Genomic DNA, 72,089 nt, shown 5'->3' with positions numbered 1-72,089 from the left:
TTTATTACTTTTGAGTTAATCTGTTGGGAAGCTTCTATCCATCACATGTCCTCCGTTCTTCACCAGTGCACTACTACAAAATGAGACATTGGTCGATGCTCAAAATGGCCAAAAACCTCGGCCTTTTTGCGGCCCAGGATTAAAGACCCCTTTAGCACCGGTTCGTAACACGAACCGGTTCTAAAGGGTCCTGCCCAACGGCTACTGACAGGTGCTGTCGGGGCAGGTACCCTTTAGCACCGGTTCGTGTTACAAACCGGTGCTAAAGGGTCCCCTTTAGCACCGGCCAGCGCCACGGGCCGAGGCAAACCCTTTAGCACCGGTTTGTGTTACAAACCGATGCTAAAGGGTCACCCTTTAGCACCGGTTTTTGCCCTGAACCGGTGCAAATGGTCTGGTTTATAGGTCGGATCCTCTCTACCTATTTGAAACCGAGAGCACCATTCACCATTGTTGTTCTTGGAGCTTCTTTTTCCTTGTTCTTCATTTGTTCTTCATCTCCGACGCCCATCGTTGATCTTCTTCGACTCCGTCATCGTTTCTTCGTTGTCTTTTTCATGTTGTTTTTGGCTTGTGATGTTACCATTATTTATATATATATATATATATATATATATATATATATATATATATATATATCATGGTTGACCTAGTATTAATGTAGTTTGCAAGAATGAATTATAGTATCTTTTTATGATCTTAGAAAGTAGGATAGTTCAAATTAATTGGTTTATTAATATCACTTGATTTATTTTTATTACTACATAATGTCCATTGTATCATACATGTTTAGTAGTAAATGTGGAATTTATAATTGTTTAAAAAATAAGTATGGATAGTAGATGGCAACCGTGACCGGGTCTTCGGTCTCTCAACGGGTTCAAAAGCGATATCAGCCGGAACTCCCTCTCATTACTTGTGGCAAGTGTGGGCAGAAGATTGTGATGGAGTACAAAGTGTCGAAAGAGGGAGTAAACAAGAGTCGTATATTCTACAAGTGTCCGGATCGTAATGTGAGTTATTTTCTAGACATTTGCTTATATATGTGCATATTTTTTTAAATGATATTAATTAAACTTTTGATTCTCTCTTTTAATTTCAGTGGGATGGTACCGGCGGATGTACATGTTGGTACTGGAAGGAAGAATACATTGAACACATTAAGAAATCTTTTGCAAAGGTGGTTGAGGCTGAAGGTGGTGAGGCAGTGAGCCGACGAAAGGAGTTCAATGATGTTGATCAAGCGAATGATCTATCTATTATAGTTGGGATCGGACGCGAACTAATTATGTTGCTTAAGTGCATTTTAGTTTTGGTTTTTTTAGTGCTAGTTACGATTGTATTTGTTGTAGCCAAGCTTTCCTGAATTAATCAACTATGTATCTTAGACATGTTGTGCAATAAGATGAGAAACTATATGTGTGCATGGTTTTCATAATATATATGTTATATTTAATGCAGATGGTAACACGTAATTGGATGTATAATGCCGATCGGCGCTCCGAAGAGTTCATTAATGGCGTGCACTATTTCTTAAGTGTGACCGAGACAAATAAGAGGGACAGTTTCATGTGCTGTCCATGTGCCGTGTGCAAGAATTTGACGGAATATTCTAACTCAAGAACTCTTCATTCGCACTTATTAAAGTCTGGTTTCGTACCAAACTATATTTGTTGGACCAAACATGGAGAAAGCGGGATTATAATGGATGAAGGTGAAGAAGAAGAAGAAGAATTGGACCATGACAATATTATTGCTCAGTACGGTGGCTTCAATGATGTTGCAATGGGGGGAGATAATGAAGAAGAGGTAGCGGCAGAAGATGATCTGGGCGATGATGCTTTTGGTGATGCCATCCGTGATGCACAAAGAGAATGTGAAAGTGATAAAGAGAAAGCCAAGTTCGAGCGCATGCTAGAGGACCACAGGAAATCGCTATATCCCACCGCTGAAGAGGGGCAAAAAAAGCTGGGTACCACACTGGAATTGCTGCAATGGAAGGTAAAGAATGGTACATCTGACAAGGCATTTGGGCAGTTATTGAAGATCATAAAAAAGATGCTTCCGAAAGGCAACGAATTGCCCACCACTACGTATGAAGCAAAACAGGTTGTCTGCCCTTTGGGATTAGAAATCCAGAAGATACACGCATGTCCTAATGACTGCATCCTCTACCGTGGGGAGGAATACGAGAATTTGGATGCATGTCCAGTATGTAAGGCATCACGGTATAAGATTAGACGAGATGATCCTGGCGATGTTGAGGGTGAAGAACGTCGTAGGAAGAAAATTCCAGCCAAGGTTATGTGGTATGCTCCTATAATACCACGATTAAAACGTCTGTTCAGAAATAAGGACAATGCAAAGTTGTTGCGGTGGCATAAAGAAGACCGTAAGATAGACAATATGCTGAGACACCCTGCCGATGGATCCCAGTGGAGAGCGATAGACAGAGAACTCCTAGACATCTCTTCATCTCTGCTGCAATCCGGTGCTTGACCATTTTTAGGGGCCGCCTCTTGTAATGCAACCTCCCTCGGCTAAGCCTTCTTGGAGCTTCCTTAATATGCAAGGATCCTTCTACCCCCAGGCCAAGGTGTTGACGAGCGGGCTCAAAACCCTCTATCCCATGGGGATGGGGATCCTCTTGTCCTAATGCATTATGCCCCTTGCAAGTCCCTACCAAGGGAGTGGATGATAATGCCTCCCGGCTGCGGAATGGGAAAGTCATAGAGTTCTTCTGCGCTTATCAGATTGTGAGTGCATTGTAGATTTTAGAGATTACATCTGGTCTTGGCTCAAGATGTTGGTTAGCCTTGAGCTAAGGCTTGGTTGATCGCTAGGCGGGAGCTCGACCCATGATCCCCATTAGTTAGGAATCGTGGAGCTGTGGCCAAGCCCTCCAACCCTGAGCGATGGTCGCCTAGCTTGCTCGGGCTTGCCCTTCTGACATCATGGGCCTTTGGGTATACAAACAAGTATTTCAGCAATCAAGTTCTTAAGAAGTTTTAGCTATACAAACAAGTACACAACAGAGTTTGCAAAAACAAGAAGAGATCTAGGCAATACAAGGATTTTTTTTGGCAACGATCAGTGATGTGTTTCATTTTCCTCCATCACTAATCTTACATCAGTGGCATGTGTTTAATTTTGTGTCACTAACTCTTTTGGCATAGTGCCTTAAACTATCGTATATTTGGATGGTTAATTAGACTTCTCATGTGTGTGGACTTTTATGTTGCAAAATGTCTAATAAAGTGGATTTAAGTATTAATACATTGTTCGAATAGCATAAGACCACGTATGATTTTTCACTGCGGTTACTATATGCTTGTTGTGGAGCACATAGGTCATGTGTCTCCATGACCTACTTGGTCGATTAAATTGACCTTAGCTTATCTACCATATGATAATACAGTTTAGCTTAGTAATTTGGAATGTGAATTTTTGCAACCATTGGCAATGAACACAATTTGGTTGCAACATCTACCTTTTGCAACCAAACTGGTCCTATTGTATCGTTATTTCATCGTTGCGCGCAAGGGTTAGAAGTTAGTAGTGTAAATATATTCAAAAGAACATGGTGGTATAGCTAGCACAGACACAAAAACAATGATTGGTTACAACTTCCCATTTATTCTATATTATCGGCTGTAACATAGCGTAACTGAGTAGACACAGGAATATGCAAAATGCATATATAAGCATATCTTCCTATACAATATAATGAACTGAGTCTTGACTCTTGATTTACTTAGTAGTGGTTGTTCTCCCAGAACTGAGCTTGAAGCCAATCAATTGTTGCCTTTTGCATCTGGAAGGCCTTGGCCAAGACATCATCTGAGATCGGTGGCTTTGATCCAAAGACAGCGTTTGCAACAGTAATAGCTCCAGGGTTTTGGCTGCTTAGTGCAGCGATTGCGACAGCTGGCTTGTCATGGATCGGGTTGAATTGGAAGTGTATGAGCCCTTGAGGGAACACAAACACATCACCCTTGTTGAGAACCTTGGCGAATAGCTTGTTACCGTTGTCTGTGTTGGAGGTGACAAATCCAACATAGAGTGTACCCTCAAGCACGGTGAGAATCTCTGTGGCACGGGGGTGTGTGTGTGGCGGATTCTGACCTAATGGTGCGTAATCAATGCGAGCCAAAGAGATGCCCAGGGTGTTGAGTCCAGGCAGCTGCATGTCATTGATCAAAGTGACATTGGATCCAACCTTGCTTTTCATTGTGTCCCTAGGCTTGTCAAGGTTTGCTGCCTTGAAGAAGTCATCTGCGTTCACAGCCATTGGGTCCTTGCAAACAAATCCATTCACCTTCACTGTATGCATAGACAAAGGCAAATAGTTAGATGGAGAACAGGTCATTAGGCCAGACCTAGAAATGCTTGTTGTATGTATATGTTTGTTTGAACAAATGATTCTTATTTGATTAGTGATTTAGTATAAGAAAACAACATGACTTAAAGCGAGAGTATGCATGCCCAGAGAGTGTTTGTCGGCAACACAGAAGCGGACTAGGGTCAGAGGCAGTGGCCTGTGAAATGACCAATGCTACAAAAGCAACGAGAATGACGTAGTAGCTGGAGGCAGCCATTTGGTTTAATTTGCACTCGCTTTTTGTACGTGTTTGTGCTCTCTGAATTCAGCTATGGAGCTTCTTAGCTTGTGGTGTTTGTGTCTTGTTGATGCCTTTGGCATGGGGCCGGGATAGTGAGGTTATATAGCCTGCCGTATGTTCATGTGGCAACGTGTACGTGTTAATGGCTGAAAAAGTACTAAGTTGAACCTATCAGCAAAACTGAAGAAACAGTCTTGGCTGTTATCTTATATCAACTTTCCAAACCTACCTTGCTTTTAATAATATTTTCATTTTCATACGCACCATACGACTACAAAAATCAACGTGCATGGTCTCTTTGCTTGCAGCTTAGCATATATATATACTTATATATATATATATATACTTATATATATATATATAAGTACTATTCTACACCAAAGTGTTATACTGAATAAATTTCAGTTTTGTTCAGCCGTGTTTCAGTATTATTCAGTATTTCGCGGTCCTGGATGTAAGACTGGATGATACTGAACGATGTTCACTATTGCTCAGTATTTTTTCTTCTCAGTTTTGACTTGTGGTGTAGAATAGCGCAGCCGACCCTAAACCCTATATATATATATATATATATATATATATATGTGTGTGTGTGTGTGTTTTTGGGTGCCTGGGTTCAAGCGTACTATCGTCGTTTTAAATATCAATAATTTTATTGGAAGAAATCCACAAAATCAAGATTTCTAGTGATCTCAGAAATTGATCCAAATTTTAAAACCTTTGGAAGTAAACCACAAAATGGAGGATCCATTAGTCGATTCGAATTCGGATAAAACAGATAACTTGGACATCGATTTCCTACCGCTGTAGCATTAGATACATGATAAGACATTGGTATAAGTGTGTTGCTGATGGTGGACAGTGATAGTTGCGTCAGCAAGAAAAATGGTCCATAGGACAATCTATGTATGCTTGTGCTAACATAAGTATAGAATGAGTCAAAAAAAATATAGAAATAGTCAACAACAATGCGAAAGTATATATGACCGTCATATAAAATCTTTGTTACTTTTTCCACTTCGTATCATTATAACTATCCAACACAATCTCCATATATTTCGTCATTCAAGACGATTAATGTTTCCAATGTTTGTTTGGTCACCATTTTCTTGTTGTTGTGAGAACTGTGGAATTATATATCCTGTCAATATATTTCTACACCAAACCAACATCTGTGGTACACGTTTTACTAGATCAAGCACTTTATTGCTTCTTAGTAGCTTTACACTAATACGTGAATTAGAGGGATTGCTTAGCGTGCATGATTTAAAACATAACTCATATAAAATAAAAACCAGTTTTTCCCCTGTCAATCTTTTGTTGCTTGATATTTTAATTTACTAGCTTAGGTCTGAGAGGTTTTCTTATTTTTCTTGCATTTCATCACCATTGGTTCTGACTGTGATAGTTGCCTAAACAAGAGAAATGCTTCAAAAGGTCCGTCGATGCTTGTGTGCTAACATACGTATAGAAAGAGTAACTCCTCGCTAATAAAAGATAGAAAGAGTCAACAGTGGGGAAGCTTGTCTATAACACACATGTATATATAGTATCTTTATTTACTTAACACCTTGATCATGTTACCATTTTTAATAATCTCCATATCGTCATTCGTGACCAGTATACAGCAGAAAGAGTCACCTCATGTTTCCAATGTTTACCTGGTCACCGTTTTATCGGGAGCTAACATACATGAAGTAGTCGAGTGTGGAATACTTCCGTACCAAGGCAGGGACGCACTTGGTAAAAGCCTAACAGGGTAGCTACCGGACACGTTTTACTTTTGAGTTAATCCGGTGAAGGTTTCTATCTGTCGGTACAAGACCAAACCATCATCTGTCCTTCGTGCTTCACCAGTGAGGTCATCCCCATAATCCTGCAGCCTGCTATTGCACGCCACAACACTAGCAAAATGTTAATTTTCTTTTCGCCAGATCCCAGACTTTTTCATATGATATTGGCCGATTATTAACGTCCGGCTGCATCTGATAATGACTCTTTTTTGGATCGATCAAGTATTTTGGCTGCTGGCTACCTGTAACTACCAATCGTTGCAGGTTTGGAACCAGCTTTTACTTCCAAATTTCGATCTGTCACTGATTAATCGGCTGTGTTGACCTTGGCGCACCACTTCAGACAGGATCTTTGCCGAGGGCCGCAGGCCTTCGGCAAAGGCTATATGGCCCTCGGCAAAGACTTTGCCGAGGGCTGTCTTCGGCAAAGGGATCTTTGCCGAGAGCCATTTATTGGGCACTCGGCAAAAATTTTGCCGAGGGTTGACGCCGGCCGTCGGCAAAAAAAGTAGCTGTTAGGCCACGGGCTGCACCTGACGGCGTCTTTGCCGAGGGCCCAACGGCCGGCCCTCGGCAAAGAATTTTTAAATTTTTTATTTTGGTAATTTCTTTGCCGAGGGCTCCCAGGCCGGCCCTCGGCAAAGATTTTTTAATTTTTTTTTGGTAATTTCTTTGCCGAGGGCTCCCCGGCACGCCCTCGGCAAAGACTCTTTTTTTATTTTTTCTGAGAAATTCTTTGCCGAGGGCTATGGTCAAGGCCCTCGGCAAAGACCTGTTTTTTTATTTTTCTTTGCCGAGGGCTATGGCCAAGGCCCTGGGCAAAGACCAGAGAAATTTTGAAATATTTTTTCTGTTTCTTTATTTCCATCAAGACAAAAGACAGATTTATATATATAACATCACATAGGCTCCACAAAGAGCACAACAGTATATATATCACAAACATCATGTATGTACATCCACAAGTCCATAAGTTCACCAAATCCAACCAAAGTTCCAAACCGCCGACATGTACGCACCGTGTGTGAACTCACCATCCTCCCCAACCGTCCTGCCTCTGCGTCGAGGGTGGTGTGTCGAAGGCTCCGGTGACGTACGAGGCGGGTTATTGGAACCCGCCGTCGACTGAGGCTGCACAAACAGTTAAATGTTTATGTGAGATTGCAGTAATTATTCCTGGACTACAGTTACAAAGAAGTTAACTTTGACACTTACAGGAGAACTAAACAACGGCGGCGGCAGCTGAGGCGCTGGAGCTGACATCGTGACGTCCACACTTGTATGCTGCCCCAGAGCGGCCGAACCCTCATCATCTCGGCCATCCTCTGGTCCTAGGCCTCTCGCGCGAGACGCTCAGCCTCCATCCGAGCAGTGAGGGCCGTGATCTGCTCCGTCTTCTGGGCGTTGTCGGCCTACAAGATTACACTGTAATGTTTCAGTAATGCAAATATAATTCAGTTGCGAGAATATTAATTTACTATAAGTGAATCTAGAATTACCTGGAGCGTAGCTAACATGCTCACTGTCGGAGTCGGCCGTGCGCGGATGGGCTGGCTGGAGCTCGTGCTCTGTGCTCTGAGCTGGCTGAGAGTGGGGGTGGTGTTGGGGTCGATGGCGGCGTTTGCGATCCAGGCCCGGCCGTGCTTCCTGCCGCCACCGAGCCTCATGATGGCCTCGGCATCTAGTGGCTCGGTGCGGACGTCGTACTCTGGCCCGTGCCGCTCCCGTACCGCCGACTTGTACTCCTGGACCTTAGCGTACACGTTGGGGTCGGATTAAGCCTCACGAGGGGCAGCTGCGTCCCAGGTACGTTGGCCTGCAGTCTGGTGAGACGCAGCCCAAGCCATGAACATGGATACCTCCTCCCTCCGGGTGCGCATCCTCCTACGAGAAAAGCGACAGAGGGTGAGCAATCAAGCATACGTTAAACACGAAACTAAATAGAAGACAAATCACTTACATATGATTTTTTGAAGCCGGGGAGGCTCTTGCTGCCTTGGTGGTGAGTGGCAGCTGGTCTTTGCAGACGCAGTGCCCGCTGAGACTCGTGCCTGTCTAGGTAGTCCTACGTGAACCACCTAGCCACGATCGCGGCCTAGGAAACGGCATGCGCCCGACACCACCAGGGAATCACCTACAAGACAATGAGTGTTTGATAGATATGAAGATGTAATTGAATATATTAAATTCAAAAACGAAACAATCTGAATGTTATTCATCTACCTCCAGGTACTGCTCCTAGGTCAGTGTCATCGTCATCGTCCGCGCCTAAGCCTTCGTGACAGTCGTACTACGCGCCGACGCGTAGAAGTCTATCACTGGCTGGACACGCGCCTCGTGGTGCATGTCGGTGACATACTTCCAATAGGAGGCGTGCGCCACAGACTCAGCCAGGGCCACGTCTTCGTCCTCCACCGTGAAGTACCTCTGCACAAAAGATAATACATCCAATCATTATTTTCAAAAAAATAGATTTTAATGTAAAGGATTAATTACTGTTGTGCGAAAAGAACTTACCCAGAACTCGGCCAGTATCCGATCCTAGGGGTTGCGGTACGCGTCGTCCACCCCTAAAGCGTACCTATCCCAGCAGAGTTTGTCGGCTCGCGGGCCCCCGACGGCAACTCCACGAGGCCGGGGAAGTACATCCGGCACAGGGTACCCAAGATGGTCGGGGGAGCGCGCATGTGAGTACCTAACACCAGATCCCAAGACCTGCACAAGTTAGAAAAAAATTTATCAGTTTCTCTTTCGATTTCAAACCTATCATATGAAGTAGTTGTGATATCATTTATATTTACTTACTTTTGCCGAGGGTCCCTCTTTGCCGAGGGCCGGCCCTCGGCAAAGATTGCCTTTGCCGAGTGCCCGAGATCCGGCCCTTGGCAAAGCGAAAAGCCCTCGGCAGTGTTGCTGTTTCCAGTAGTGGCGTTTCGCTACTCGGGTGTCACTAGTAGTGGCGAGATCTTAACATAGGGATATGTTAAGTCCTGGGATAAGAGGGGCCGACCGAAGGACCCCCGACCAACCCCTCAAGTACACCTTTTGGCCAAGGATTGGGCACAGCCCAAGTATGCCCTCCGCCACTGCTCGAGGCTTGGGGGGCTCACCCAAGCCCCATGCTCTCGGTCGCCGGGATCCCAAGCCTGAGCCCCAAGCCCCTGGTCTTCAACATGAGCCAAGGTCTTGGCTAGAACCTAGCGTCCTGAGAGCCCAAGTCTCAAGGGCTACCTAGTGTTGCATGATGGGTGCTGTGTTGTCCTCCACATCAAGGTCGCGCATGTGGCGGGACACAAGGGAACAAATCACCATTCCAACACCTTCCGGTGCTTAGGGGCTCCCGGGCCCACTTGTCAATACCCATGTCGGACACCTTCACCACCAAGACTACTCCAGAAGGCGCATCTGGTCAAGGCCGGTCCATGCCGACAAGACTTGATGGTCAGAGCATCAGAACAGGGCAGTTAGACGATACACAAGGCTTCTTCGGCTCCACAACAATGCCAAGGTGCATCCACAGCAATGCAGGGCCCTGCCAGACTCCAGCGCACATAGACAATAGATTAAACTCCCCCAAACCACCTTGTACCCAACCTACCTAGATATATAAGGGGACATCAAATCCTAGAGAGGGAGAGGACAAAGGTGAAACATATCAGATCACTCGCATCCTCATTACCGAACAGCTTGAGCTCTACACCAATAGCAGAGCCACCTAGAGAGGAGTACTGAAAGCTCCTTCCCTCTTCCATTATTGTCTTCTTCCTTTCCGATGAGGAAGGGACCTCACCAGCGACGATCATAGGATGAGCACCGAGCCATCCCCTGCGAAATCTGTCTTACACTCTTAAGTACAAGGACCATCTACTGCTAGACATAGGGCCCTAATAGCCCAAAGTAGGAAAAACCGCTGCGTCCTCTGTGTATTATTTGTGTTCTTGAGTCCATCCGAGCCACAAGAGACACACACTTAGTGACACCCAATGAACAAATCTGCTTGCCATGGTTTTGACCCCAAAATAGCAGGCCCACCAGGTAGGGGAGCACGTCAAGTGTGATTCAAGGTCTATGATGGTTGGAGCCACCCGCCTATCATTAGACCAGGCAGCGCTACCCTACATGGTAGCATCCACTTCCCCAGCAAGTTCTCCATTATAGCCGGCGCCTTCGCCCCAAGCCAAGTCCTAAACTTTTGGTGCCTAGCCTACATCGCCGATTGCTACGGCGACCTTCATCTGCTCAAGGAGGTTGCGCTGGTGGACAATGACTCCTTAGCGCCATCTACCGTGCCACTTGGGAGCAGATCTCGTTGTCCTCACTCAGCAGATCTGGCACGGCTTGGGCCTGAACCCCACTGTGTTGGAGCACCGCTAGATGTTTCACATGCTAGCCAACATCCATCATTTGATCGCCACCGATGTGGTGCGCCCAAATGCTTCTAGTACTATCTCCTAGACATGTTGTTCAAGATCCAGAACATGGCGACATCCTTCCAGCTGGAGCAAGAGCACCTCATCTACTGGAATGTGCTACAAGGCGTGATCCTCTCCGGCGCAGCAGGGCAAATGCCCACTCTTTGCCCACCTTACTCTTTAATCATCTTGAGGAATGGCTCAGAGTACGACTCAGATGACATCAACTACTACTCTTTGTCTTAGGTGTGGTTCCACATTGACAGCGACCACCCCACTAAGAATGCTCCCGAGCTCATGCATGCCGCTAGAATAGAGTCCTTGCGGCCACGTGGACTACCTCCGGGAGAAGACAGCCTACCTGCAGCTCAGTACCCAAGGCAGGAACGAACTGGTAAAAGCCTAAAAGGGTATAGCTACCGCACATGCTTTACTTTTGAATTAATCTTTTGGGAAGCTACTATCCATCATCTGTCCTCCGTGCTTCACCCAGTCAGGTCATCCCATAAGCCTGCAGCCTGCTATTGCCACAACACAAAGCAAAATGTTAATTTTATTCACTGGATCCCTAACATTTTGATATGATACCGGTGCTTCATATATTAACGTCCTGCTGCATCTGATAGTGACTTTTTTTTGGACCGATCAAGCATTCGGGTGCTTGCTACCAGTAACTAGCAATCACTGCCAGTATGGAACCAGTGCTTTCAGTGCCAGATTTCGATCTGGCAGTGGTTAATCCATAGTGTTGGCCTTGTCGTTGCACTGCCGGTTTGTCACTGCCAGTGATGCTTATTCTCACATAATAACAAAAGAAAGCACTTTGACCGCGATGCCACTGCATGAACTCTGTTGAAACAAAAAATTAGGTCCAGGGCTAAAGAATCACTGCTGGTCTGTGCTACGGATTTGCAATATGTGAAAGCCCATTTATCACTGTTTGTTATATTATCACAGGCGGTTGGAGCTACGAAGCTTATAAAAAACCGATCGGCCAAAAGTGATTGTATACTCCATACTAGTGGCTTCACTATCTTTATATATTAAGTACAACTTAGTCATCTTCGAGCTTCACGAGAAACGTTAGGTGAGATAACCGAGAATGAAGTCATCAATAGGATCATCACTCATAAGCTGCACATGGGCACAGCCAATAAGACACTGCCACACGTTCGGGCATTAGCACCGGTCGGAAAGAGTCTGTTGCCCCGATTCCCGAGCCGGTGCTGCCCTTCTGGGACTAAAGGCCCACCCATTAGTCCCGGTTTAGGGAACCGGGGCTAAAGCCGGTTTGGACCGATCAAACCGGTGTTAAAACCGGTGTTAAAGGGTCCTGCCAGGGCTGCCACGTTGCAGGACCCTTTAACACCGGTTGGTATTACGTGTTAAGGGTTTCTTTTTTTTTTGTTTCAGTTCTTCAGTTCTGTTTATTGTTTTTATATATAATAATAATAGGTTTTTCAATACATATTTTTGCTGATACAATAATATATTTATATTACACGCATATTAAGCATATATAAATAAAAATTATAGGCTTAGCTTTATAATTAAGCTGTGCCTATAATAAAATGAATAGGCCACATCAAAAATTAAATAGATATGTAAAAAGCTCTATATATATATAGTTTAATAAGTACAAAATTCGTAACACATATATACATAGAGTTTTTTCTCCTAATGTCTAAAAACGATACAAATGATCATCGTTGTTTGGAATAAGAGTTTCGTTGCCGTTGAAGTGAAACCCGCCGTTTGGATTGATCAGTTGCTCGCGGAGAAATCCTGCTATCGTCTCTTGGATAGCTTTGATTCGGTGTTTTTGTATGACCTTTTCCCTCAACCATTCCGTCTTTAATTTGAAATAAATAAAAAAGGTATTAGTTATCTAAGTTATTCAATATAATTTAGGAGATAATGAAAAGAGACATGTAACGTACTCTGAGCGTCTCTGTGGGTGTTTGATTGACTTGTGTCATCATAAATTTGCACACGTAATATGCACATAGATTGTTTTTGGCCATTTTGGGCATCGACCAATGCCTCATTCTGTAGTAGTGAGACCTCTTTACCAATACCGAGCATCAAGCGCTTGTCCCTCCACAAGCAAGCACAAAAGCTAGAACAAGATGGCAACAAGAATCTCCTGGTGAAGACACTAGCTAAAGTACAAGTGATGCAAACTACGTTGGAACTTTATCATATTTGAAATTAAAATTCTTCAAACTACCTCGGATGGAGAAATGATCCAAACCAAAGTTTTAGACCTCAAAAAATTATAATTTTTTGTAGTTGACCCCATTTGGGGTCCCGAATACTCATTTCAAAACAAGATGAACACAAAATAGGGAGGATGAATATCCCAAATGGACATAATTATATTATGTGTGGAGTAGTTAGGGGTCAAACACGAATGGAGCCTAAGGTCACGGGTTCGATCGCCGGCGGCTGGGCAAAGCATGTGTATTTCGCACAAAAAATCACATGACCTGTGACTACAATAATTATCGAGTAGGTTTACTTATGAACCGTCCCTATAAAATGGCAGATGGCTGAGTGTCATATAGATTACATTAATGTTTTTTATTAAAGTCAAGGTGGCAGAGCAACAACACGGACACAATTAACATTATCGTATAGAAATACTGACCATTTATTTTATTATCATTAGTAGCATTTAAATAATAAAAACAAACTTTAGTATCTAAATTGCAAATAAAGCTCTATATATATTCCCATACAAATTATTCTAGAACTCATACATTGCCCAAACATGATTTATTTAGTTGTGGTTGTTCTCCCAGAACTGAGCTTGAAGCCAATCAATTGTCCCCTTTTGCACCTGGAAGGCCTTGGCCAAGACATGATCTGAGATTGGTGGCTTTGATCCAAAGACTGCATTGGCAATAGTAATAGCCCCAGGGTTCTGGCTACTTAGTGCCGCGATCGCGACTGCTGGCTTGTCATGCACCGGATTGAATTGGAAGTGGATGAGCCCTTGGGGAAATACAAACACGTCACCCTTCTTGAGAACCTTGGTGAATAGCTTGTTACCGTTGTCTGTGTTGGAGGTGACAAATCCAACATAGAGTGTACCCTCAAGCACGGTGAGAATCTCGGTGGCACGTGGGTGGGTGTGTGGTGGATTCTGACCTAATGGTGCATAATCAATGCGAGCCAAGGAGATGCCGAGGGTGTTGAGTCCAGGCAGCTGCATGACATTGATCAAAGTGACATTGGATCCTACCTTACTTTTCATTGTGTCCCTAGGCTTGTCAAGGTTGGCTTCCTTGAAAAAGTCATCTGCATTCACAGCCATGGGGTCCTTGCAAACAAATCCATTCACCTTCACTGGATATCCAAAGACAAAAAAATAGGTACACAGCAATCAGAAATCACTAGAACATACATAAAAATATAGTGTTTGTTGTGACAAAAATAATTATTATTTGATCGTTAATTTAGTACAAGAACATAGTGCATTATTTTAAATGTGTCCGTGCATACCTGGAGAGTGTATGTCGGCAACACAGAAGTCTTGGAGCGGGCTAGGGTCAGAAGCAATGGCCTGAGAAGTGGCCAATGCTAGAAGAGAAATGAGGAGAAAGTAGGTGGAGGGAGCCATCTTGTTTATTTGTGCTCTCTGAATTCAGCTATGGAGCTTCTGTCAGTTTGATGCTTTGAGGCATGGGGATGCTGTGTTTATATAGGCTGCCACACAAGCATGGGTGGTGACGTGAATGTGTTCATGACTGAAAAAGTCCATGTTGAACCTACCAAATGAAGAAAGGGTCTCCGGCTGCTAGAACCTGCAGACGAAATAACACAATTATCTTACTACTATATCAACATTTCGAAACCTACCTTGGTTTTAATATTTTCACATGCATTACATTAACAAATCCAATGTGATCTCTTTGGAATGTGTATTCTTTCTTTCTTTTGGTGTTTTTGGGTGGAAGGATCAAGGTCATTGTCCTTTGAAAAGAATAATTCTAAAATATTGGGAAGGAAGCCATAAAATGGGTATTCGAAATAATCAAATTATTTATTTTATTTAAATTTCAGCACATGTAAACAAGTCCTTTCGGACAGTGCGGTTTATTAATTGTTGCTGGGTAATATGGAGAGATGATTAAGATGTTGATAATATGGATGATTCGTTTTCTAATGGTGATTAAGATATTCCCAGAAGCAGGAAGCTGATGGTGGACTGTGATGGTTGAAATGGTGGATCCATGCGCTTGTGCTCACATATGTATAGAAAGAGTCAACTGCTCATGTTTCCAATATATGTTTACATGGTGATCATTTTTTCAGGTGCTGACATATACATGAGTTCATCGAGTGGAATGCTTCCGTACCCAAGGCGGGGACGAACTGGTAAAAGCCTAAAAGGGCAGCTACCACACACACACGGTTTATTACTTTTGAGTGAATCTGTTGGGAACCTTCTATCCATCACATGTCCTCCGTTCTTCATCATTGAGGTCATCCCATAAGCCTGCAACCTCTGTTGCCACAACACATAGGAAAATGTTAGTTTCCTATTTACTGGATCCCTAACATTTTGATATGATACTGGTGCGTACATATATTAATGTCATGATGCATCTGATAGTGACTTTATCTGTAACACCCAATAATTTGCTTTTGAATTAATAGGATTTAATTGGATTTATTTAAGCATTTTGTGGGCATTTAATCTAGTAAATAAAATAAATTTTGTCGAAATTAAAATTTATCATAAGTTTAGTAAACTTGATTATGCATTCATGCTGAAACATATTTTATTTTGTGACGATTGCTTTTGGTTTGCATTTTTTTCTGTCAAAATCCTTTTGAAAAAGACTTTGGGAAAACAAAACATAAAAGAAATTAGAAATAAGAAAAAAAAAGAGAAAGCCCCCTGGTGACCAAACGGCCCAGCCTTCACCTCGCCCCCCCCCCCTCGCTCGGCCCACTCTCTCTCTCCCGGCCCAACCGCGCGCGGCCTGCTTCCCTTCCCTCCCTTCTCCCACCGCTGACAGCACGGGCCCGCGTGGCAGCGACCTCATCTTCTTCCTCCCGTGACTGGCTGGGACACTCTTCCCCGAAGCAATCCAATCCCGCAAAGCACGGGATTTCTTGCTTGTGGCGCCAATCGACGCCCTATAAAACTCTCTCTCCACCTCGCAACTCTTTTTTCGCATCCAGGACACCCTAACCGAGCCCTAGACCCGTGTTTCATCGAATTTGGATCTCGCCGAGTTCTCCCTCGCCTACTCGCATGGCCGACCCCTTTCCGAGCCTTCTCGGGTTGCGTTAAGGGTGCAGGTGAGATCGCCATGTCTTCCTCCATCTTCGTGTGTCCTTGGCTTGGTATTTGGAGCACGATTTCGCGAAAACAAAGGTCACCGGTGAGCTCCAAGGCGGCGTTAATGGCGCCACCGCGCCGGAAGCCGACTCCGGTGGCCGGCCACCGCCTGGATCGTTCCCTGCCGGATCTCGGCCGTTGGATCGGCCGTGGGCGGTTAGGATTAGAAGATACCCCTTCGGGGTGTATTCTTCTTAAAGAGTCCCTGGATTTCTTCGTTTTCAACCCGCTGTCCTTGGCGCCAAAGAATGAATACGTTTTTCGAGTTCAAAGGCGTATTTCTGGCCGGGTTGATTGAAATGTGCTTTCTGCTATTTACAAGTTTGCCACTAGACTTAAATTGCTCATAAAATATTCATTTAAATTCTGTTTTGGTCCATTCAAATTTCATTAGATTCGTTTTAGTGAGCTCCACATGCTAGTAAACTTAATTCACCAGTTTGAAACCTTTTATTTTCGTGACCCTAATTAATTAATTACTTTTCTATATAAAATCTTAGAAAATTCATATCTTCTCCGTTTTAATTCCGTTTTTCGTGATCTTTACGTTTGTGAAATCGTAGCGATGCGTAGAATCATTTTATAAACTTTTCTCACTATTTTTATATGATTGGTGTACTGTTCTAATTATAGCCTTGTTTGCTTCGTGTATGTTTGTCTCCGTTTGTTTGTGTGATCGATGATCGAGTTTAGACAGAGAACAGTTTTTGGTGATCAAGATACGAGCTTTGGAAAAAAGTAAAGACCAGCAGAACCAAAAGGGATCAGCAAGAGCAATTGGATTAAGGCAAGTATAGCATTTGGATTTTATTTCTGTGACCATGATCTTGTGACTAGATTAATGTTAAGTAATAAGCGATAAAGATGACTTTTTAGCAACTTGATGATTTATCTATACGTGATCACCCGGGACAACAGTGCAACCATGAGAGCTATAATGGCTCTGGCTTTAGCTCAGTATGAGGACCTTTTTCTAGCTTGTTAGCGGTTACCTTAAATGGCGTAAGAATGGCTAGACACGTTGGGTATAGTGTGGCCTCTGTCCGTGTGTATAGGCTGCGGGTTATGTGCCATGGAAGGAGGGCTCTATATCTGCCTGCCGAGTGAATCTAATGGCCCTAACTTGTTAGACGAAACCTTTGAAAGGCTTCATAGTGATCCCTGCCGACCTCCCTTGGAAGGGGGTTAAGGGACTTGCAACCTCGGGCGAAAGGGTAAATCATGACTCATGGGTAAAGATGTACAACCTCTGCAGAGTGTAAAACTAGTATACTAGCCGAGCTCACGGTCAGGAGCGGCCTTGGGGACATCTACATTAAGGGTGATGATTCCTGTGTGTTAAATATGCTCATTATTATTGTTTAATGCTTTACATCATTTATGTCACATTGGTCATGAGATTGTGGGATTTATACAATCTAGTTGCTATACTTGTGGAGTTCGACATGGACTCACTCTTGCTATTTCTCCCAACCCTCAGGAGAAGTTTAGGCTTGTAATCAACCAGTCAGTTGGATCCTGTAGAGAGAAGTTAATACCCGAAGTTGGAGTTATCTTCCGTTGTTTGCTGCTTAAGGTTATCTCTAATTTAATATGTACTTTATATAAGTTATGCATTGTCTTTTGATATTACCCCTTATTTGTAGCTATATGTGAGATTTGACTTCAAAAACTCATATAAGGTGCATATCTGATTTTGTTCTTAAAATCGGGTATTACATTATCAAGCATTCTGGTGCCCGTAACTAGTAATCACTGCCAGTTTGGAACTAGTGCTTTTACTGCTAGATTTGAAACAAGCAGTGGTTAATCCTCACTGTTGGCCTTGTCGTTGCACTGTCGGTTTGTCACTGGCAGTGATGCTTATTCTCACATAATAACAAAAGAAAGCACTGTAACCGCGATCCCGCTGCATGAACCGTGTTGAAACAAAAAAAAACGTCCAGGGCTATAGAATCACTGCTGGTCTGTGCTACGGATTTGCAATATGTGAAAGGCCATTTATCACTATATGTTATATTATCACTGGCGGTTGGAGAGCTTATAACAACCAATCAGCCAAAAGTGAATGTATACTCCATACTAGTACGTGGCTTTCACTGTCTTTATATACTGGGGCTATTGCGTTTCTACCCTTATTTTGAAGCTCAATTGTGATTTTACTCTCGCTTTTCGCACCATTGCAATTTTACCCTCGCTTAGTAAAAATGAAACCTCAGTTTACCCCTATTTATAACTCTGTTAGTCATTTCTGTAAATAAAAAATAAAAAAAACAAGAACAGCCAAGCTAACAAAAAGGTAGGACAAAATTGCCCCTTATCCACTCAGCCTTCCCCCTCACCCGCACGAATCTCTCTCTCTCTCGTATTTGCGTCTCTCTCTCGTATTTGCGTCCGTCTCTCTCTATCTCCCGACGGAACTCGGCGACGCAGGAAGCCGGCCATCCCTCCCAGCCAGGGGCAGCGCGGTCGGGCGGTGCGGTGCGGCATCGCGGGCCCGCGCGGCGCGGCATCGCAAGCGGCACAGCTGACCGGGCGGCGCAGCCTAGCGCGACTGGGCCGCGCAGCTAGGGCTTGGAGGCGCGCGGCACTGGTGCAGGGCAGGGGCGCGGCAGGAGCGCTGCGCGGCCGCGACGTACAGCAGGGGCACAGCACACACGCCGGCAGCCATGGAGCCGGAGGATGGCGGTTCCGGAGCCGACGACTTGGTGTGTAGGTATAAATTTTTGACCTCTAAGTGTATTGGTCAGTTATGGGTCGAGTTAATCTTAGGCTCTAGGCAATTGCGCTAATTTGGTTTTAATTTCTCTGATTTGTAGGCAAAATCATATGAATTTGAATCTGGTTGTTAGGGTTCTGTCATTTTTCAGTTTGGCTGATGGGGGACCAAAATCATGGCAGCAGGGTAGAATCTTGCCTACTCAAGTTGTTGACATGCATAGCTTCAACGTGCTGCAACTAGTTAATTTCATAGCCGAGCACTTCATGTGGGGTTCAAAACAGCACATAACTTTATGGCGTGCACTGGAGGATACATTTAGTGGAGATTCTATTGAGATTAAAACTGATGAGCAGTTACTTGAGTGGTTTGAACTGAACAAAGACAAGGAAAATGTCTACACTAATGCCCAAATTAATGATTTTGAGGGTCCTTTGCAGTTTTCACCAACAAAACGTAGATGCCACCCTTGTGTGAGGAATAGAGTGCCCACCAACGAGACAAACACCGCTGAGAGACCCACATCCATAAACGAAAAAGAGAGAGCCACCAAAAAAAAGAGAGCCATAAAAAAAAGAGATCCACCAAATCAAAAGAAAAGGGTGATGATAATGAGGAGGGTGTAGGAGTTGAGTGCATACATTCTGACAATGATTCACTTATGGCAGCAAGTGATAGCAGCTATGATAGTGACTTGGCTGCATCCTCTGATTCTTGTGATGATTGCTCTGACCTAGATTTTAATTCTGATGGTGAAGTTGTTGATGATGAAGATGAATATGACCCTCCACCCTTCTCATATGATGTTGATAACCCGAACATTGATGTAAATGTGGTGTTCCCAGATGTGGATCAGTGCAAGGCTGCAGTTACACATCATGCCATTTTGAATGATCATGCTTTCAAGATTAAGCAAGAGGACCAGACTAGATTTAGAGCCATATGCAAGAGAGCAAATGAGGGTTGCAAGTGGCGGTTTTTTGCATCTACAAGCAAAAAGTACATTGGCTGTAAGGTAATTTCCTTGTTATTTTTCATAGTAAGATGGTTTTTTCCTTGCTGTTTTTTGCAACCAGCAACTAAAATTTGCATGTATTAGTGTGCAGCAATTTACTAATAAAATGGTTCTTTCCTTGTAGGTTAAGACTAGTGGTCCAAAGCATTCTTGTGGTTCATTCAACAATTGTGGTGAAACCATGGCCAACAATAAATGGGTAGCTGAAAGAGTTGTTGATTTGTTGCGAGAAGACCCTGAAATGAGACCAAAGGAGTTGCAAGGTAGGCTCAATAAGAAGTACTCGATAGAAATTCCATATTATAGAGTTTTCAGAGGCAAGGAAAGGGCAATGGACATGATATATGGGAAGTGGGATGATAGTTATAACTTGTTGCCAACTTATCAAGCTGAGCTTCTAAGAGTAGTACCCGGCAGCATAGTTGACATAGACACTGAAGAAGATGACAATGGTGATTTGTGTTTCAGTAGGTTCTTTGTCGCTCTTAAACCATGCATTGATGGGTTCTTGGAAGGATGTAGGCCCTACATCGCCATGGATGCCACACACTTGACTGGAAGGGGGAGGGGTCAGCTAGCAGCAGCTGTTGCAGTGGATGGTCAGAACAACCTATTTCCAGTGGCTTATGGTGTCATTGAGACCGAGTCTAAGGAAAGCTGGACTTGGTTTGTGAATAACTTAAAGAAGGCTATTGGTACTCCTACAGGCTTGGTCATTAGTACAGATGCGGGCAAAGGAATTGAGAAGGCTGTAGATGATGTGTACCCAGGAGTGGAACATAGAGAATGCATGAGGCACTTGTGGAAGAACATGAAGAAGAATGGGTACGGTGATGAGCTTTATGGTAAGAATATGTGGGCAGCTGCCAAGAGCTTCACATAAGACAAGTTCAAGTACTTCATGCGAAACATAGAGGAGAAGGATCCTAGTGCACTATCCTGGTTGGATGAAAATCATCCATATGTGTGGAGTAGAAGCCTATTTGGGGAAGAATGCAAGGTAGATTACATCAACAACAACCTCTCTGAAAGCTTCAACAGTTGGGTGTCCCAAACTAAGGATTTTCAAATTGTGGATATGCATGACAAGATAAGACAAATGATCATTGAAAATTTTGTTTTGAGAGCCAAGATTGCTAGAAAAATGTCAGGCACAATCATTCCAAGTGTGATCCATGCTCTAAATGCTAAAGCCAAGAGTATCAAGGACCATGAGGTATTGATATGTGGGGCTGGAAATGCTGAAGTAACTGTGAACAGATTCAGGTACGCAGTCAACTTAGGCCAAAAAACATGTACTTGTAGGGCTTGGCAAGTAACTGGAAAGCCATGCACACATGCTTTAGCTTTCATTTCAAAGATTAGTAGAGAGGTACGAATGGATGACTTTGTGCATGAATACTTCTCTATTGATCGGTTCAAAAAGGCATATGCATGTTCTTTCAATCCAATGGCATCCAAAGATAATTGGCCACGTGTTGATTTGGGCTATAAAATCAAGAAGCCAAAACTAAGAAGGAAATCAGGAAGACCAAGAAATTCTAGGATCAAGTCCTTTGATGAGGCCACCACTAGCAAGAAAAGGAAACCATATTCAAAATGTGGAGAACTAGGACATATAGCCAAGTATTGTCAAGGAGGTCTAACTGCTAGTCAAAAGAGGAATCGACCATCTTCTCAAAATGAGTCATCTTCACAAGCATCAATGTGAGTCATGCTGATTTTTGCTCCTTTACTCTGATTATTTAGTCAATTTGTTTACTAAACCATTTTCTCCATTCATGTGAAGTGCAAGTGCAAGTGCATGTGGAAGTGGAAGTGGGAGAGGGAGGGGGAGGGGAAGAGGAAGGGGGAGAGGAAGAGGGAGAGGAAGTGGAAGAGGAAGTGCAGGACCTGGAATTGAAGGAAGAGCTAGAACAGGAAGAAGAGGAAGAGGAGGGAGATTGGCTGCAATGTTAGGAATAGTGTGATGTATGACAATGAATATGTAATATCTCACTATTACCTACTGCTTTTGTTAGACTTGTATGTTGGATAATGGTTGGAGTTGTATGCATACTTTTGCTACATTTTCTTTTGATCTGATATTATCTATCTATATTTGCATGCTGTGTGGAAATATATGTAACAAGTTGTCTAATGTTGCTGTCAATTTTTTTTCTGAAAACTGGGGTAAAATCGCAATGTATTCAGAAAAGTAGGGGTATTTTTACAAGGGCAAAGTTGTCCTTGCCAAGCCAATTTAACACTGTTACTGGCTGTTCACGGAGTAGGGGTAAAATAAAGCTTCGTTTTGACAAAGTAAGGGTAAAATCGCAACGGTGACAAAAGCGAGAGTAAAATCACAATTCGACTTTGAAACAAGGGTAAGAACGCAATAGCCCCTTATATATTTGAGTAAAACTTAGTAGTCTTCGAGCATCACGAGAGAAGTTAGGTGAGATAACCCCGAATGAAGTCATCAACATAAGATCATCACTCATAAGCGGCACATGGGCATAGCCAATAAGACCTCTTTACCAATACCAAGCATCAAGGGCTTGTCCTCCACAAGCAAGCACAAAAGCTAGAACAAGATGGCGGCAAGAACCTAGCACAAATAAAGAACAGAGCAAAGAATATCCTGGTGAAGACATTAGCTCAAGTACAAGTGATGCAAACTACGTCGGAACTTTCTCATATTTGAAATTAAAATTCTTCAAACTACCTCGGATGGAGAAATGATCCAAACTAAAGTTTTAGACCTCAAAAAGTTATAAATTTTTGTAGTTGACCCTATTTATGGTCCCGAATACTCATTTCAATACAAGATGAACACAAAATAGGGAGGCTGAATATCCCAAATGGACACAATTATATTATGGGTGGAGTAGTTAGGGGTCAAACACGTATGGAGCCTAAGGTCACGGGTTCGATCGCCGGCGGCTAGGCAAAGCATGTGTGTCTCGCACGAAAAATCACGTGACCTGTGACTACAATAATTACCATTATATTAAAGAAATACTGACCATTTATTTTATTATCATTAGTAGCATTTAAATAATAAAAACAAACTTTAGTATCTAAAGTGCAAATAAAGCTCTATATCCCCATACAAATTATTCTAGAACTCATACAATGCCCAAACATGATTTATTTAGTTGTGGTTGTTCTCCCAGAACTGAGCTTGAAGCGAATCAATTGTCCCCTTTTGCACCTGGAAGGCCTTGGCCAAGACATCATCTGAGATTGGTGGCTTTGATCCAAAGACTGCATTGGCAATAGTAATAGCCCCAGGGTTCTGGCTACTTAGTGCCGCGATCGCGACTGCTGGCTTGTCATGCACGCACTTGGTCAAGAGGCATCGGACATGCCAGGTGCTACGCAGCGGACAGTCTTGCCTCACACCGGACGCTACTCAAAGAGTTCTAGAACCGCTCGAAGATGCATCGGACGCATCCGACGGTATGCCATCGGATGCACCTTAGCGTCCGACTTACACTGCCCAAAAACAATGCTCACGGTCCTACTAACATCACAGCTCATCAGACGGTCATCATTGTTCCAGCCACGTCCAGTTCCAGATCCAGCACGCGTCCGACGCTCCAACGGTCAGCATCCGACTAAGTGTTTTTTCAGTAAAAAACACTCTCCTGACTTCTCCAAAACTTACCTCCGGTGCAATAAAAAATAGGCATTTTATTTCCACAAAAAACACCGAAAATAACGCCAGAGGCCTGCGCCGCGCGTGATGACGGTATGCGCCACCGTCATGAGAGCCGTGCAAGAGCCCACTAAGACATCTATTTGGAGGCAATACTCTCGCTCTTCCCCACGCATGAGGAACTCACGTCTGCAACTACCAAGGTGTTTTCAATAAGACACACAACTGTAGAGGTGCATGCGATACACATGTCAGTAGACTTTGCTGCCGCTATCCATGGCCTTGGGAATCATGACATACGTCTGTACTAACTACTGTATATACATGTGTCTTTCACGAATGCGTCCGAAGCTAGATGATGTGTCAATACGCGTCTGTAATAAGTGATGTTACTACCGACGCGTATACCATAGACACGTTCATAGATTTTCACCCCACTATCCCAGACTGAGAAAACAACATACGCGTTTGTAATAATAGCTTATTACACATGCATGTTGATCTCGCCAGGCCGGCGACCCCACCGGCCAGTTACTACAGACGTCAGTACAACGCCTATGTAATAGTGCTACTGCACATACACATACGTGGTGGCATCTGTATAAGGTCATGTTTGGATGTTGTCGGATCCACTTCAGTCTATGTGTGTTGGTGTGGATTGGGGTAGAATTTAGTTCAAGTTCCACTCCAATCCACCTCAATACATGTGGATTGATGTGAATCCGACTACATCCAAACAAGGCCTAAGGGGTGTGAATTTAACGCCTTTTTCCACATAGTGCTTTGTAATAGAGACTAACTTATGGACGTGGTCCTAGACATGTAAAAACATAGATGCTTCAGGTCACACTATCATCGGGTTTGGCTCAGGTTAAGCATGCCTTAGTGTTGAGTGGTCGATGATCAACTTATTTAATCGGGATTAAACTGAGTGGCTGCTGTACGTCGCACCTACCCAAACCTCTATGCGACACCCTAATACCAACGTCCGCATCCACCTTGTTGTTGTTGCCTTCGATCCTGCTCCCTTCCAGCGTCAGGATTACTTGTTCTATATAATAATGTACTTTCTTCACACCGTGAGATGTATGTATGCATAAGGTATTTCCTTCCTCTTCTATTAACTTAGACTTATCGCGTCAATAAATTCATATCCATAGAACAAGCATTGATGACCTGTACATCTATGTTGTCCAATTTATCTTCAACAGAAAATAAATGTGCATCAAGTACCTCAATTAGATACCGTCCTTTTTTTCCAAAGAAATAGGTATCAACTTCTTCTACATATAAAACAGTAAAACACTTAAACACACGGAGAGAAATTTGGTATGTTGCCATTACGGACTGCAGAAACACCAACCATGTATAGTCAGAAGACTATATGCTTGCATACACAACATTATGTCCAAATATGAAAACCGATCGATTTGACAAAAAAATATTCATAACAAGTTTATGAGATTGTCTTGGGAAATAAATCAACAAACATCTTAGAAGAAGTTTATGCGATTGCCTTGGCAATTGACTATGCCGATCACCATCAGTCTAGGTCCATAAGTTGATTATTTAATGGAAAGTCGAATATATCACCGAAGACTGAAAAATAATAAATATTAGCAAACAAAATCCTTTATGTAATATACAATAATAGAAATAAAAATGAAACCATGTATAATAAGAAGAATGCAACAAAGTAACAAACCTGTAGGGTCGTCCTCTGCAACTTCTATGGCATTTTCAGCAGGGTTCTGCTGTTGCACTATTCCTACATATATAAGAATTATGTCAGAAAAAGTTTATTTTGTCTACTGTGCTGTGTCAAAGATCTCCAATTGGATGGGTTATATATTATGTACCTGCTTGTTGGTCTGGAATGTGTTGCTGATTATTGATTATATTTTGTTTATTCTCAACTCCTAGAAATATATTAGCTTATTATACAGCAAATATAAAAATATATGTACTAAAGTGAATTGAATCAATAGTCTAAAGTTTCACGGAAGTAAAAAATTTACCAGCTGGATCCTCCATAATGTCTTCAATTTGTCCAAGATCCACGAGCTCATTATTCAATGGAAAGTTGAATATATCAGCAAAAACTGAAAACAATAATAAATATTGGAAATCAATAACTTAGTATATGTTATGAAATCAAAGCAAGAAACAAAAACGAAAAGAAGACTTTGATGGTGGCCAAATTAATGAGAGTACGATAACAGTTGGAGCAGGATTGACATTTGGAAAGTCTTAGATGATCATACTAGCCTCCTCCTTCAGTTTGTTACTATAAATAAGAGGTCACATTCATCTCATGTAATGCAAGAAAAGGGAAATACAAAGAACCCTCGTTTCCTCTTCATTGCCTGTGTTCTAGTATATTGCTCTTGTATGTGGAAAGAGCCCGATTTCTAGCAGTGTAAATTGTATTGGAAATAATACAGATAAACCGTATATAAAAAAAAGTATGAAAGAAGTAACAAACCTGCATGATCCTCTGGCACATTTTCTTCTATAGCATTTTGAATGTTTTGTTCTCGCACTATGCCTACGTACAGAAAATTATATCATAGAAATTTTACTTTCTCATCTGCACTTTTTCAAGGATCACTAATTGGATGAGCTAAAGCATACCTGCTTGTTCTTCTGGAAGGTGTTGCTGATTAACCACAATGTCTTGTTGGTTCTCGACAACTAGAAAAACCAGTATATATTAGCATATCACACACAACATCAAAAAGTCTTAGTTCCACACTAGAGACCTTTCTCGAAGGGTCTCCAAGGTTATAATGTACCTGCTTGTTCCTCTATGGTCTGTTGTTCAGTATTGACGTCGTTTGGTTGTTGCACTACAATTTAAAAATCAAAACATATTAGTCACATATGATTACAAATGTTAAAAAGTGGAAAATTAAATGAAACATTAGTCTGAAGAAAAAGTCAAAGAAGGAACAATATTACTTGTAGGATCATTTGGAAACAAATTAATAAATTTTACCATGTTAACACTACAGTCCCAAATATACTTGTAAATCAAATGAAACTACAGACGTAAGAAAATCAAATAAGTAGAAAAACCTGCAGGATCCTCTTCCAGAGTATCTTCTGCATTCCCAGGGTTCTGTAGCAGCACTGTACCTAAAGAAACATTACAACCTAGCTAAGAGAGCTCTTAGTTTTCCAAAGCATTATTTCAATTGTCTCCAATTAGGCGTGGGTTTTGATTACCTGCTTCTTCATTTGGTTCAGTTACATCACCTACAAGAATCAATATATATTAGCATATCAATAATATTGCAAAAAAAGTACAAAAGTCAAATGAAACAACAATCTGATGCAAAACTCAAAGAAATAGTATCATTACTTGAATGGCCTTCCATAATGTCGTCTCCAGGGTTTGAGAAGTTGGGTTGTTTTATGATGCCTACAGAAACATTATATATAGGACTCTTAGTTTCCCACATCAATGTTTGAAATATCTCTAGTTCGATGGGCTACATATGTTATGTGTTTGATCCCCATGGACAGGATGTTCATTGTATATATGTCTACTACAGAACCTAGAAAATAAATTGAAAGACAGGTTTAGCTACAAATTCCAGTTTTAATATTCCACTCATTTTTACCAATTTCATCATTCGACTTTGTTATGTAAACATTTCAAAGTCAGTTTCCATATAGTATCCATTGTTTCCCCATCTTGTGTAAATTTCACAATTTGGTTGAACCAAATTCTAGATCGATGATTAGAGCATGACTGCAGGATTCTTGTTGATCCCAAAGATGAACTTTTACTATTGATAATCTAGAATTACCTAACAAGTGAAATTTGTTTGGTTCTTTGTGAAAAAAATAGGAGTAGAGGATTTTACCTAGGTTTCGTTCTGTTGGTGCATCATTGGGCGCATGTGCAGCCTTATGATTCATACTTTTACCTAAAACAAGTGAAAATGACACAACTTCTTCAGTATGGAAAAAAAATAAATTTCATGTTCGATAGCATGACTGCAGAATTAATGATTCCAAAGATGCACATCTACTAATGATACTATGGAATTCTCTAACAATAGAAACTTGTTTGGTTCATGTATCCTATTAACTTTATGAATAAAAATGGAAGCAGGAGATTATTGTACCTAGACAACCTTTCATTGGTGCTTCCTTCTTGGGTGCACGTGCAGCCTTAGGATTCTTGTTTCCTGAAACTGGTGAAAATAATAAATAACAACTTCAGTATGAATAAGATTGTTTTTTGAGAAAAAAATATGAATAGAAATTTTTAACTTCCATTTTTTCGTCTATACTCCTGGAATAAGTCCCACATTGATGCATTATTGCACACTATTTTCTTTTCTATGATTATTATGCAGTGGATACTTACTTGATGGTCCACCACCTGTAGTGTTATTGTTGGTTGCTGCCCTTTCCTTTCCTGCAGCACCTGGCACCATTTTCTTTGCTGGCAATGGACAAAAAGGTAATGCTAGAAGAACATTACTGTAGTCAACAGATTTCCTCTTTTGCTTTGCAGTCTTCTTCACACAGTGTGGTGTCTGAAAAATATTGTAATAATCATTATATAATTTCCAGTGGACTAGTGGACTATACAATGTAACTGAATGTTAATGTCATCGCTACAAAAAAAATCGGGACACTGGATTTTATTTTCAAAGGCGGCCTTTAAATTTTCCATCTCTATAAATCATCTAGTAGCCCAATGTCCAATGACCACATTTGTAAATAATGCATATTTAGAGGTTAGACATCATGCAAATAATAATTGACATCTCTTAGAGGAATTACATATGAAAATAATTTGTAGGATCAAAACAAAAACCTTAAATGATATGAACCTACTAAATATAGTATCATAAAATGTAACTTGAGATGTCGGGGGGCTCTGTACTGTCAATGGTAAGATCCTTGAAAAGTAATATTGTTAAGCCTTGCGTCAAGATATTTTTACACTGCTATCTTCAATAGCATATGGATCACATAGAGACCGTGACCTTGTTTGAGGGCATCTCACAGACAGAAGCATGTTTAGTGCATTGGTGTGGACCAGACTGTTCGAGAGGTAGACGACACTAGCTTTGTCATAGTTGGCAGTGGTGGTCATCTGATATAGTTGATGTACAGGGAGCAATAACAAGCCATACAGGCAAGCCTTAGCCATTACATTCAAGGTGCTGTAATCTACAGAAATTGCTGTCAATTATAATAAAATGCAATGCTAGTTATAAGACCATGCACCACAACTGTAATGTTTGCGATTTTCACTAGCCTATCATACTGGCGGTTGTGCTAAACGCCAGTGAAAATTAATGCTTGTGGCACTGCCAGTAAAGAGCTTCGTTGTACTAGTAAGAGATAGACTGTAAGGTACTGATTGTCTTGGCCATATCGGCCCAATCAGTGTCAGCAGAGTTAAGTACGTTGCTTGTGGTGGAGCAAATTAAATGAGAAGTGGATTTAGACAAAAACTGATGTCACCCTTGAGATAGTGAAGTATGGACTTTAGGATGTGTAGATCAATTGAAGTGTCCCATTAGCACTAAAATTATGGAGACATAGACTCAAAATGTATATATGCGTAACATCAAATTAAATTGCGTGGAAGTTAGATACTACAGTGCCCCTGGCTAGGCTGTGATGAGGAGTAGGATTGGTAATCGGGGCGTGCATGCTACTTGCATCAAAGGTTGCTAGCTTGTTAGTTGCAATGCTCCATGTTAGATGTGCAATGATCTCAGCAGTGTTCCTGTGTCATGAAAGGGAAATAAACATGTCCTCATAGGGTGCACTGGTGCACAGTTGCATAGCAGTGCAAATATAATATAGTGAAGGATCAAATGTATGACACAAATAACTCATAGAAAATGGAACAAAAATTAATCTGACCTCAACAAAAATAAAAATATTGTATTTATCAAGGCGACAAAAATAGAAAGATAAGAGACCGTGGCACCAACAGAACCTTAGGGTTGCTGGCAATATGCAGTTTCAGCTTATATATTCCACCACACAAAGCATAGCCAATTGTTGCAAAGAGCTAGTGAAATTATGGCACCAATCGTAGTTAGTATTATAGTGAGATGATGGTGGTTTTTTTTATCATTCCATGGCATTTGAGAGAGAAAGCACAAAACTAGTGGGCATTATAGCACCAATCTAGGGGTGTCATCATCCAATTGTGTATTTGTAGTGAAAACCCATTTTCCAATGACAATCTTGGCCAGGGGAGGAGGAATACGATCCCATGTGAAGTGGAAACATGTGATATTAAACTCGCATTGCATAGCATCTTACAACCAAGGATAATTGAGATAACCATGATATATTTTAGGAAAAAGAGAGGGTATTAGATTTCATAGACATGATGATAAAGACATGGGAAAGCGACCAGGATAGCTTTGGAAGAGGGTGTCATATTGCATAATTTAAACTCACACAAATGACTAAAGGTATTTACTGAAGAAGAAATAAAGATTGCACTTTTCAAATGGAAACAAACAAATAAAGCTACTAGCGTAGATTATATACCCATTGAGTTCCATAAAGCATATTAGGGTGTAGTAGAGGGGGACATCATGGAGTTATTTTTGGACATCCATAAGGGCACTCTTGGAGTTGGTAGACTCAATTATGGTGTCATGACATTGTTCCCTAAAGGTGCTGATGCAAATAGAACTCAACAGTTTTGCCCATGTTTGCTAAATTGCATATACAAATTGATTTCCAAAAATTTCATGTTTAGAATTGAGCGTTTCTTGATACAGTCATCCATACAACACAAGATGCATTTTATAAAAAAACAGAAATATCAGGAATAGAGTGATGACCTTGCATGAAATTTTGCATGTGAATAAAAGAAATGGCAAACCATATTATTCTTAAGTTGGATTTTTTTTGTTTTTGAGGTGCTTATTAGAATCAAAGGTATCTCTAATACCTGGGCTTATTGGATTAAACAGGTAGTAAAAGAGGGAACTGTTTGTGTAGTAAACTTAATGACAGCACTGACTCTTATTTTACTAGCTTGAAAGGGGTGAAATAGGAAGGCCCTATCCCCCCTCCCCCCCCATTCTATACATTTTTTTAATGATCCAACTATAATGGTTTTGAGGGCTCAGGATAGTGGCATGGTTATCTACAGGTTTTAATCCTGATGATTTGGAGTGTGTAAAAACTTGAAGTTGTTACGTAGTTAGATACCTCGGGTCCCTATATTAGCCCAAATATATTGCATGTTGTGGAGCCACCGGAGGAAGTGAATATGTTAAAAAACTGGACATCTGACAGGGAAGTTCCTTATCCATCGCTGTGTAGGACTACGTTAACAAATACCATCCTCACCAATCGCCCTATATATCATATGTTCATATATTTGCTTCCTAAAACTGTGATAAGAATCTTGATAACCAAAAGGGGGAATTTTTTCTACTAGGTGGTACCACTAATCTAAGAGAAAGTACCATCATGTGAAATGGGTGCTATATATATGTAAAAGCAAAAGGAAGGGTGGACTAGGTATACAATTTTTTGGGAAAAGTGAACATTAGTCTTCGTTGTAAGTTTGGTGGAAGTTAGAACATGAAAATGGCATTTCGGAAGATATTGTTCAGGCCAAATATTTGTGTAACTCTACTGTGGGCACTGTTAAACTACAAAAAAAATTGATTCCACTATCTGGGCAGACCTACTGAAAATTAAAGGTATATATTTTAGAGGACGAAGATGTAATGTAAATAGACTGACAATATTCTTCAGTGGACTGCCTCCTGGTTACAGGATATATAAACCTTCTTTCTGCTCGTCACATTCTCTGTGAATTAGCTAATGAGAAAGAATTACTGTCAATATACACATTCATCAGTAAAAGGGGTAATTTTGAGTTCAAGATGACTCCCAAAATATCCTCAAGGTTCATGGTCTATGCAATGTGCCAACATTCTTGATATATGTTTGAATGGAAATGATTATGTGATCTCCTGGAAATGGTCCAAAAATGCAACTTTTACTGTCAGATCTGCATATGTTCACTCGACTTTCTCTGAAATAGGGTAGTCTTTTGCTCACATATGGAAAGCCAAAATACATTATAAAATTTTTCTCTGGTTCAAAGAAAATAGTGCCATTCTAACTGAAGATAATTAATATGATCAAAAGATATTTTCTGGGCAATCCAACAGTTACTTCTATGATTAGAATGAAACAATTTCTCATCTTTTTCCCAGTGTATTATTGCTCGTGTGGTTTTGTCTGTAGTTTGCATCCTATTGTGGTACAAATGACATATATTCCATGCACTCCGGAGCAATACTGGAGGTGGATAAGTAAGACTTTACCTAATGGCAGAAGGTTTTTTACCTTGGGAATTAGCTCCGGTTTGCTTGGCTATATGGAAGGCTAGGAACAGGACGTTTCGATAAAAAAAATAACCAAACATTCCTGTGAAATTCTATGTAGTGCATGTTCACGTACGAAATATTGGGTAGGTCCTCAAGATACATGATACAAGGAAGCCATCATCGATAATGCAGGTATCTAGCTCAAAGGCGGCAATCCAATCACTGAAATGCATGTCTAGTCATCCACCTTAGCTCTAGTTACATAGATGGAAGAAAGCTGGAGGATAAGAACGAGGAAACTCAAGAGGATTAAGCTGAATTGTGTCCGAACCTGGCTCGGATCATGAAGTAGTGTTGTCTTAATTCTAAGCTCATGGTTTTATGTTGGTTTTTTTGTTATCTGAAATTAATCTCTGTTTTGGTTAGCCCTAGTTCTCCTCAGTCAAGTGTAATTTGGTGTTGGTTATTTAAGGTTTGTGGCCCGGCAAGGCGGAAGCGGACCGTTACTTATTTTTGTGCTGGAGATGCAGGCGAAAATTCGAAAGGCAATAGAGAAGAGACGACATGCATGTGGATGGAATTTTATTTATTTATGGTGGAATATATGGAAGGAAAGAAATAGAAGGATTTTGGAACAACAAAGTCCCAATCCAACACAAGGATGAGATCAAGCTATACAAGTTGGCTTTTGTTCATCAGAATGATGAAGCCCCACTCTGATTAATGGCGTTTTTCCTCTTAGGAAGTTTGCTGTTTCAGTCTGTTTTTGCGGTCGCAGTTAGCCTCCCCACCCAGAGTTCTGTTGGTGTGGGTGTTCTTCTTCAGTTGAGTAGTTTTTCCGGTAGTTGTTCCCCCTGCATGGGTGAGGCCGACGTTTTAGTTGTAAATTTCCTCATACATTGTTTTTCCTCTTGCATCGTCTAATAAAAATACCGGCATAGCTTTTGTTTTTTTTTCTCTTAACGCTGTGAGTATGTGATGATTTATGTGTTAATCAATATATGGAACTGGTGTTTATCCTGGTCCAAAAAAAATACTGATTTTAATTAACCAGGAATACGTTAATTAGCTCATTGAATTGAATGACCATGAAACAATAGCCATTAATTTAGACATATTCTCGTAAAGCCCTGGACATTGTGTATTATTTTAATAACTGTGTTGGTAAATTTTTCTTAGTTCCATGTTAAATTTCTATGCATAATTAATGAAGAGTTCTCTTGTTATTACCCTTAAAAACCACTAAATGAAATAGGACCTAGAAGAGGGTGGCCCTCATACACGATCAGATGTGCCTCGGCTAGGACTAGGAGGCAGATGTGTCTGCAGTCTGCACTGCTGCAGTGGTTCTTAGCTACTAGCCTCTTACCACCGAATAGAGCTACTAGCTCCTGTGCATCAACATGCATGGACGTGAGTCCTTGATGGGGACATGCGGCTGTGATCCCTCTTCTTGTATGAAACAGAACGATACCGCGGCGGTGTGGCGTCGCAAAAGGTACGGTTCCGCCGCCGCCGTCTTTCTCCGCATGATTACCGACCGATCTATTCTATGTATATATATAAAAATATGCATGGCCTGACAGGATGACCCTATATACTGGCCCCCACATCCATCACCGGGCACAGGAGTAAAGAAGAGAACGATGCTTTACCTGCTGCTGCTGCTGCTGCGGCGGCTCCTCCATCGGCGCCCTGCTGGGTGGTGACGGCGACGGGACGGCGCGGGGGCTCGGGCGGCCGGGGTAGAGGAGGGGCGACGGCGACAGGCGAGATCTGCAGGCCTCTGCTGCTCTGCTCACCGCTGGCGTACAGTGTCAGTCTTATAATATATATCATCAGTTACCGGTGTCGAATAAAAATCATAGCTGGATTATTTGTAAAAAGAAAAAGGAGTTAGCTGTAGGCCATTATTATTAGCTGTATATTTTGCGTGTATGTCAACAGAAGGCTCACGATTTGTATGTACTGCATTTAATTAGTTAACTTATTGATGAGCAAAGATATATATGTAGATTTTCTTCTCTGCAATGAACTGGATGATCTAGCTAGCTAGCATCGGTCATCAGTCCTGAAATGGAAGCTTTGTATATATATGTCGTTTATTTAAAAGGTATATATATAAGTTGTGGGCCGTGTGATGATCTAGCAGTGTGACGTGACATGATCGACTACTCAGCTTGATATTTGAAAGAGTTGTATATCTTGATCATTTGATAAGTTGCACAGTACTACTGTATTCCTCTATTTCTTCATCGAGTCATTCCTTGAGCAAAAAGTGGAAGCAACTCATCAACTTTTGCTTCGATATGTTCAGCATGGATGAATATGAATCGAACGAACCTGGCTTATGCAATATACGTGGACAGGCTAGGGACAACAACAATAATATTTCTCTGTTCTGGCAAAGGTTGTATATTTTACTTTAGGTTGTCATATGAAACAAATACAGACGGTCAAAATAAAGTTGTTCTTGTGGCTTTTTTTAGGATTACACCAATACTACACAACACGCATGCACACTCACCCATGAATACACACGTGAGCTAGCAGATCTCGAGATTTACAATGTCACCACAAACGCCCCACTGCCGATGCAGATGTCGTCGTCTACCACTGAAAGCATAGACGCCCTTAAATACAACAATAAATCTAGAAAAATACATGCACCCGTTCCAAGTCGAGAACTTGAACCCGAGTGGACAGGTTCCCACCCACTATTCGCCTAAATGGTCGTTTAGCCTATTTACACACCATGTAAACGCTACACAACGGTGTGGCCTTTCCATTTAATCACCCATTACCCTTTTTAATTGGTTGTTTAGCCCGTTTAATTGGATGTTTTCCCAAATAATGGCTAAACGGTAGGTGACGGACTGTTTAGCGTTTAGCGTTTAGAAAAACAATGGTTCCACCACAAGAAATCCATGTGTCGCGAGGTCAAAACTGCGGCAAGCAGCATGTTGTTCGGATGGTGTTGTTGCACGATGGATACGGTGGCTTGGGCGAACTCAATAACGCAAGAAATATATAGGAGACGCAGGGATTTTATCCTGGGTTGGGCTAAGTTGGTCCCTACATCCAGCAACTAATGATCCTTATCCTCAAGACAACCCAAAGTCTTGGGGGTTACAATCAGTGCAGAGAGGGAAATGGTTTGGTACGGGCCTAGCTTGATGCTAGTCCTACGGTGGTATTGCCCTGTTGCCGGAGGTGTCCCCCCCCTTGTCGAAGAGGAAGGAAACGGTGGACGAACTACTGGAGCTCCTCCGAGGATTGCTCAGAGCAGAGAAGGTGGAATGGGCGAATGAGTTGCTATGTTCTGTTCATTTATCGTTTGTTGGTTGTTCTCTTCTTCTGTGGATCCGACCCTATCCATTATATGTAATGGGAGGAGCCGCATACAAGGCAGTTTTGGTTTCTAGCCTACGATCTACAAGCGCTAGAGTTCACGGAGGCCTTGCACCGAGAGTCATGCACCATTGAGGTGCCTTGGAGCCGAAGAAGTCTGGGCGTCGTGGGTGTTCTATCTTGACACACTATATATGTGTCAGGTCTTGTTGGCTTTGACTGGCCTCTCCTAGGTCAGACCTTCTGGAGTGTTCCTAGCGGTAAGGGAGGTCCGCTCCAGGGGCTGACATGTGGGTCTTGAAGCCCTCCAGCCCCCGGAGTAGGAAGTTATGTGTCACGCCTTAGACATGACCCTATCAGAGGAGCAGCTGGCTGGGACATGCCTCGAGAACCTCGTTGGGGAGCCCTCGGGCATCGGTAGCCCAGGTGGTTGTCTTCTTGTGCTCGGACCTTGGCTAGCATTGGTAGCCGAGCACGAACGAAAGGCAGGGTGCGACGGTGATGTAGATCGAGTGCCTAGGGATTGTGGGGGCAGCCCCCGAGCCTTAGGCTGAAGGTGTCCTGGAGTTAGGCTAGGCCGGACCCCCCATCACTACCGAAAACACGCTCTATGCCGAGTGTTGAACGCTTTGCCTAGTGCTTTATATCGAGCACTCAGCAAAGGAGTGGTTTGCCGAGTGTCACCCTCGGCAAAGGGTAGCACACAACAATTCGACCATTTGCCTAGTGCGAGACACTAGAAAAACCGAGACACTCGGCAAACTAGCTCTTTGCCTAGTTGCCTAGTGTCCGGCACTAGGCAAAGTAATACACTCGGCAAAGTTTCCATGGCACCAGATGTTGTCCAACCCACCGTTAGGCTTTGCCGAGTGTCTTGTTAAACACTCGGCAAAGTTTTATTTTGTCTAGTGTTTAATGCGGACACCAGGCAAAGTGAATAGTTTGCTTAGTGTTTTTATGCTGGCACTAGGCAAAGTTACCATTTTGCCTAGTGTTTTGCATGGACACTCGGCAAATTTTTTTTTTATTTCTAGCCTCCAAATTTTTTCTACTAGCGTCATTAGGTAACCTTAACTCCATGTGAAAGTCTCATACCATTCCCAATTTGTTTGCTATATTTACCTCATTTAATTGATTTTTCGGGGATAACTCAAATTTAAATTGTAGGTGGCTCGAATAATTGAAAAAAAGAATGGAAAATGGTACTCATGTTATTTCAAATCGAATAAAGTTCAAATATAGGAAGTTACATCAAATTTCAAACATGTTGCTCATGAAGCATGAGCACGATGTTGTGGCCTAGTTGTTTTAAAATTCTATAAAAACCAAACGAATTTCCAAAATCATGAGATTTCTCAAAATGTCATGATATCATATGTGGAGGCTGTGATAAAAATTCGAGAAGATTTCATAAAAATTGTCACGTACGATGTTTACAAATAGGAACATCTCCGAAGAAGTTGCATATAATGTAGAAGAATCCGGTAAGATCTGATGTCAACTTTAGTGTCCAGTTGAAGTTTCACTTTCAAACTTTTTGTATATTGAATACACGACAAAGATTGTCTCTTGTGAAAATTTCGTATCTTTTCGGATCCATTTGCTAAAATCATTTTGTTCACCACAATTATAGAGTTTTACAATTCTGGTAAATAAATTTAAACTATATATAACCCCATGAAATAATGGTCAAATATTCGTAAAAGCTTCGAATGTACATTGTAGAGTGCATTTAACAAGTTATTTAAAAAGTTAATTAATCAAAATAAATTAAGTAAACATAGTTCTGAATAGAAATAAAAATAAATACATAAAATAACATGTGGTCTTTACCGAGTGCCTGCAGTGTGACACTCGACGAAGAATAACTATTGTACTAAAATATTATTTTTATAAACTTTAAAAATGATTATGGCATTAAAACTTATTTAAAAAAACACTGTTTGCTGAGTGTCAGATTAAGAACACTTGGCAAACATTTTAAACCAGATGTTTTAAATTGTTTTTTTTTATTTTTTTAAAAAGTCTTTGTCGAGTGCCACACACTCAGCAAAGCATATCAAAACATATATGGTCACGCCACTTGATAGCCCGAACAGAACCCACTGAACCCTACGCTGCAACGCCGCCCAGGCCCCTTCACTGCAGACCCTGGCGCAACCCCGCCCGCCACCGCGCGGCTCACCGAGCCTGGCTGTAACGCCGCCTAGGCCGGCGGCTCGCCCTCCCCAGCCACACGCCCCTGGGAGGTGGCTCGCCGGAGCCCGGCCGCCCCACCCTCGGCAGGCGTCTCACCAAAGCCCAGACGCCCCACTCGCGGCAGTCGGCTCGCCCTCCCCCAGCAGGCCCACCCCCGACCGGTGGCTCGCTGGAGGCCGGAGCCCCGTCGCGTTCTTGTGCATGTGCAGCACGTATGGGGGCGCCACCAGATTTCCGGTACGGTTACCTTGGGTTGCCATTGCTACTACACTGTTGAATCTGTGCAATTGTACTGTTTTTTGCTATTGGTGGTAATTTTGTGTGTTTTGCATTCGAACTTATTAGGCCGACCTCAGCAAGCCTTAGACCATACCTGCGACACTTGTTGATATTCATACTGTCATTGACTGTGCAACAGGACGGCCAGAAGAGCCCATCTGGACGGTATGCTACCGCCATTTCAGTGAATACAGTAACAAATTAGTGTACTTCTCTGTTGTCCTGAATATTATTCTTGCATTGATGTGTTTTCATTGTCTTGTATTTTCATTGTACTTCTCTGTTGATATTCATACTGTCATTGCCTTGTATATTTCCATTGTAATGGATTTTTTATTTTCAAAGGAGATGCGATATTCTCTGTACCTATTTCTAAGTGATATTTTGCAAACTACTGTCTTCTTTTTTAACTCTAATGATTGCTAGTCAGTTCCTGTAAATGATCATGTTTTACACTGTGGAAAATGCAAAGATGAGATCCTGCATGATTTGGCTGAATAGGAGGTCCTGCATAATTTGGTTCAGTAGCTAGCTAGTATTGTACAGAACACTAGGATTAGTAAGAATTCCCTGTAGAATTTTTTCACTACGATTGTACTTCATGGGCTCATAGTACAATACACATTCTGTTTAAGTAGCGTTCTCATGCTTGATAAGTGTGATGCTACAGAATTGCTAACATGGCGGCTTGTGGTGAGGACATCCAGCCCCTTGTCAATGACAATGGTATCACAAGGTGAAAAAACATACTCATGTATTTGCTCTTTATCCTTCTCTATAATCAGTTCATTTGTAATATTTCAAACTTTTTTACTAGATGGAGAATCACTCAAATATGTAACACTTAGTTCATACAAAAAAGTTAGAGAACAATTCCATGCAAATGGCATAGAATGAGTAGGTTACCTTTTTCTAAGATAATGAGTAGGTTACCCTTTTTAAAAATAATGAGTAGATGACCCTTTTAATCTATAGAAATTTTGTAGTCCAACTCATACTTACAATATAGTATCTGTAACAGCTAGTTCATCTCATGTTATTGAGGACATCTATGGTGACAGCATAGGACAACGAGAATACATGGACGGCAAGGACTTGTCTTTTGAACAACTTATGTCTTAGTTGTCTTTTGTCTTCTAAACATGTAAGATAGTACAATGTCTTTTGCCTTTTGAGCCTAGATAGTACAATGTTAGATGGTCTTAGCTAAAACCACGACGTAGCATGTAACATGGATGTACATGAACAACATAGGAGGCATGTGCTGGTGGTAGGATGATGGTGGTACGACGTTTGTGATATGTATGTGATGTCTGTGATATATATGCATTGTTGATGGTATATATGTGATGTCTGGTATATATATTCCCTGTTTGTTTGGATGGAATGCAAAAAACAAATAAAAATGATGTTTTTGGTCACTTTGCCGAGTGTATTGGCCATAACAGTATAACACACGGCAAAGTGCCTTTCTGGGAATCTGGGAAGCAGGCTTTGCCGAGTATCCAGGCCAAGACACTAGGCAAACTGGGTACTTTGCCGAGTGTCCACGCCAAGACACTAGACAAACCTAATGGCTTTGCCGAGTGTCCAGACCAGGAAACTAGGCAAACTTGGTACTTTACCTAGTGTCCCCGCTAGGACACTCGGCAACCCGCCTCATGTCGTCTGCTAGGCCGTGACGACTACTTTTGTTTGCCGTGTGTCAAATGAGCATTCGACAAAAGCTTTGTCGAGTGCTTGATAAATGACACTCGACAAAGCCTCCTTTGCCATTATTTTTTTGCCGTCTTGGCTTTGCCGAGTGTGGCACTCGGCAAACGGTTTGCCGAGTATTTTCTCCGTTTGCCGAGTGCCGTAGACACTAGGCAAAGCACGTGATTCTAGTAGTGCATAGCCCTCGAGCCCCTAGGCTATCCGGGTGGGGTAGGCTGGGCTCTCTTGATGATCAGGAACCACCTAAAACTGAGATACAAAAGCTATTTTTCTAAATTTGATACAACGTTATTTTCTTGTATAGATATTAAATCTATAATATATCTCTATCTCTATCTCTATCTCTATCTCTATCTCTATCTCTATCTCTAACTCTGTCTCTATCTCTGTCTCTATCTCTATCTTTTTGTAATAATATATTAAAGAGTGAAGAGTTTCCTTGAATTTACTTTTTGACCTTTGCGTCACCTTGTTCTCCATATGCCCAAACGTCCTCTAGTCTCTTTGTTCGGTTTTTGCTGGTTTCGTATCTTTTTTTGGCCGTCGTCAGGTTTCTTCATTCATTTTTTATCTGTCATTCTTTTTTTCTTGCCGTGTTCAGGTGTTTTCTGGTACTTTTGTCTAGCTACGCGCGCTCACGTTTTTACTCCATAACAGTCTTCGTGTCCCACCCTATATTCAGCTATATTTCTACCTTAACTTCTATCTCTAGATATAATATATACTACCAGAATCACCATGATTGCCGAGTGTCCAAGGATTTGATGAATGCAATCCGTCGTGCACTTGGCAAACAACTCCTTTGCCGAGAGCCTGGGCCAGAGCATACGGCAAAGTCAGTGTTTGCTGAGTGGCCTGACCCAAGCATACAACAAATTGACTTGTCAGCTTGAATTGTTATTTTGAGCATGTATATGGCAAATTAATGACTACATATATAATATTTCATTGTTTAATTAATATAGTTCATCAAATTGACTTGTTAGCTCGACTTGTTATTTTGAGCATGTATAAAGAGTTTGAGCATAGACTTCATCAAATTGACAATTTTAGCTAAATTGGTATTATGCATAGTTTGACAAATGAGTATGGATATATAGTAGATGGTCACCGGGTCCTCAGTCTCTCATCACCGGGATCCAAAGCGTCTGCGGCCGGATCTTCCTCTAGTTGCTTGCGGCGAGTGTAAGCAAAAGGTTGTGAACGAGTACCGAGTAAAAAAAGAGGGAATCAACAAGGATCTATATTCTACAAGTGTCCGGACCGTGAGGTGGGTTATTTTCCTACATTTGATTAATATGGTTAATTTCTATCAGTTTTGATTAATGATGTTGTTTAAATTCCTTATTCTTTGTTCTAATTGCAGTGGGAGGGCACCGGCGGATGTAAAGGTTGCTACTGGGAGGAAGAGTATGTTCAGCACGTACGAAATTATGTTGCAGAGGAGGTTGCCGCTGAAGGTGATGAGGCAGTGAGCCAACAGAAGAAGCCCACCACCCTGCCAGCGGATGTGCAGTTGTCTGTTTCAGTTGGGATAGGACGAGAACTAATTTTGTTGCTTAAGTGCATATTAGTTCTAGTTTTTTTATTGCTAGCTGCGGTTGTCTTTGTTGTAGTAAGGGTTGCTTGAATTAATCAACCATGTGATGTCATGCGTGTTGTGCAATAACATGAAGAACTAAGTGCATGGTTGTAATACTTACTGCAGATGTCGTCACGCAATTGGATGTATAATATCGATCGCCGCTCCAAAGAGTTCAATGTGCTTCCCATGTGCCGTTTGTATGAATTTGAAGAAATATTCATTCTCAAGGACTCTTCATACGCATTTGCTGAAGTCGGGTTTCGTACCAAACTATATTTGTTGGACGAAGCACGGAGAAAGGGGGTTCTAATGGATGATGGTGAAGAAGATGGAGAAGAATTAGACTATGGCGATATTATTGCTCACTACGGTGCCTTCGGTGATGATGCAGTGGGGGGAGATGATGAAGAGGAAGCGGCAGCGGTAGAAGATGTGGCACTTGATGCTGATCCTCTTGGTGATGTCATTCGCGATGCACAAAGAGATTGTGAAAGTGAGAAGGAGAAGGGCAAGTTCGAGCGCATGCTCGAGGATCACAGGAATTTGCTATATCCAACCGTTGAAGATGGGCAAAAAAAAGCTGGGTACAACACTTGAACTGCTTTAATGGAAGGCAAAGAATGGTGCATCCGAGAAGTCATTTGGGCAGTTATTGAAGATCATGAAAAAGTTCCGAGGGCAAACGAATTTCCCACCACTTTGGATGCATGCCCGGTATGCAAAGCATCGCGGTATAAGATCAGGAGAGATAATCCTGGCGACGTAGAGGGTGAAGAACGTCCCAGCCGGAAGAAAATCCCTGACAAGGTTATGTGGTATGCTCCTATAATACCATGCTTGAAATGTTTGTTTAGAAATAAAGAAAATACAAAGTTGTTGCGGTGGCATAAAGAAGACCTTAAGGTAGACAATATGCTCAGGCACCCTGCTGATGGATCCCAGTGGAGAGCGATAGACAGAGAATTCCCAGATTTTGCAGATGAGGCTAGAAACTTGAGGTTCGCTTTAAGTACAGATGGTTTAAATCCTTTCGGGGAGTAGAGCAGCAGTCATTGCACTTCGCCAGTCACTCTCTGCATCTACAACCTTTCTCCATGGTTATGCATGAAGCGGAAGTTCATTATGATGCCTGTGCTCATCCAAGGGCCGAAGCAACCTGGCAACGATATCAATATCTACTTGAGGCCATTAGTTGAGGAACTTCTTCTTCTATGGAGCAAGTCAGGTGTACGCGTGTGGGACGAGTACAGACAGGAACACTTTGACCTGCGAGCATTGTTGTTCGTCACAATTAATGACTGGCCTGCTCTAAGTAATGTTTCAGGCCAGACAAACAAGGTTGTAGCATTTTTTCAGGGTTCAACCAGCATGAAGAATACAAGCGAGGTCAAGGAAGTAACTTGTCTTAGAGATCCAAGCTCTTCCAATTTGGAAACTGTCAGCCTCAAAGAACTGGTGGATGAAGGTTCGGTCGGAAAAAAGTTGAACTTTGCACTGTCGGTACCTGAATGCAGCAGTACATTTGCACCAAAGCAGTGGTAGAAGAACTGACAAAATGCAATGGATCAGATAGTCAATTGACAAAAGAAATATCAGTCCATAATCATGATGTACCAATGGGTGTTGTCCGATCCGTAATATTAGGTCATACTCATAATCAGATAGTATGACCTTGTTAACCAAATTCACGATGTTGCAGAGGGATCGGATGAGCTAGCTAGAAGAATATAATCGAGACATATATGCACATAGGTGATAGGATAGGAGGTTGATTGATTCTCGGTAGCTACCTTTTCTGAGGGCTCACATGAGGGCTCCATGGCATTTCTTGAAGTTGGAGAAGATGCACTCCACTGTGTGGTGCGAACTCAGAGCCCGGCACCTGGTCAGTTCACGCCTCCTCCCAGGGAATAAAATAATGTTAAGAAAAAATTTCGGCCCGGCAAAGTATATATCAAAATTCAGAAATTTCAGAAATATCGGGTCGTTGAGAAAATTGCAGGGAAGTCCAACAACACATTGGCAAAATTACAGAGAAACTCCTTGGGTGCAAGGCTAACCTGATGAACTAGGGTAGTGCCCTAAATATGCAAGATGTGCTCACAACTATGCTGATTTGTATTGCTACCACTACGGGATTCGATGGCTTTGCCTAGTGCTCGAGACACTCGGCAAAGCCCAGAATACACTCGACAAAGCCTTTGCGAGTATAGCACTTGGCAAAAATGTGTTGGCAAAGAGCTCTTTGCCACAAAATTACAGAGAAACTCCTTGGGTGGAAGGCTGACCTGATAAACTAGGGTAGTGCCCTATATATGCAAGATGTGCTCACGGTTATGCTGATTTTGTTGCTATCACTACGGGATTCACCAGCTTTGCCAAGTGTCTGAGACACTCAGCAAAGCCCAGAATACACTCGGCAAAGCCTTTGCGAGTACAGCACTTGGCAAATAGCACTTGGCAAAAAATGCGTCGGCAAAGATCTCTTTGCTGAGTGTCCGACACCACTCGGCAAAGAAAAGCACTCGGAAAAATAAAAATTCGAAAAAACCCCATAAAAATAGCAAAATAATAATAATGGATGGAGAGAGCATATATAACTGCAGGATTATTGTTGATCCCGAAGATGAACTTTTACTATTGATAATCTGGAATTACTAAACAAGTGAAAGTTGTTTGGTTCATGTATGCTACTATAACCATTGTGTACCAATCTGGGCACATATATATATATATATATATATATATATATATATATATATATATATATATATATATATATATATATGGGCTGACAGGGATGGCCCTACATACTGCCCCCACATCACTGGAGTAAAGAAGAGAACCACGCTTTACCTCCTGCTGTTGCTGTGGCTCCTCCATTGGCGCCCTGCTTGGTGACGACGGCGACGGGGTGGCGGATGTGATCTGGAGGGTAGCCAGGGAAGAGGAGGGTGACGGCGACAGGCGAGATCTTGCCTCTGTTGCTCACCATTGGCGTGGAGTGTCAATCTTATAATAAATCAGTTAACAATCAGTTTTAAAAATCATAGCTAGATTTGTCATATATGTTTGGCAAAGAGCTAGCTGTAGCTATTAATATTATTATTATTAATATTTGAACTAACCGGGCTTAAATGTATGCTCCATCGAGTTGTTGGCTCCCCGCCTTTTCGCTGTTGTACATAAAAGGACAGCTAGCTAGTAAGAGAACTTACAGGATGCTTTGACAAAGAATTGGCTTGAGGGCATACAGGGCTACTACTCGGTCATGGTACTCTGTGAGTTCTTGGACATATGGGATTTAGTACATGTTGTGATCTTGCATCCAGAGGTCGAGATATCCACAAATGGCTATTTGAAGCCTAGGGTGAGTTTTCTACCAAATTAGCATATGAGGCCTGGTCACACTGGTACAGGAAAGGGCTTTAGCCCGGGGCCGTAAGGGCATTTAGTCCCGGATACAGAACCGGGGCTAAGATTTCGGGACTAAATGTCCCACCTTTAGTTCGGTTGGTAATAGCAACCGGGACTAAAAGGTGCGCCAGGGTGTGCCACCTGGCCTCCACTTTTAGTCCCAGTTTTTGCTACCAAACGGGACTAAAGACTTTTTTCTTTTTTTCCTTTTCTTTTGTTTTGGTTTTCCATTTAGGGTTTACAATTATGTTATTATTATTTTCGAATGTGTATTGTTTGATGGTAGTTTATGGAACGTGCATCTATAATTTATATAATTTAAAGCATTACATATAAATATACTATAAAACACTATATATATATTATATGTATCTATAGGTCCATAATATAATATTTACACATATGCATCACGGATAAAGTGTTTACAACTCAATTTATCTTCCGCCACTCAAGCATCGTACAAATGATCATCGTGATTTGGTTTCATCGGCTCCTCAGGGTTGAAGTAGCACTCGCCACCGGGATTCAGGACTTGGTCGTTAAGAAATCCTGCGATTGTCTCTTGAATTCCCTTTAGGCGGACCGCATCCAACACCTGCTCCTTCAACCACATCTTCTTTAATAGACATTAAAGAAAAAAGTTAGAGGTATGAATAGGATCTATTAAATAGCAACAAATAAATGAAATAAACTTATTATATACACATGTTACATACTTTTAGGTGCTCAAGATTAGTTCTTTTGGCATAGACCATCATAAACTCGCACACATAGTAGCCACACAAATTGTTGCCCGGTGTCTGCTGTAGAACCCACTGAAGTAAGATAGGCTTTGAAAGTGCTGCATTCAACTCTGGACGGTGTTTCTGCACGAACCCAGTCCAAACCCTAGCAATAAAACTATCATTATTAATTATGTATTACTGAGTTAAAAAAGCAGAATTTAATATATAGAGATCAGAGTTACCCTTGGATAATATCTATCATTTCTTGGTAATCGTCCTGTGGTTTTCTCAACGAGTCATAGATTACCAATTGACATTGCCAGAGATCAATGACAATTAGTATCCAATGAAAGCTGCATTTGTGTGCATGTAGGCAAAATTAGTATATATCTTCGTACTAATCTGATTAATTAGTTAAATAGAATGTACACACGATAACGACACTTACTTAAAGTTCTAGAGAAAGAGTATATATCTTTTGTCTTTTTGGTTGATCAAGAACCTCCGTAGATTTCTCTCCGTTTGAGTTCTCCATAAGACATACGGGGTCTTCTGGTCTTTGAATACAACATTTGGATCCATAAATCCAATCTCCTTGTCATTTCTAACTCTGAGGTCCCTCATCATGTTTCTGCATATGTATAGCGGGTTTCTGTAATTAGTTATATATATACTTACAGTGACATTATTGAAAGAAAGAATCACTTACGGACAGAAGCATCTCATTAGAGATTTGTCAAGAGCGTCCATGTGGCATAGTTGGTGTAGCTCATTAAATTGAACATAAATAATATCATCACCACGGAAGTAATGATAGTTTGAGGGACGTGGGCTACTACCAGAAAATGTAATTTTTTTCTTGTGGCTAGTTGCTCACAATCGTTGTGGATCGTAGAGAAGCATTTACGACGGGACCTTCAATATCTGGAGCATTGTCGTCCTCTATGTGAACAGGAATAAGACATGATCAGTCACCTTCTATCGGCATGTGTATTTGCCAAGCAGTTTTGGCATCGACTCCTAATAGTTTTTGTCTTCCAGACATTACACCTCCACTCAACAGTACTGACTTCTTGTGTTTGCAACTGGCTTGCAACAGTTTGTGCACTTGCGCAAGGGGTGTGTGTGTCTATGTGTGTATGTGTTGTATGTCTTCTGTAGCCTAATTCCTGTTTTCTTTAGTGCAATGATATGCAGCACCCCATTCGTGAAAAAACAACATCACTAGCTAAGTCATAGATTAATGCATGTTTAATTAATTAGCGAAGTAATAAAATACCGTTCCGTAGCTGTCATGTATGAAACAAAGAAGCTTCATGAGCCATGCATCAAAGTGCACAGCTGCAGCCACTTGTCCCATTCCATCGTGTCCCTCCATATGTTGATGCCGGCTCAGGCAGCGCTGGTGCCCAGAGCAGCAAAGCATGTGGTTCCACTCCTGTCCATGCCGCCATATAAGTGTAGGGGCTACATACCTACAATAATATACAATAAAAAGAAAAACGTCATGTTCACTGGATAACCTCATTACAAGCGTTAGAGAATTGATATTGGTGCCCCAAGCATTCATCTGGATCTCATTTTTGAAACGTCTCCTCATCTGCATACCCACCCACCAGGCTCCGTTAAATAGTGAATATTAAAATTTTTTTGAAACGACTATGTTTACTTGACAAAGATGGAGAACAACTATGCACGAGTATTGAAACGTTCGTTCATCAGTGTAAATGCGTAAAATAAAGGCCAATGTTATATATTCACTTAATTGTTGAGATAAAGTGAAATGTTAGAACCTGGGTAGGCAAATTTCTCGCAGACATGCATGTGAAAGAAAAGAAAACAAAGAGAAGAAGCTAGTAAGTAGTAATGAGAACAACTTAATGATCAAGAGCAAAAGCCACAATACCATATCCCAGAAGCTCTGAAACTACTAGTGTACATTCCTCACACAAAGGCAATTGTACTTGCACTATCCACCAGAATATGCCAAAAATATGCATGAAGATCAAGATGAGTTTTTTAGTGGCATTGATGTTCCAGCAAGGACAATAATGCTGGAAACTTCTCAGGAGGTATCCTCATGGATAGCAAGCCTTGTGTGTGCTCAAAATTAAATAAGGGAGTAAAAGAAATGGATGGTGATCTGCCATTTGGATTCAACAAGCAAAACGACGAAGGCTTTAGTGTTACTGCTGGCTGCCATACCTCAGCAGTAATAGGGCCTGATGGTAGCACCTTTTCGGGGTTTAAGTAGCTTGAAGAATACAAGGTCAAGGAGGTAACTTGTCTCACATATCCAAAGTCTTCCAACAAGAAAATTGCTAGCCTGAAAGAACTGGTAGATGAAGGTTCAATCTGATAAAAAATGGCACTTTGCACTGTTGGTACCTAGATGCAATAGTACATTTACACCGAAGTAGTGGTAGAGAAGAACTAACTAAATATTTACTTGGATTGGCAGGCTGAGGAACAGATAAGCAGCAGTTTAATAAGGTCCAAACTGCTAATTAAATTGGTCCTGCGCAGATTGTTGGAGAAAAAGAAAATAAGCAAAGAGAAGGCCCGAACAGATTGCTTGCTAATTACATAAGCAAGAAAAGAGCTAGCATGCCATATCGGCCTATTTAGATTACTTTTTAGAAAAGAGAATATATTAATATCCCAGTTTCTGTGTCGATCAAAATGCAGTATTACAATCTAGAAAGAAAAGGTCTAGGCATCTCAAAGACAAAGTTTTATGCCATAGCATTAAAGGACTAAAAAAACAATACTACAGAGTAATTCTTTTCCTAAAACTCTAGCGTTATCTAGCAAACACTTCTATCATGGCTGTCTCCAAGGGATTACAACCCATATCTTCATACAATGGCCATCCTCCTCATTCTGTAACAAGTACCAAAACCTAGTCCAGTAGGTCCCCCTGAAGATAGCGTGCAACTAAGATAGTGCTACTGTCTTATTGAAAACTGTATCATTTCTATTCGATCACTACTGCTGAAAGAATAAGTGTGGCTGGCGTTTTCCCTTTCCGCAGCAGGCAAACGCGTCCGCCGTTCATAAGGCCACGGTAAATCGTGGCCACTACCGTGGTGGGCGCTCGTGCCCGCTGCGGTTAATCTATTAACCGTAGCGGGCAACATAACGCGGCCCTACGGTTAATGCCTATTTACCGCAGCGGGAGTGTTACGGTGCCCGCTGCAGTTAATAGATTAACCGCAGCGGGTGACTTATGTTGCCCGCTACGGGTATTGCTATTAACCGTAGCGGTCCTTTTATGTTGCCCGCCACGATTAAGTGTTTTTAAATAAATAATAATAATTCTTTGCAGAACCATTGCTGCATTTGAATTTAAACAATTTATAAATTCCAGATTCCAGATTTCATTTCAAAAACAAAGAGAAGATATATATAGAGAGACACACACATATGTGCCTAGAAGTTCAATACATAAAACACGACATAATATATAATTCCACTTGTTCTCATCATCCACATATACACATATGAAACCGACAAAGCCGCTACACATCACAAATCTAATGCATGGGCGTAATCCGTCGGTCGTAGCATGGTGTTCCATCTCCTAAACTTCTCGAACTCAGGTTGAACCGCCAATTCACCTTCATTGTCGAAGGATGGTTCGCCTTCGAGCACGCATTTCTCTAGGATGAACTTACAAATGTCCGCCTTGATTTGCTTCAAAGCGTGTCGTTCATTCTTCATCATCTCTCCATGATCCTTCACTGCTTCCTTGAGCTTCTTCAAGCTGTTGGTATACTCTCTGCTTTCCCTTAGGTTCTTGCAGGTGTACAAGCCACATGCCTTTGATCCCAAGGGTTGTTTGGCGCACTGAACGATCGATACAAAAGCATTAGAACATATATGTACCAAAAGCATGATTGAACTACCTTTGAAACATACTTACAGGGAAATCGTGTTGGATTTTGAGGTGGTGCTTATGCCTCTTCTTAAATTTCTCCGTTCTCTGATCCCAGCATTGCGGATCCTTGAGATACGCACTATAAGCGCTGTACAAAGTGCATTAGTGTTAGGTCAATTTGAATACGATAACTGTAAAGGATCAAGAAGCTCGGTGGCTTACTTTTTCAAGCAGTCTTCGAAGGCCTTGTACCCCTTTTTGTTCGGTACCTATAACGAGTTAAATATGACAGCCCGACCATCTTGAGGATAGATGAGGAAGGCAACCCAGTGGCCGCCGGCTAGGTCATTTCTACACCATTGAAACAAAGTATAGGTTATGTTGGCGAGAAGGCATAATCCTAGCCACTTTTGCTCTACATGGATGTTTTCGACTTACCCAAAGTGGTACGCAGCCATAATACAATGCGGCCCATCTGGGTTGAGCTTCTTCATTACTTCAAAGATGTACCTTGACAATTTCTTCTTCTCCTCTTTCATGCTGTCTTCGTACTTCTTTTCCCTCTGCCACACGGTCAACAAATAATAATAGTGGCCAGGACAGTCTTTCGCCTTCGGAAATAGATTGATCTGGAGAGTATTTGTAGGCCTGGCAAAACATGGATACAAATGTTATTACAATTTCATGTGTTTGAAGGGTTAAGAGAATATTATGCTTGTTTGTCTCATACCTTTCGGACATAGTAGTGTAGAGGAGCGGTGTGGCGGTCATGCCTACATCCTTGCTCGGTGGAGGAGGGGCTTCAAGCGTAGGAGTAGCTGTTGGCGGAGGTGTTGTAGTCCTCGTTTCTTCCTCCGTGCCTCCTTCTTGTTGTCTGCTTGGGCTCCGAGGCAGACTGTTTGGAGGAGGGGCACATGTGGCGCCCATGTCTTTGTCCCCTTCATCAACTTGTGCCTTCTCCTTATCCCCGCGCATCGTCTTTGTCTTGTGCCTTCTCCTTGTCCTGGCCATGGCCATGGCCATCATCGCCTTGTCCTTTGCCCTTGTCCTCGCCATCGCCTTCGGCATCATCGCCACTGCCATCAGGATCATCTTGGGGACAAGATCCGGCCACTGATCGTTGTGATCCGACAGTTGATGGCTGCGATCCTGGTGTCGGCGTCGGAGTTAGTGTCGATGGAATAATCTCAATGTCTTCCTTGTTCCACAGGACTTCATGACCAACGACCTGCCCAAGAAATGTGACGTTGTCTGCTGTGGTTAATACCATTAACCGAAGCGGTCACTTAATGTTGCCGGCTATGGTTAATCGTTTACCGCAGCAGGCGTTCCTGTGGCCCGACGTAAATGTGTGCGGTTGAATAACCGTGGCGGGCAAAAACTGTGCCTGCCACGGAGGTAGAAATGGGCTCGTTGCAGTTAATCAATCCTGTAGTAGTGGTTTAGCCAAATCGTCCAACAAAATGCACAAAAAATGCACTTGCACCCACAATAATCTGGGATTTCTATTTATCCCTTTCAATCAATCTAAGAAAATATAATGTATACTAGTTGGCGGTGATGAATTAAAGGAAACATGAACAATTCTCAAAATAAACATAGCAACATGACAATCAAAAAATAGGTGCTGAATAGACTCGTTCTTGGAATAAAAAAAACATTTCCTCTCTCCTTGCCACTGCTGTTGTGCTAAATTATCATGTCAGAATTACTCCTTTGTACAAGTACCAAATGAAGACTTTAATTTTGACAGGTGGCTTCAGTTCGAGATACAAGTGCTAAAGGCAAAGCTTGTGTTTCTAACAAAGCCCTATACATTGATTTAACAGAAAACAACCTATTCTGATATAACCCGCGCACAATGAGGTCCCTCTGATTTGTCAGTTGTATATTTGCCACCATAGCCACCACATTATACCATGCTTGCAAGTTAGCAACATCAGAGATCTCCTGAAAGCTAGGTCTAATGGTATCATAGACATCACTGATCTTACAGTCACGTTTTTTCTTCTCGCAATGTTATAAAGTGTAGGGAAAAGCGATTTCAGTGGGCAAGACCTTATCCACACATCCTCCCAAAACTGCACTTAAGACCCATCACCTAGATCAACCTCCTTGCTCTAGTTTCCTTCTACAGCCGTCTCTAGCCCCTTTGCCTCGAGTTTGGATCTCGCCAAGCATAGAGAAGAGCCGCTGCCGCTACGAGCCTCCTCTACGCCATCTCGGCCCAAGAAAATCGCGTAGGTTAGCTCGCCTCTTCCTTCTCCACCCCCTGTGTCGTTCATTGGATCTAGGACAGTCGGAAATACTTAATCCACAAACTCCGGCGAAACCTCCACGCTGGCAACGGAGCTCCACCGTGTCTGACCCGCCGACGGTCACCCCTTTCCCTGGAATCCATCTTGACCATCTAGATCGAGATCAACGCTCAGGATTAGAAGTTACGTCTTCGGTGGGAATTTTATTAAAGAGTCCCTAGAAAATTCTACATATTAACCTGTAGTACTTTACGCCTTTGCATATTTACGCTTTCTTAGTTTTGGAAGCGTATTTCATGTCGGCTTAAATCAAAATACGCTTCATATTATTTACAGAATTGCCACTGATTTTATATTGCGCATAAAATGCTTATTTTAACTCCATTTTTACCCATTCAAATTGTATTAGATTCATCTTCACAAGATCTACATGTTAGTAGCAATATTTCACCAGTTTGTAACTTTTTAATCTAGTGAGCCTATTTAATTAATTACTTTTCTATAGGAAATCTTAGAAAATCCATAACTTCTCTGTTTTAATTCCGATTTTTGTGATCCTTACGTCTATGTGATCGTAGCGATGCATAGAATGTTTTTATAAACTTTTATATTTGTTTTGCTACTGCTCGTGTACTGTTCTAATTATAGTTTATTCGCTTCATGTATGATTGGCTCCAATTGATTGCATGTTGTTAATTGATGATCGAGTATAACGGTGAGCAATACGTTGGTGAGCAAGACCAATACTTTGATGATCAGTAGGAGCCGGAGGAAAGCTTTGATCAAGGCGCAAGTATAACTTGGGACTATCCTTGTTACCTATACACTTTTGATTCATATATCATATGCATGTGTCCACCTTAACAACCCTAGTGAAATCATAGATGATTTTATTTTGAATTCCTTGATAACTATTGGATATGCATTTGGGTAGTACTTGCTAGTGCTTAACTTAATCCATGATCTTGTAAGATGATTAATGACTATGCAATGAACGTTAAAAGATGACTTATGACTATATGTGATCTTGACTGTACGTGAGCACCCAAGATCGACATTACAATCAAGAGGGCTATATGGTTGTGGCCTTAGCTCAGTATGAAGACCTTTTCTAGCATGTTAGAGATTACCCAAAAGGGCACAAAAGGGGCTTGCCGACTCGGGTATAGTGCAACCTCTGTCCTTATGTGTATAGGTTGTGCGTTATTGTGCCATTTAGAAGGGGGGCTCTACATCTGATCGCCGATTGGAAACCTTACGGCCCTAACATGTTAGACGAACTTTTGAAAGGCTCATAGTGAACCTTGCTAACCTCCCTAGGAAGAGGGTTAAGAGATTTGCTACCTCGGGTGAAAAGGTAAATCATGACTCATGGGTAAAGATGTACAACCTCTGCAAAGTGTTTAGTAAATTGGTATACTAGCCATGCTTAGGGACACGAGCGGACTTTGGGACATATACATTAAAGATGATGATGCTTATTATGTTATTATGTTTATTTATATATCATTTATGCTTTGAATTAATTATACTTACATTGATCATGTGCTTATGGGATTAAATATGCTACCATGCTATTGCTACTATATGATGAATATGCTACATACATATAAAAGCTAAATGCAGTCAAACTAGTGTCAGGTATTTGAGCCTCATGAACCTATAGTTATGCTTGTTGACTACGATATGTGCTCACTCTTGGTTTTTAACAACACCTTAGGATGTGCTAATAAAGATGACTAGAATGAGGACTACTGTAATGAGTACTAGGCTTGGAGTCAACCAGTCAACAGTTGTCCCTGTGTGATGTTTTGGTCAAGAGTTCATTTATTAGAACTATTATTATTGTTCAAGATTATCTTTTGAATATTCATTCGTTATGTAATAAACATTATGATGATACTATTTGAGATTTGCCTACTTATGTGTGCGACGGTTTTTGTGGTGCGCATGCATGAGTCTTTTATACATCCTATTTCGTCCTTAAATTTTGGGTGTGACAATAAGATACAATCTAAATTGTGTGTGAAAAACAATGTGTACTGTGTGATGAAGAGCTGCGTTGGTTCTTGTATATATATATATATATATATATATATATATATATATATATATATATATATGTATATGTCATTAATATGATATATGTGTATATATCTATGCGCGTCTGTGTATACCAGTGCAATTATGACTATTTTGTGGGGTACAGATGTGTAGACATGAAATGCATTTGTAGTATTCTCATCGCTACAAACATGTCTGTGGGCTATAGACGCGTAGGCATGAAACATATCTGTTGTATGTTCATCACTACAGATGGGTCTGTAGCCTAGACGCGTCTATGGTAAGGATAGTAATACAGATACATATACACAATAGGAGTCTATAGTATGCTCCTCACTACAGACATATTATAAAAATGCCTGTAGTAATATCCTAACTACAAACGCATGTAGTGTACAAGCGTCGCTACTATTATCTTTCATATAGACGGGTTTAACGACGGTGTCTGTAGTAGTATCCTTATTATAAGACATGTGTATATTATGTGTGTCTATATAAGAGTCACTAAAACAGACGCGCTTTGCCGAAGTGTCTGTAGTAGTATATCCTTACTATAGACAAGTGGAGTGCACAGGTCCAACATACGCATGCCCATTTTAATCATAGTCGCATGTATGTACATGTGTCTGTATTTAGATTCTTATTAAAGACGCTTACTTTGTGCGTTTGTAATAAGCCTTATTACAGATGCATTATTCTCAATGCACGTGGGTGCGTCTGTGATGCATCTGAGCACCCATGTATGAAGTGCTTTTTTGACAGTGGATGCTAGCTAGATCATCCACTTCATTGCGGTGAAGAAAATCTACATATATATCTTTGCTCAATAAGCTAACTAATTAAATGAAGTACATATAAATCATGATCCTTCTGGTGATACATACTCACAAATAATAATAGTAGCCTACAGCTAGCTCATCAGTGTATTTATGAGAAATCCAGCTATAATTTTTGAAATTGACATTGTTAACTGATTTATTATAAGACTGGCACTCCACGCCAACAGCGAGCAATAGTGGCAAGATCCCGCCTGTCGCCGTCACCACCCTCTACCCGGGGCCGCCTTCCAAATCTCGCCCGCTGTGTCCCGTTGCCGTTGTCACCAAGCAGCGTGCCGATGGAGGAGCCGCAGCAGCAGCAGATGTAAAGCGTGGAACTCCTGTGCGGGTGATGCATGAGGGGGCAGTATATGTAGGGCCATTCTGCCGGTCCATAGATTTTATATGTAGTTATATATACATAGAATAGATCGGTAGGTGCCCAAATTGGCACGCCCGCGGGCGCGCGCGTGCGCACACACACACACACACACACACATATAAGCAGAACTCAGTACTGTTGAATAATGGAGGTGTAACATTTGGAAGACCAAAACCATTAGTAATTGATGCCAAAATTGCCAGGCAAATAGACATGCCGACAGATTGTCTCTGCTTCCTGTTCACATAGAGGACAGTGCTCTCGATGTGGAAGGCCTCGTCGTACAAGCCATACATAAAGGCTCTACGGCGGCAGTAGTGTCTAATTTGTATAGGCGGTTGCAATTATCGTGCGCCAGTGCAAAGAAACAGCCGGCCCAACTCAAAAACCGCCAGTGGAAACACATTTACATTGACGGGTTCACTTAAGGATTGTGAGCAACTAACCACAACAAAAATTTGAATTTCCTTGGAGCCCATGTCCCCTAAATCAGCTTACTCCGCGCCAAATAGGGTGCCCCATGAAAGAAGTCCTCATATGCTGATTTGGTAGAGAACTCAGCCGAGGCTTTCAAAGGGCCATTGATATCTTGGACCTGTGGTTGTCAGATCACATGCTGCACCAAATCTCAAATGTGTGACAACTCAAAAGAGTACCACGACCAAGCAGTGGCCCTGTATGTCCTCCAGCCGCCTGTTGTTTATCAAAGCTTCTTTTAGGTACACAAGTGAAAAAGACAGGGAGCCAACAACTCAATGGAGCATCCATTTAACCATCTGCCAGTCAAAAAGTTTGTGGAAGCACCATTACCAACTTTTGAATACATAGCAGTAGTAAACAGGGCTGGCACATCAGGGAGGGGATTGTTGAGGGAGAAGTTACAAATTCTTGTTCATACTTTTTTTCAAAAGCAAAATCTTATTCAAACTGAAGTTGTGATTTATAGTTGTTTTCACTTGTTTTAGAAAAAAAAAACAAGAACTGTAATGCTACATGTGGAAGGAAGGAAGCATTAACGAAAGGTCGTCTAGGTAAAATCTCCTGCTTTCTGTTTTTATTCATAGAGTTGGTAGCAGCCTTGAGCCAAACAGATTTCTCATGTTAGATAATTCCGGATTATTAATAGTTAAAGTTCATCTTCGGGATCAACAAGAATCCTGCACTCATGCTCTCTCCATCGATCTGGAATTTGGTTCGACCAAATTGTTAATTTATACAAGACAGGGAAACAATGGATCAGATACTATATGGAAACTTATTTTGAAGTCTTTACACAACAAAATTGAATGATGAAATTGGTAAAAACATTCAACATGGAATACCTAATAACAAGTGATCCATACACTACTATAGAAAACTTTATTGTGGTAGGCATATTTGATTTACCGAGGTGGATTATTTGCAACTACCTCGGCGGAAAGGTCATAGTAAATGAGATCTTTATCGAGACGGTAGCATGCCCGCCACAGTAAATCGAATGAAAAAAGAAAAACAATAGAATACTCATGGTTAAGCACGGTGAGCCCATCCACAGGCCCGCCGAGCCCATCCACGTGCCGCCGCGACCTCCATGCACCCTTCCGCTGAGATATGAACTCCGACCATCACATTAATTTAGACCTACACGCTCCTCGCCGCTAGATCCAGTCGCTCCTTGCCTAGATCAACACCGCTACAGCTTGATGGAGTGGGAGGAGCCACCGCTGCCGCAACAACTTGAGGGAGAAGGAGGAGCACTGCCGCTGCCATAGCTTGAGGGAGAGGGAGGAGCCACACTCAACGCCCCCCAGATCCACGCCGCTGCAGGTTGAGGAATAGGGAGGAGCCACTACTGCTGTAAATTGATGGAGAGCAAGGAGCCACCACCATCTCCTAGATCCACCTCCCGCAGCTTGAGGGAGAGGGAGGAGCCACCACAACTTGAGGGAGGGAGGTGGCCACCTTCTCGTCGCTGCAGCTTGAAGCAGGGGGCCATCGCCGCAGCTACAACAGCAGCATGGGCTCAAGAGCCACCTCTGTGGGGGAGTGGGAGAGGAGAGGAGGGGCACCATGGGGGAGATCACGCCGCTGGGGCACCTAGATCCATGCCGCTGTCGCTGTCGTGGGGAGGGAGGTGAGGGAGAAGAAGCGAGGGAGAAGGGTCGTTGGGAGAGGGAGAGGTTGCAAGATGCGGAGTCGCGCTCGGGGTGCCACATAGGCTGACGGGCTGAGGCACTTCTGAGGGTGGAGTAAAGTGAGTTAGGGTTTGCGTGTTGCTTATGTATTGGAGAGGGTAATGGGCGAGTGTGAGCTAGCGGGCTGGGCCTGATTTACTGAGGCAGGCTTTATAATGTGACGGCCTCGGTTAATACATTAAGTGAGGTGGTTGCATTAGAAATACCACCTCATTTATATTTATTTACTGAGGCGGTTGCGTTAGGTGGCCCGCCTCAATAAATCCATTTTGCGAGGCGGTTGATTGTGACTGACTCGGTTATTAAAAACTGATCAACCACCTCACCCAATTGCAAAATGCCTCATCAAATCTTTTGTGTAGTAGTTATATTCATATATTCAAATATTTGTTAATATGCACTTGATATAATATTAAAACTGGAAATTGTAGCTTGACCTGTCCAAGAGGATCAAACAGCTGGTAACACTATAGCCTATCTAACTAGAGATATTTCAAACATTGATGTGGGAAACTAAGAATCCTATCTACAATTTTCTATAGGCATCATACTGCAAGACAACTTCTCAAACATTAGAGACAACATTGTGGAAGATCGTTCAAGTAATGCTATTTATTTCTTCACTTTTTCCCAAATATGCAGGAGAGCTGCATATTATTGCGTTAAGAGAAAAGTAGTTAGGCAACAAAATCCAAACAAACGCACGCACACAAGGTATTGAAACCATGCCTTGTGCCAGTGCCCAAACTGTCGCAGGCCTGTTACCATCATTACTAGAAGTTAGTATTGCTGAGTGGAAGTATAACATCTGGAAGACCAAAACCATTAGGAGTCTGATGCCAAAACTGCCGGGAAATACACATCCGGGTACAACGTGACTGATTGTGTCTTCTTCCTGTTCAAATACACATCCGGATAGTGCTGTCAATCGTTGTGCGAGCTTGTCCATCATCCACAATGATTGTGAGCAACTAGCCACTAGAAAAATTTACATTTCCTTGGAGCCCATGTCCCCAAATCAGCTTAGTCAGCACAAAATAAGGGTGCCCCATGAAAGAAGAACGATATGTTGATTTGGTCGAAAACTCACCCGAAGCTTCAAAGGCATTTGTGGATATCTCAGACCTCTTGTTGTGGGATCACATCCTGCACAAAATGCCAAATATCCAAGAACTAGGAGAGTACTGCGAACGAGTAGTGGCCCTCTATGTCCTCGAGCCACCTGTTCTTTGTCAAAGCTTCATGTACAGTTCTCTAGCTTACTGTACACAAGAGAAAATGCGGGGAGCAAACAACTCGGTGAAGCATCCATTTAACCATGTGTCAGGCACAAATTTTGTGGAAGCACCATTACCAACATCTGAACGTATAGCAGTAGTAAACAGGGGTTGAGCAGCGGGGAGGGGAATGTCGGGGGGAGGAAGTTAAAAATTCTTATTCATACTTTTTTCGCAAAAATGAAATCTTTTTCAGTCTGAAGTTGTGATTTATAGTTATTTTCACTTGTTTTAGGAAAAAACAAGAATCCTAAGGCTGCGCCTGCACCCAAGGAAGAACTAACGAAAGGTCGTTAAGGTACACTCTCGTGCTTCTTTTTTTATTCATAAAGTTTATAGCAGACATGAATCAAACAAATTTCTCTTGTTAGATAATTCCAGAGTTCAATTATAATAGTACATATTCGGAATATAGAATCCTGCACACATGCACTCGAATAGGAATTTTTATTTTATTCATACTGAAGAAAGTTGCGATTTATAGTCATTTTTCACTTGTTTTAGGTAAAAGCAAGAATCATAAGGCTGCACGTGCACCCAATGATGCACCAACGGAAGCACACCTAGGTACAATCCTCTGCTTCTATTATTTTCACAAAGTTTATTATAGCATACATGAACCAGACAAATTTCACTTGTTTAGTAATTCCAGATTATCAACAGTAAAAGTTCATCTTCGGGATCAACAAGAATCCTGCTGTCATATATGCTCTCTCCATCCATCTGGAATTTTGTTAGACCAAATTGTTAATTTATAAAAGTCGGGAAACAATGGACCTACTATATGGAAACTTATTTTGATGTCTTTACATAACAAAATCAGATGATGAAATTGGTAAAAACAATCAACATGGAGTTCCTAGCTAATAACAAGAAATCTATGGTGTGCTGCATATCATTACATTAACACACACACACACACACCACCACCACCACCACTACCGGAATCCCGGCCTTTGCCGAGTGCCGGATGCTTTGCCTAGTACCGAACATCGGGCCTCGGCAAAGAGGTCTGCTTCTTCGCCTAGTGCCACCCAAAAACACTAGACAAACTGAAAACACTCGACAAAGAGCTAACACCATTGTCTACCCAGCCACCACCGTTAAATCTTTGGTGAGTGTCCCTCAGCCACCACCGTTAAATCTTTGCTGAGTGTCCCTCAAGAGCACTCGACACATAGCTCTTTGACTAGTGTCATGGTTTTGACACTCGGCAAAGAGCTATTTGCCTAGTGTCATGGTTTAGACACTCGGTAAAGATTTTAAAATGTTTTCTTTCCAACTCTTCAAACTTTTTCTTCTCTCCTCATACAACATGTGGTAGACCATGTTAAAGTTTGGTGTACTTTTGTTTTTTTTGCTATATATAATTAATTAATTGTGTTCTCAGCAATTTTTTTAAATTAAGTGAAATTTGAACTACAAGTGATTTGAATACTTGAAAAAATACGTATAAAAATTATATTAGTGTTATTCAGCCTCGTTTGAGGCCATACTTGTAAAATGAAAAGAAAAATTTAAACATTTTATTCATGAAACATGACCAATAACGTGTGGTCGAATGGTTTTAAAATTTTAAAAAAATAGCAAATAAAGTCTACAAATCATTAGATTTGTTGTCAAGGTGTCATGATTTCATATGTGGATACTGTGATAAAAAATTGGGAGAGCTTTGCACAAGTTGTCACGTATAATGTTTACAAACTGAAACATGTTCGCACAATATTAAGAGAGTTGAGAATGATCCGATAAGATTTGGAGTTAAATTAACCGTCGTGTTGGGGTTTGACTTCCAAAGATTTTGTATAGGAAATAGACAATAGAGATTGTTTTGTGTGGAATTTTCGTATTTTTTGGACCATTTTACTAATTTTAATTTATTAACAACAATTATAGAATTTTTATTGTGAAAACTATTATGAACTAAAACCGAATGAAATAATGGTCGAATCTTCGTATAAGCATCGAATATTTATTATGGAGTGAATTTGACAAGGTATTCTCAAAGCATATTAAAAGAAACTATTAATAAAAAATTGAGAAATGGAAATAACAAAAAAAAAATGCTCTTTGCCGAGTGTTACTGTGTAGCTCTAGGTAAAGACGGGCATTGCCGAGTGCCCAGATGACCCTCGGTAAAGATTTGTTTTTACTGTATAGAAAATTTATTTTTCTTTTTTTAAATAGTATTTTTTTTAAAAAAAACTGCATTGAAAGAATTTTTTAAAAATAACGCAAAAGCAAAAAAAAAAGTGTTTGCCGAGTGGTGGATCTGGGGGCCACTCGGCAAACGATAGAGCACGGGAGACTTAATCGTGGCCGCTCCTCTCTATCTCGCACCCGCCCAGCCTCGAGGCTGGCTGTCCCTCGCCCGCGTGGCCACCTGCGCCACCGCTCGCGCGCTCACCCGCGCGTCCGGCCCCGCTCCCTCGACCCGCCGGCCGGCGGCGCTCACGACGGCGACCGCCTTGTCCGCCGACGGCGCCCCGGCCACGCCCGCCTTGTCCCTCGCGGCCGCCCGCCGGAGTCGCCCCCGGCCGCAGCGCCCATGACAGCACGCCCCCGCCCGCCAGTGGCAGCCCGGCTCCCTCGATGAGCAGGCCGGCGGCGTCTCCAGAAGCCCCCACCACGCCGCTCTTTGTTGGTCGCGCGAACACCGCGAGCTGTAATCCGATCACCACTGCTAGTGCTAAGGTTTGCCCCGATCTCTCGATTCATACTTGCTCGATCGGTCTCACAGAGAAAGGGCATCGATTTGTGCCAGTGCCAGTGCATACCGAACCAAGGCGTGTGATATATGTGTGACAAATGTGATATATGTGTGATGTACAAACTATTTTGATTCATTAGGGCCTGTTTAGATTTGAAATTTTTTGGCCTAAAGAGAAAAAATTTTGTGGAATTGGGGCCTGGAAACTAAACAGGGCCAAAAAATGTGGGGGCAAAAATTTTGGGCTACACTGTGCACGCACTTCCATTGAAGCCCACCAATGACAACTGCAAAAGCATGCAGCTCAAGTTTTGTTAGAAAAAATTTGCCAAACTAAACATCTAAAATTTTTCATGTGTTTTGACCACAAAAAAATTTTACCACTTTGATCGAAAAATTTCAAATCTAAACAGGATGCAAAAAACAAAAAAAAACTTGGAAAGTTGCTTTGCCGAGTGCAGCAACCAAAACAATCAGCAAGACACTCTGCAAACAATTTGTTAAAAGAAATTTAATTTCTTTTGCCTAGTGTCCCAAACAACACACTCGGCAAATAATTCTAAAAAAATTAGTTTCTTTGCCTAGTGCCCCATGAATGGCACTCGACAAAGAATTTTTGAAAATAATAATAATTTTTTGCCTAGTGCCTGCCGGTGTGGCACTCGCCAAAGAATTTTTGAAAAAAAGATAAATTTCTTTGCCTAATGCCTCCAAGCAGGGCACACAGCAAAGAATTTCTGAAAAAAAATAATTACTTTGCCGAGTGCCTCGCCATGTTAGCACTCGGCAAAGTCTCCGTCGGCGTTTGGGCTCCTTTCGCGTTGCTTTTTATGCCGAGCGTCACCACGGCACTCGGAAAATATTTTGCCGAGTGCGCGATGAAAAACACAGCAAAGTTTTCTTTGCCGACTTTTTTTTTGCCGTATACAAATCCTTTGCCTAGTGTATTAGTGCCTTTGCAGAGTGTCTTCGGCACTAGGCAAAGTATTTGAATCCGGTAGTGCACACACACAAACTGTCGCATGCCTATCGCAACCATAAGTAGAAGTCGATCAGTACTGTTGAGTGGAGGTGTAACATCTCGAAGACCCAAACCGTTAGGAGTTGATGCCAAAACTGCCAGGCATATACACATGCCGATAGAAGATGACTGATCATCAGTGCTCCAGATGTGGAAGGCCCCATCGTGCGAGCTTGTCCGCCGTACACAACGACTGTGAGCAACAAGCCACTAGGAAAAAATTACATTTCCTTGTAGCCCATGTCCCACAAATCAGCTTACTTGGCATGAAAATTGCTAGGTTGATCCATGAAATAAGGCCCCATATGCTGATTTGGTAGAAAACTCAGCCGAGGCATCAAACAGCCATTTGTGGATATCTCTGACCTCAGGTTGCAAGGTCACAATCTGTACCAAATCCCATATGTCCATGAACTCAGAGAGTACCGTGACCGTGAGTAGTGGCCCTGTATGTCCTCGTCTTGTATAGTTCTCTTACTGGCCCTCTTTTTACGTACACAAGCGAAAAGGCGGGGAGCCAACAACTTGATGGAGCATCCATTTAACCATCCATGAGTCCAAAATTTTGTGGAAGCACCATTACCAACTTTCAAATGTATAGAGTAAACAAGGCTTCAACACAGGTATGAAACAAGGACTGGGAGAGCGCTCCATGGTATTTCTGGTCTAGTGTTGCCAAATCACAACCATCTCACCCTAAGAACCAAACCAAAATAATGTAAATCCAAGATACCAAGGCCCCCATGTTCCTTGGGCCAAGCTAGCAAACAATGCCCTCTGTTAGCTTCTTTTCTTTGGCCTTTAGACACAAAGGGGTAGATCCATGGCAGTAGCAATATAAATCAGCATAGCCATGAGCACATGTTACACGTATATGGCCCTACCCCCCGTTCATCAGGTCCGCCTTCCATCCTTGGAGTTCCTCTGCAATTTTGTCAATGAGCAGTTGGTGTTCTCTACAATTTTGAGAATGACACGATATTTCCGAAATTTCTGAAATTTCACTGGGGACCAAAAATTTTTTTACCAGTATTGTAAACCTTGGCAGGAGGCGCCAGCCGACTAGTTGCCGGGCTCTAAGACCGCACCACACATTGGAGTGCATCTTCTCCAACTTCAAGAAATGCCACGGAGCCCTCATCTGTGCCCTCACAAAAGGTAGTGAGCGAGAATCGGTCATCCTCCTATCCTATCACCAATGTCCATATGTCTCGTTTATATTCTTCTAGCTAGCTCATCCGATCACTGTGCAACGTCATGGATCTGGTTTGCAATCTTATATGAGTATGGCCTAATATTAAGGATTGGACGCCCATCATGAGTATGGCCTGATATTTCCTTTGTCAATCGACTATCCGATTGGTTGATAGCACATCAGCCAACGATATGTTTTTCAAAGAGAAAAAAAAGATATGCCTCTCACGTTCATGCTCTTGTGCGGCAGTTGCCCGCACTACGATCCCACGCGAGGACGCCGTACCTGAGCTTGAGTCTCGCCATGTGAAGCAATCGGCAGGAGGTCACTTCGCCTTGCAGCGAATACGTCGTCTCTTGTACTCACCTGTGGCAGCAAGCCTTTCCTTTCTCCACCTGAGTAGTCAATAAACGTACTTATCTTTAGTCTTGAACACATACTATGTTTATTACTTAGCGAAGTCATAAAAATAAAATACCGTTCCATAGCTGTCATCTATGAAATAAAGAAGCTAGAAATCTTCATGAGCTAGCCATGCATCGCAGTGCACAACAACTTTTTGCAGCCACTTGTCCCATTCCATTGTGTCCGTCTATATGTTGACGCCGGGTGCTGGCTCAGGCAGCGCTGCGGCCTTGAGCAGCAACGCAGGTGGTTCAGCTCCTATCCATGCCGCCATATAAGTGTAGGAGCTGCATACCAACAATAATACAATAAAAAGAAAATGTCATATTCACTGGATCACCTCGTTACATACGTTAGAGAATTGATATGGTCCCCCAAGCATTCACCTGGATCACATTTTTGAAACGACTCCTCATCATGCATACCCACCCACAAGCCTCCCATTAGATAGTGAATGTTAAAACTTTTTTGAAACGACTATATTTACTTGATAAAGATTGAAAACAGCTACGCGTGAGTATTAAAATATTCATACTTCATTAGTATTAGTGCGTAAAATAAAGGATATGTTCACATAATTGTTGAGATCAAGTGAAAAATTAGAACTGGGGTAGCAAATTACTTGTAGACATGCAAGTAAAAGAAACAAAACCGAGAGAACAAGCTAGTAATTAGTAGTAATGGGAACAACTCAGTGATCAAGAGCAGTGCCCTAACACCGTGTCCAAGAAGCTCTGAAACTACTGCTGTACATTCCTCATACAAAGGCAATTGCACTTGCATTGTCTCCACTAGAATATGCCAAAAATATGCATGCAATACTAGATGACCTATGCAGTGGCATTGATCAGCATCGCTGGAAACTTCTGAGGAGGTATCCTCATCGATAGCAAGCCTTGTGTGTGCTCAAAACTAAATAATAAGGGGGTAAAAAATGGATGGTGATCAGCCAATTGGACTCAGCAAGCAAAATGTTTAAGGCGCTTTAGTGTTACTGCTGGTGGTAGGGCCTGATGGTAGCATTTTTTCAGGGTTCAAAGCAGCATGAAGAATACAAGGTCAAGGAAAGTAACTTGTCTTAGAGATCCAAGCTCTTCCAATTTGGAAACTGTCAGCCTCAAAGAACTGGTGGATGAAGGTTTCGGTCGGAAAAAAGTTGAACTTTGCACTGTCGGTACCTGAATGCAACAGTACATTTGCACCAAAGCAGTGGTAGAAGAACTGACAAAATGCAATGGATCAGATAGTCAATTGACAAAAGAAATATCAGTCCATAATCATGATGTACCAATGGGTGTTGTCGGATCCTTAATATTAGGTCATACTCATAATCAGATAGTATGACCTTGTTAACCAAATCCACGATGTTGTAGAGGGATCAGGATGAGCTAGCTAGAAGATTATAATCGAGACATATGAAAATAGGTGATAGGATAGGAGGTTGATTGATTCTCGTTAGCTACCTTTTGTGAGGGCTCACATGAGGACTCCGCGGTGTTTCTTGAAGTTGGAGAAGATGCGCTCCACTGTGTGGTGCGAACTCAGGGCCCAGCACCTGGTCAGTTGGCGCCTCCTCCCAGGGACTAAAATACTGTTAAGAAAATTGCAGAAATATCAGGTCGTTGAGAAAATTGCAGGGAACTCCAACAACACACAAAATTACAGAGAAACTCCTTGGGTGCAAGGCTAACCTGATGAACTAGGGTAGTGCCCTAAATATGCAAGATGTGCTCATGGCTATGCTGATTTGTATTGCTACCACTACAGGATTCGCCGGCTTTGCCTAGTGCCCGAGACACACGGCAAAGCCCAGAATACACTCGGTAAAAATGCGTCAGCAAAGAGCTCTTTGCCGCAAAATTACAGAGAAACTCCTTGGGTGGAAGGCTGACCTGATGATCTAGCGTAGTGCCCTGTATATGCAAGATGTGCTCACAGCTATGCTGATTTTGTTGCTATCACTACGGGATTCACCAGCTTTGTCAAGTGCCCGAGACACTCGGCAAAGCCCAGAATACACTCGGCAAAGCCTTTACGAGTACAACACTTGGCAAATAGCACTTGGCAAAAAATGCGTCGGCAAAGAGCTCTTTGTTGAGTGTCCGACATCACTTGGCAAAGAAAATCACTCGGGAAAAAAAATTAAAAAAACCCATAAAAATAGCAATAATCGGGGGAGGCCCCCATCGGCTATAGTGCCCACTATCTCCGTCACAAGTCATAGCATTTTTCGTGTAAATTTCACAAATATGCGACTGGTGAGATTCGAACTTGTGATCTCCCCCTCGCACGTTACTCACTCTACCACTGCACCACACCATCACATATGTCAAGACTTTGTTCCGATTCCCCACATACTTTACTCAACCGAGTGTAAATTGCTTGTTTGAGGCCCTAACCGAATTTAAATCAAAAAGTTGTGAACTACGACATTTTATAGCCTTTTGAGATCTACAACTTTCATTTTGATAGTTTCTCCATCTGAGGTCATTTACAAAATTTGAATTTCAAATTTGATAAATTCAAACATAGTTTTCGTTGATATGATTTCAAATCAAAAAGTTGTCAACTATAAAGTTTTATAACTTTTGAGATCTACAACTTTTATTTAGGTTGTTTTTCCATCCAAGGTTGTTTGAAAAATTCAATTTTTAAATTTCTAAAATTCAAACATAGTTTTGCATGACAATATGAACTCAAATGACAAAGTTAACTATAAAGTTTCATAACTTTTCGAGATCTATAATTTTCATTTAGGTTATTTTTCTATCCAAGGTTGTTTGAAAAATTCGAATTTTAATTTTGAAATTCAAATGTAGTATTGCATGACAAGATAAACTCAAATGAAAAAGTTGTCAACTACACAATTCTATAAGTTCTCAATATCTGCAAGGTTTATTTTGGTTATTTAGTCATTTGTTTATCCGATATGGTGGTTCTAACATTATTTACAAATCCTATACATCTCTCTTGTAGTTTCATGCATGAAACTTATGAGAGTAGATTTTGTGAAGAATGTTACTATTGCTTTGTTGAATGAAAAATGACCAAAATAAAAGTTGTAGATCTTGAGAAGTTATACAACTTTGTTGTAGAAAACTTTTGCATTTGAATGAATTTACTGCTTGAAAATGTGGTTTAAAATAATTTTTTTGCCGAGTGTAAAAAAAACAATAGGCAAAGAAGGTCTTTGCCGAGTGTCAAAAAAACACTCGGCAAAGAAGCTTCTTTGCCTAGTTCAAAAAAAAAACACTCGGCAAAGAGCTTCTTTGCCGAGTGTTTTTTATTTGGCACTCAGCAAATAGCTTCTTTGCCGAGCATCTGAAAAAACGCTCGGCAAATCAAAACTATGGGGTGCCCTCCCAGTTCTAGTTCATGGTTGTGCTGAAGCCCTGTTCACTACATCTATACAGTTGAAAGGTTGTAATGGTGTTTCCACAAATATTGAACTGACGTGGTTAAATGGATGCTCCATTGAGTTGTTGTCTCCCTGCCTTTTCGCTTGTGTACCTAAAAGGAGAGCAAGTAAGAGAACTTTAGGAAGCTTTGACAAAGAACAGGTGGCTTGAGTACATACAGGGACACTACTCGGTTATAGTACTCTCTGAGTTCTTGGGCATATGGGATTTAGTACAGGTTGTGATCTTGCAACCAAAGGTCAGAGATATCCACAAATCGCTGTTTGAATCCTAGGGTGACTTTTCTACCAAATTGGCATATAAGGTCTTCTTTCGTGGGGTCAACATAGCTACTTTTCACCTAGTAAGCTAATTTGAGGGATGTGGGCTACTACCAGGAAATGTACACTTTTTTCTTGTGGCTAGTTTCTCACAATCATTGTCAATGGCAGACAAGCATTTATGATGGGGCCTTCGATATCCAGAGCATTGTCATCCTCTATGTGAATAGGAATAAGACACAATCAGTCACCTTCTATAGGCATATGTGTATTTTCCAGGAAGTTTTTGCATCGACTCATAATGGCTTTGGTCTTCGAGACATTATACCTCCACTCAACAGTACTGACTTCTACTTATGTTTGCAACTGGCTTGCGACAGTTTGTGCACTGGTGCAAGATGTGTGTCTGTGTGTGTGCGCGCGCGCGCGCGCGCGTCAGTGTGTGTGTGTGTGTTTTTGTTGTATGCCTTTTGTAGCCTAACTCCTGTCCTCTTTAATGCAATGATATGCAGCACCATGTTTGTGAAAAAACAACTCTAGCTAAGGATCATAGATTCGTGCATGTTTAATTAAGTAGCAAAGTAATAAACTACCGTTTCGTAGCTGTCATGTATGAAATATAGAAGCGATAAATGTTCATGAGCCATGCATCACAGTGCACAACTACTTTTTGCAGTCACTTGTCCCATTCCATTGTGTACCTCCATATGTTGATGCCAGGTGCTGGCTCAGGTAGCGCTGGTGCCCGGAGCAGCAACGCATGTGGTTCATCTCCTATCCATGACACCATATAAGTGTAGGGGCTACATACCTACAATAATAATATAATAATAATAATAATAATACAATAAAAAGAAAACATCATGTTCACTGGATCACCTCGTTACATGCATTAGTGAATTGATATTGTCCCCCAAGCATTCACCTAGATCATATTTTTAAAATGTCTCCTCATCTGCATACCCACCCACAAGCTTGCTCCCGTTAGATAGTGAATATTAAAACATTTTTAAAACAACTATGTTTACTAGACAAAGATTGAAAACAGCTAGGCGTGAGTATCAAAATGTTTGTACTTCATCAATGTAAGTACATAAAATAAAGGCAATGAGGTTATATATTCACATAGCTGTTGAGATCAAGTTTAAAGTTAGAACTGGGATAGCAAATTACTTGTAGACGTGCAAGTAAAAGAAAACAAAACAGAGAGAACAAGCTAGTAAGTAGTAATGGGAACAACTCAATGATCAAGAGCAATGCACATAACATCGTATCCAAGAAGCTCTCTGAATCTACTGTACATTCCTCAAACAAAAGAAAAATGCACTTTGCACTCTCGGTACCTGAATGCAACAGTACATTTGCACCAAAGCTGTGGTAGAAGAACTAAAAAATACAATGGATCAGATAGTCGATTGACAAAAGAAATATCAGTCCATACTGATGATCTACCGATGGGTGTCGAATCCTTAATATCAGGCCATACTCATTATTGGATAGTATAACCTCTTGCTAACCAGATCCACAACATTGCAGAGGGATCAGATGAGCTAGCTAGAAGAATATAAACGAGGCATATGGCCTGGACATCACTATATTGATCACAAATCTAGCTACGATTTTTGAAACTGACAGTGTAACTGGTTTATTATAACACTGGAATGCATGCCAACGGATTGAGCAGCAGAGGCCAGATCTTGCTTGCCACGGTCGCCCTCCTCTGCCCCTGTGGCCGCTCTCCGATCCAGATCTCGCCCGACGTCCTCCGGTCGCAATCACCAGCCAGCAGGGCGCCATGGAGGAACCGCAGTAGCAGGTAAAGGTTCTCTTCTTACTCCTGTGAGGGTGAAGGGATGTGGGGGCTGTACGTATGTAGGGCCATCCTGCAAGGCGGCCAAAGGTTTTTCATATAATAGATCTCGGTAGGTAATCATGCTGAGAATGATTAGCTTTTGAGACGCCATAGGCGGAACCTTTGGAGACGCCATAGGCTGGCTAGCTTTCACACCACTCATCGATCTTGCGCTGCTGCGTGCGAGCAACAGGAAAGAGCGGATGCAGTTCTCGCTGTTGCGGCATGAAGCACGCGCATCAAGCAGAGGGGGGTCGATCTGTGCCGGCTGAACCAAGCTGTAGCTGATATAGGTGATAGGATTGGAGTGAGGCCGATTGATTCTCGATCGCTCACTACATTTTGTGTGGGCACGGATGAGGGCTCCATGGTGTTTCTTGAAGTTGGAGAAGTTGCTGCACTCCACTTTGTGGTGCGGCTTGTGAGCCTGGCACCTGGTCGGATGGTGCCTCCTGCCAAGGTTTACAATACCGGTAAGAAAAAAATTGGGTCCCCGGTGATAAAGATGAAATTTTAGAAATATCGGGTCAGTCTCAAAATTGCAGAGAACTCCAACTGCTCATTGACAAAATTGCAGAGAAACTCCCAGGATGGAAGGCGGACCTGATGAACCTGGGTAGGGCCATAAATGTGCAACATGTGCTCATGGCTATGTTGATTTATATTGCTACTGCCAGGATCTACCCCCTTTGTGTCTAAAGGCCATCGACAAATTCATTGAAACTTTCTATAAGAAAATAAGCTAGTGGATCAGGGCATTGTTTGCTAGCATGGCCCAAGGTCAGCAGGCCTTAATTAGGAACATGATGGAGGCCTCAGACTTACAAAGTCTTGGCTAGGTTCTTAGGGTGAGATGGTTGTAGATTGGCAACACTGAACCAGAAATACCGTGGAGTGCTTTCCCAGTCCTGGTTCATAGCTGTGCTGAAGCCCTGTTTACTACTGCTATACATATGAAAGTTGGCAATGGTGCTTCCACGAAATTTTGGACTGATGGATGGTTAAATGGATGCTCCATCAAGTTGTTGGCTCCATGCCTTTTCGCTTGTGTACCTAAAAGGAGAGCCAGTAAGAGAACTATACAGGAAGCTTTGACCAAGAACAGGTGGCTCGAAACACATATAGGGCCACAAGTCTCGGTTGCTGTACTTTGTGAGTTATTGGACATATCGGATATCTGTGATCTTGAAACCAAAGGTTAGAGATATCCACAAATGGTTTTTTGATGCCTCGGTTTAGTTTTCTACCAAAACAACATATGAGGCCTTCTTTCATGGGTCAACCTAGCAATTTTTGTGCCAAGTAAGCTGATTTGTGGGACATGGGCTACAAGGAAATGTGAATTTTTCTAGTGGCTAGTAGCTCACAATCATTGTTTACGGTGGACAAGCTCGCACGATGGGGCCATCCACCTCTGGAGCACTAATGATCAGTCACCTTATATTGGCATCTGTATTTGCCTGACAGTTGGCATTGACTCCTAATGGTTTGGGTCTTCCATGTGTTACACCTCAACTCAACTTCTACTTATGGTTGCCACAGGCGTGGCTTGAGTACATATAGGGCCACTACTCGTTTACAGTACTCTCTGAGTTCTTGGACATATGGGATTTAGTACAGGTTGTGATCTTGCAACCAGAGGTCATAGATATCCACAAATCGCTGTTGGAAGCCTAGGGTGAGTTTTCTACCAAATTAGCATATGAGGCCTTCTTTCATGAGGTCAACATAGCTATTTTTCACCGAGTAAGCTAATTTGAGGAATGTGGGCTACTACCAGGAAATGTACACTTTTTTTTCTTGTGGCTAGTTTCTCACAATCATTGTCAATGACAGACAAGCATTTATGATGGGGCCTTCGATATCTAGAGCATTGTCATCCTCTATGTGAGTAGGAATAAGACACAATCAGTCACCTTCTATAGGCTTATGTGTATTTGCCGGGAAGTTTTTGCATCGACTCGTAATGGTTTTGGTCTTCCAGACATTATACCTCCACTCAACAGTACTGACTTCTACTTATGTTTGCAACAAGCTTGCGACAGTTTGTGCATTTGTGCAAGGAGTGTGTTTGTGTGTATTTGTTGTGTGTCTGGTGTGTGTGTGTGTGTGCGCGCGCGCGTGTGCGTGTGTGTGTTTGTTTGTGTGTGTGTGTGTGTGTGTGTGTGTGTGTGTGTGTCTGTCTGTCTCTGTGTGTGTCTTTTGTAGCCTAACTCCTGTTCTCTTTAATGCAATGACATGCAGCACCATATTTGTGAAAAAACAACTCTAGCTAAGGATCATAGATTCGTGCATGTTTAATTAAGTAGCAATGTAATAAAATACCGTTTCGTAGCTGTCATGTATGACATACAGACGCAATAAATGTTCATGAGCCACGAATCACAGTGCACAACAACTTTTTGCATTCACTTGTCCCATTCCATTGTGTACCTCCATATGTTGATGCCGGGTGCTGGCTCAGGTAGCGCTGGTGCCCGGAGAAGCAACGCATGTGGTTCATCTCCTGTCCATGATACCATATAAGTGTAGGGGCTACATACCTACAATAATATAATAATAATAATACAATAAAAAGAAAACATCATGTTTACTGGATCACCTCGTTACATGCATTAGAGAATTGATATTGGTCCCCCAAGCATTCACCTAGATCATATTTTAAAAGTGTCTCCTCATCTGCATACCCACCCACAAGGTTGCTCCCGTTAGATAGTGAATATATTAAAACATTTTTAAAACAACTATGTTTACTTGACAAAGATTGAAAACAGCTACGCGTGAGTATTAAAATGTTTGTACTTCATCAGTGTAAGTACATAAAATAAAGGCAATGAGGTTATATATTCACATAGTTGTTGAGATCAAGTTTAAAGTTAGAACTGGGCTAACAAATTACTTGTAGACGTGCAAGTAAAAGAAAACAAAACAGAGAGTACAAGCTAGTAAGTAGTAATGGAAACAACTCAATGATCAAGAGAAATGCACATAACATCGCATCCAAGAAGCTCTGTAACTACTACTGTCCATTCCTCAAACAAAGGCAATTGCACTGCATTTTCTTCATTAGAATATGCCAAAAATATGCATGAAATCCTAGATGACCTATGTAGTGGCACTGATGTTCCTGCAAGGGCCTCATCGCTGGAAAGTTCTGAGGAGGTATCCACATGGATAGCAAGCCTTGTGTG

General features: G+C 41.8%; 3 protein-coding genes, 1 long non-coding RNA gene and 1 pseudogene across 4 annotated transcripts; 2 read left to right on the top strand and 3 right to left on the bottom strand.

Moving 5' to 3' along the window:
• LOC8071132 lies at positions 3,755-4,598 on the bottom strand (annotated as a pseudogene).
• Positions 13,599-14,486, bottom strand: LOC8071131 (germin-like protein 12-2). The gene is made up of 2 exons (XM_002443934.2): positions 14,335-14,486; positions 13,599-14,178 (listed from the first exon to the last, which is right to left on the bottom strand). Exons 1-2 carry the CDS (start codon positions 14,450-14,452, stop codon positions 13,610-13,612), a joined length of 687 nt encoding a protein of 228 aa, XP_002443979.1. The 5' UTR covers positions 14,453-14,486; the 3' UTR covers positions 13,599-13,609.
• On the top strand, positions 18,853-21,399 carry LOC110437204. The gene is made up of 4 exons (XM_021465555.1): positions 18,853-18,899; positions 19,003-19,358; positions 19,571-19,917; positions 20,042-21,399. The coding sequence occupies exons 1-4, from the start codon at positions 18,853-18,855 to the stop codon at positions 20,798-20,800; spliced, it is 1,509 nt and encodes a 502-aa protein (XP_021321230.1). The 3' UTR covers positions 20,801-21,399.
• LOC110437203 lies at positions 25,104-33,599 on the bottom strand. The gene is made up of 13 exons (XM_021465554.1): positions 33,567-33,599; positions 28,590-28,679; positions 27,942-28,113; positions 27,697-27,765; positions 26,789-26,818; positions 26,639-26,698; positions 26,356-26,409; positions 26,195-26,254; positions 26,046-26,108; positions 25,579-25,662; positions 25,420-25,479; positions 25,266-25,328; positions 25,104-25,159 (listed from the first exon to the last, which is right to left on the bottom strand). Exons 1-13 carry the CDS (start codon positions 33,597-33,599, stop codon positions 25,104-25,106), a joined length of 894 nt encoding a protein of 297 aa, XP_021321229.1.
• Positions 60,402-63,167, top strand: LOC110437191. Its single transcript, XR_002455390.1, has 2 exons — positions 60,402-60,730; positions 62,816-63,167. It is a non-coding gene; the product is annotated as an uncharacterized LOC110437191 (long non-coding RNA).

This window comes from Sorghum bicolor, chromosome 7, assembly GCF_000003195.3.
Source record: "Sorghum bicolor cultivar BTx623 chromosome 7, Sorghum_bicolor_NCBIv3, whole genome shotgun sequence".
In the NCBI taxonomy this organism is placed as follows: domain Eukaryota; kingdom Viridiplantae; phylum Streptophyta; class Magnoliopsida; order Poales; family Poaceae; genus Sorghum; species Sorghum bicolor.
Note: the sequence above shows the minus strand (reverse complement) of the source record. Positions and strands in the feature narration are given on the sequence as shown.

What these genes read in the sequence shown, in the direction of transcription:
- LOC8071131 (XM_002443934.2), bottom strand. Translation starts at nt 14,452, where the DNA reads ATGGCTCCCTCCACCTACTTTCTCCTCATTTCTCTTCTAGCATTGGCC. An exon ending in TGCCGACATACACTCTCCAG is followed by an intron (nt 14,179 to 14,334) that starts GTATGCACGGAC and finishes TTGGATATCCAG; the next exon opens with TGAAGGTGAATGGATTTGTT.
- LOC110437204 (XM_021465555.1), top strand. Translation starts at nt 18,853, where the DNA reads ATGGAGCCGGAGGATGGCGGTTCCGGAGCCGACGACTTGGTGTGTAG. An exon ending in GCCGACGACTTGGTGTGTAG is followed by an intron (nt 18,900 to 19,002) that starts GTATAAATTTTT and finishes TCTGATTTGTAG; the next exon opens with GCAAAATCATATGAATTTGA. An exon ending in AAAAGTACATTGGCTGTAAG is followed by an intron (nt 19,918 to 20,041) that starts GTAATTTCCTTG and finishes CTTTCCTTGTAG; the next exon opens with GTTAAGACTAGTGGTCCAAA.
- LOC110437203 (XM_021465554.1), bottom strand. Translation starts at nt 33,599, where the DNA reads ATGGAGGAGCCGCCGCAGCAGCAGCAGCAGCAG. An exon ending in TGAACCAAATGAAGAAGCAG is followed by an intron (nt 26,699 to 26,788) that starts GTAATCAAAACC and finishes ATGTTTCTTTAG; the next exon opens with GTACAGTGCTGCTACAGAAC. An exon ending in TGTGCCAGAGGATCATGCAG is followed by an intron (nt 25,663 to 26,045) that starts GTTTGTTACTTC and finishes TATTGTTTTCAG; the next exon opens with TTTTTGCTGATATATTCAAC.